Source organism: Clytia hemisphaerica, unplaced genomic scaffold, assembly GCF_902728285.1.
Source record: "Clytia hemisphaerica strain Z4C2 unplaced genomic scaffold, Clytia hemisphaerica genome assembly, whole genome shotgun sequence".
In the NCBI taxonomy this organism is placed as follows: Eukaryota; Metazoa; Cnidaria; class Hydrozoa; order Leptothecata; family Clytiidae; genus Clytia; species Clytia hemisphaerica.
The window spans coordinates 1,333,151-1,393,194 of record NW_027103262.1 but is presented as its reverse complement, the minus strand read 5'-3'; the positions used below and the strand labels follow the sequence as shown (position 1 = coordinate 1,393,194).

Here is a 60,044-nt window from a genome sequence, read left to right as displayed (position 1 = left end):
GATGTTTCACTGCAACCGCATGTTTTCAGTTTTTTTTTTCACGAGGAAGTGAATATTATAATAATAGCCCCTTTGGCTATTTACCCCCTAAATAACTTTTCATAAAATAGGCCCTTTGGTCCAAATTTTGAACAGTGATTCACTGCAAAGTTACTAATGTTACAATTGGATCATTGGTACCTAATTATTTTCAAAACTGTACGTTAAAATCAAAATACACCTTCAAACCTACACTATTACACCTTAAAACCTACAAACAAAGACCCCTCACAACATACTGAAACTGTGAAAATGCAATTCAGGTGCTGAACCGTGATTCAATAGATCAAATACTTGCTAGAAATCCATTCCCAAAACAATATTTGTATTTTTCAGGATTTCATTCCCATAATGTAATTGCGCCTGTTTTTTGTCAAAAAATGGCTTTGAAGGGTCAAAACTTTTATTGACATCATTTTTGACGTACGTTACTGATTTTTTGATTTTTTTCTAAATCTCCATCAAATTTGTGACATTTTGGCATGCAATATGACCATGTTTCGAGATGAGTCTAGGTTCAAAAACCTTGAATTTTGGGATTTTTGTTAAAAATTTGAATGAGTTCGAATTTTGCGACACTCCGCAATAATTGACATTCTCGAAGTTAGGTATTTTATGCAAGTACATTTATAAGAGGTCGTTAAAAAGTGAATTATACAATATTAAATTAAATTTGGTGACTATAAAAGAGCCCAAAGTGCATCTTTGTTGGTTTTAAGGGGCATCCAAAGGTATATCAGTTCTATGTTCAGCGGTCGTTATTTTTAGAATAACTAATCATTTTATTAAAGTGAAATTTGACCAACTTCAAAAGCTAAACTTTTGACCAACATCGACAAAGAAACAGAGTTTTTTTTAGTTTGTTCCTGATTAAACAATTTATAGGTTTAATAGTCTGTTCCTGATCTAAATTACTTCTTTGTTTAAAGTCCGTCTCAAAATAATTTGCAGCTGGAGAAAAAAATGGCTGTAACTTTTGATAGAATTCGAATCAAGTTGCGATTTTGTGCTCGTTAAAAAGATATTCGTGAGTGGAATATTATGAAGTAAAAAATTTGAGAAAAAAAAGGAAAATGATAATGAAAAATGAAGAAGAAAAAAATCAACTTCTTGTAGAAATGTGGTATAATTACCATTTTCACAGGAGTGACTCTTCAATCTTAGATCATCTTCGTGTGAAAAGATTTTTCAAAAATATTCATTCAATCAAAAGATATCAAACAAAGTTTATTGCTGGTTGATCGACAATAGGCTGTTTTTTTGTCGTTTTTTACTACTTTAAAGTGTTTATAGAGTCAACCAGCAATAAACTTTGTCTGATATCTTTTGATTGAATGAATATTTTTGAAAAGTTTTTTGACAGTGATTATGATCTAAGATTGAAGAATCATTCCTGTGAAAATGGTAATTACACCACATTTCTACAAGAAATTGATTTTTTTCTTCTTCATTTTTCATTTTCATTTTCCTTTTTTTTCTAAATTTTTTTACTTGATAATATTCCACTCACGAATATTTTTTTAACGAGCACAAAATCGCAACTTGATTCGAATTCTATCAAAAGTTACAGCCATTTTTTTCTCCAGCCGCAAATTATTTTGAGACAGACTTTAGTACAGACTAGGTTGACACATTCCAAAGATTAATATAACATTTCCTAGACACATCTGCTCTACTGGACAGTCTGTATAACGGAAATAAGGGTATGATTATATACCCGGACGTCGCATGTCTCCTTCTGATATGAGATGCTCAAAGATATTCATTTCCGTCATATGGGATAATATGGGAAATTGAGAATTATTTTCCATAGATTACATACTGCATTCATTGTCTTAATATGGCTTAACCCTATTCGGACTAGGGGGGGGGCTCTTTCTGTTCGGAGGTCAAACTATTGCTAATAGTTCCTGAAATAATAGAGCTTTTGCCGTGAAATGTTCTGTAAATTCCTAACTTTTATTTAGCTTCAAAAAAAAAAAAAAAATTGACACCTAAATATTTTCACACCTTGAGCATGATGACATTTCTGACAGTAAGGTGTCACAAAATTGACACTTTTCCAATACAAATTTATTTTCATTGTCAAATATATCGTTTAAACCGTAATTTATTGAATATTTAGGATAAAATAAGCATTTTAAACAAACTCAGGCAACTTTTTTCTAAAGCCTTTGTTAGAATACAATAGCTATTTATAAGAACAAAGGAAATCTTCGGTTTTTGCTCACTTTGGGCATGGTGAGTGACGTCATCAAAAAATTTTTTTGTCAAAAGTTACCTTACGTGACAAGGATCTTGTGTGCCAAATTTCACCCAAAAAGACCCACTAGATCAAAAGTTAAGGGGTGGTACAGGAAAAGCCCCCCCCCCCTAGTTCTGAACCGCCCCTAAAAGCCTAGGTTGAATAGGGTTGAAAATTATTTTTTCGTTTCTTCAGCACTTGTAAAACAATAGCACACAAAGAAACACTTTCTCATTTGTTCAAAGATGAGAATCAAATTTTGTCCCCTCCTTGAACTTTTTGCTGTAATTTTCTAAGTTCTCAAATAGCTTCAGGGAAGAAAATCAGAAGGCACTACTTTTATCGAAAATTGGAGAAATAATTTCGGTAATTTCTATTGTTAGACAGTTCAGGAAGTTTCTATTTAAAATTTTTCCAGACAATAGGGTCATTTATACGCGTAAAACAACTTGAATTGAACTCAAAATATGATTTCAGAAATTTATTAACTTGGGGCCGTCCGCATAGTACGTACGCACTAAAATGTCGAAAATCGAGTACCCCCTCTCCCCTGTACGCAAGCATACGCAAATGGCTATACTCCCTGGTAGGTACGTACTTTTTCATTCACCCCCCCCCCCTCGGTTGAAGAAAATTTCGAATTCAAATTGTTTGGTTCGGACCTTTATTTCATACATTCAATGTTTAATAGGAATTTTTTCTTTTCCTTGATGCGTATAAAGGACGGCCCTTTGTCAGAAAATATGCCATTGTTAAAAAAGACATGAAGTTAAAAAAATATAAAATTTGAAGAGGTCACAAGGAAGTTCAATATATTTACCTACTTAATTTATGTCAATTTTAATTAATAAAATATGGATTAAAATTCATTAAAAACTTCCTGCGTGCGTTTAATTGACTAATTAAATAAAAATCAAGATTCGATTACAGCATGGTTACTCAAAATATTGAAAAAATATGACTCACTTTTCTGTATGTTTGAGATGATCTGTCATAGGTGGAAGGTGGTTGGTTGCTACGATACGAATATCAATGGTTCGCCAGTGCTACACCAAAACTGAATAAACAATGTCAATCCACCTAAGGCGTAAGAGGAAGCAAATTATAATTTTATAGAATGAATACTTCAAAATATAAAGGGCGGAGGGTTCGAGACAAAAATACCATTAGATGTTAGAAATTTCGATCATTTCTCTCCTAAAAAGTATGCTTTACTTTCAGAATGTAGGTTAAAAAGAATTTCTAAATTTGTGTTTTGTCTAAATAAATATAGCTTACTCGCCATGCGAATATAACCAAAAGGTACTTCGATGTTAAAAAGAAATACCCTGAAATTTACGAAATTAAGCCCAACCAAATTTTACGTCTAACCTGATTAGTCAATAGATGTAGCATGAAAATCATTCAGCTATTATAATTGGAATCTTAGAAATGCAAAATGCTGCAAGGCTTAAATCTATATTTTTGTTAAACGAAAGAAAATGTATCCCAAAATTCGGTTTCTTGATTTTAACTTTGCACAAAGCGTACCGCGTAACAAATCACAAATCATGGCCAATCACTTTGGCTAGACGCTAGTAGATGTAGGAAATAAGTATACAATTTAAACCTAAACGGTTTAAAAATAAATACTTCCTTAGCAAATTTAATTTTTGCAGAATCAAATACCTTCAGGAACAATAACTTCCTTAATATATTTTCCCTCTCATTTTGATAATAAAATTCATTGATATTAATTGATACTAGAGTTTAAATTATTTTTCTGAACCTTCCCATTCTTACAAGAAGTTCAGAAAATTCACCCAATAAAAGTGTGAAAATCTCAGACCAGTCTGCAGCTTTTGAAAAAAGAAATTCAGAATTTTTCAAAGAGATGTCAAAGCCAGCCTATTTTCATAAGAGATTCATGTAACGAGAGCTCTTTGTTCCTGAGAAAACTGTCTAAAAAGTCAAGGCCTCTTTACTTCACAGGAAAAGGAAAACACACCGGGGGATACTACCCTTGCCAACCGACGGGGATGTGCCGGTGAGGATCGAAAAGTGGACCCTACGTGGGACTCGTTTTATTGAAAATTTTGCCAAAATGTGCGAAAAAGGTGACCCTAAATGGGACTGAAATTCCTAAATTCTCTCGAAATTTTCCTCTTTTTTCCTAATATTCCCCATAAAGGTACCCTACGAGGAACCGATTTTTCTATTTTGGTAATTTTGAAATCCTACCTGGGACTGATGAAAGTAAAGAATAATAATACCCTTAAATTGAAGACCCAATGGTGGCTGGAATAAAAATGGGTACTTATATATAGGTCAGGTTACCTAAACACAAATACACAAGACAGTCTCTAAAGGTATAAGGTTTTATCACATTAACAAGTAAAAACAATTCAAAACAGAGAAATTTTTGTGAAAAAAGTCTCTCCTGGGTCAGAGTTCGGAGAACCAGCACCCTCTAGTACAGCCATTGAGTTTAAAACCCGAAGGGCTAGAGTAGAATCTCTAACTTCTCTCAGGCAAAAAAAAGGTGAAGCCACTTATTTCCCATCCAGAACGCGCCTAGAACGCGTCGCAATCATGACAAAGGATTGTATCTAGTGGTTCTTTTGAGGACTGTATTTTTTGAAATCTAGCGATAGACTTCACTTTCAGTCCGGCATTTGTGTAAAAACCACGCGCAGGCGTTCCGGATGGGAAATTAAGCTTCATTTCCCATCCAGGAGTCTCGAGTCTAGCCCTTCGGGCTTGGAAGTCAATGAGAACAACCACCAAAATGACATCATTCGTACACAAATTTAGAGAGTGGCGCACCGATTAGCATAAATAACCACATTTATCAAAGTGAAGGGAATTATTATTTCTTCCGGTGTTGATTATATTTTAAGAGGGAGGGAGTTAATTTAGGAAATTTAAAATGTTTTTCGTTTCGTAACGGTTTCTATAGCATCCAGTAAATATAAGCGTGAATACACACTTAAAATTAAATTTATGACTTAGTCAATATTATAAAACGTTCGAGAATTCATCTACGTATATCGTTGCAGCCGGTATTATATCTAAACCCTATTGAAATATTTCATAAAATAACGACTTTTTGATTACCCGAACATATTCCTTTTTTTTAGTAAACGTTCCCTCGCTACCTCCCTTCCCCCCTCCTCTCTCCGTCCAATGTCCTATTTCTGCAAAACTATTGATTTGAAATGTGTTGATAGATAGATAGATAGATAGATAGATAGATAGATAGATAGATAGATAGATAGATAGATAGATAGATAGATAGATAGATAGATAGATCCAAAGCCACTATTATCAATATGTATGATATCTTATAATCGACACATTTTGGCCATTCTCATACGAGGCTTTCCTAAAGACATTCCTCTTCATTCCATCACGCAAATCTCTTTTCTCCACCACGCATCACGGTTATTTTCCCACAAAGGACACGATTATTGAACCATCTTTCCAAAGAAGAGGAAGAATAGCCAACGGAAATAAGTAGCTTAGTTTTCCCATTCATTCAAGAGTTTCATCTCTAGTTTCCATCTTTGGAGCTTAAACTCTACAAGCACAGCTCCACAAAACAACAATAAAAAGGGGGTGTGTTTGAACTTAGCTTTTTGAATATTTAAAACTTTGCTCAACTTATTTTTGCAGATGTATTGAGATAGCTGAGACCGTTTTCTCGAAATCCCTTCGAAATGCATTGTTATGATCTCTACTTAAAACCTTTTCAAAAACCTTTTAATAGTTTGTTTACGTCCCGTTATCATAAAAGTTAATATGCTTCCATTTTTAACATAAAGAGTTGCACCGAATTAAATGCGCTTCAAATAGGATCAACAATTATTTTAACACGGAAATAATAATCATGAACCGTAGCGTGGTAGGTCGACCAAAATTGGGGCAAAATTGGGAGGCAATTTTCGAAAATTGTGATTATGGCACCCCTATTAATAGTAAATGTAAAGTGTTTGTAAGAATTAGTCTAGCAAAGTCGAAAAATGCTATCTAAGATGTATAAAAGCAAATGGGCGCCCTCTAAAAAATTGGCCGTGACAGTTCCATATTTTCAGCAAAAGTTGCTGACATCCTTTTTTGTCACTGCATGGCACGCTTGACACCGAAATACCATAATTTTCTTTCTTCCAACACCGAAACAGCGACGGAAAATGGTTAATACTGTCACATATTCAAAACCGTACGCCACCTCTTAGTAGTGGCGATGGTGTGTTCATATATTTTTGGGTTGGATAGGAATCATACCCGGGGGGGGGGGGGTACTAGGTTTGGTGAATGAGGGGTATGTGCGGACGGGCCCTCCGAGAACCGACCCTTAGAGAGACTAAATTTTAGTGAAAAAGTGACCCTTAGAGAGACTTTTTCGAAAAAATTTCTCTGATTTTCAAAAATTTCCTACCCTTAGTGAGACTTTTTTGTAACTTTTTCTCTCAAAATCAAATTTTTTTTCTAAAAATCGTGATTTTTCCCACCCTTAGAGAGACTACTTTGAAATTTCCTGATTTTTGTAACCCTTAGAGAGACTTTGAAAGGTGAAAAACCCGACCCTTACCGTCCGCACATACCCAGCACCTATTTTTGCCTAAGTACCCCCCCCCCGGGGAATCATACAATAGTACCTTAAAAAGTTACATACTCTTTTCATTCTTTTGTCTGAGTTTATTTCTTTTTTTCCTTTTCTAGATACATCAAAGAAATCAAAGATTTATTATCCACTGGATAAACGACTCATAAAACGATGGAGAGCGATCATTGTATTTTCATTGTTTCAGAAAACAATTGATGCTCTAGCTTTGTCCGCAAAGGACAACTGTCATGGTGGCTCGAAGATGTCTGGTTTTTGAAAATGTTTATCAGTCTTATTTTTAAAAAGTTCTCTAGCTCTTTCTTTTTGTATATTTGCAGAAAAAAAAGTTTGAAAGTAAAGCCAGTTGGATTACCCTCTTGCATTGAAAAGCTTTTAACAATAAGCGACCACTTTAGATAAGATTTTTCCAATACCTCTTCCAAGTTTGTAAATTTGTGAAGAAAATTTTGAGGAAAATGATTTTTTGCTAACAAGCATATCGAGGATTTGACCTTTTTCGAGGGTTGCGTGCCCCCATGTAGAAAAAAAATAAAAAACGATAAAAATATAAATTTCGCGGATTGCAAAAAAATTTTTTCGCGGAAACTAATTTTCGCGGATGGGCCTTTTTCAAATTTCCAATGGGACTTATTTTCGCGGATGACACCTAAATCCGCGAAATCTGCGAAAATTAATTCCCGCGAAAATTTATCCCGTTAAAGTAGATGTCAAGCTTTTGCTGAAAAGTGTGCCGTGGTTAGGTAGGAAATCCTACCTAAGTCACGTGACATTACAATAGAATTTCAACGCTTGACCAATCAGAAGCTTCGCGGGTTTTCGAAAACAATAGCAACAATATTTTTTCTGATATTCAACTTTTTTTGCCTGCGATGGCTTAAAGCCCGACATCTAGCCCTTCAGGTTTATAAATCTATGAGCATGAAGCGTGAAACAGAAGACCATTGTTTTGATTAATTTATGTGGTTTTCAAGGGGTTTGACAGGTAAAACTATGAAATGCAATAAAGTTTTGAAGCCTTTTGGATGTTCTTAACCTTGGAGAGGGGGGTTCAGTTTAAAAACTAAAAATGTTGTTATAGTGTTCTAGTTTCAGCATTCTGTAAGTATTTTGCTTTAAGCTTCCTAAGAAAATTTTCTCTTTCCATTTATTTTCTTTAGTTTGAGCTTCTTTCTTTTTTTTTTTCCTTTTCTATAACTTTTTAGAAAATTTTGACTTAACTTTTTAGGCAAGTGACGAAGTTTTCCACCACGACATAGAGTTTACCTTATGAATTACTCGTTTCTTTTCCCTTTGTTTAAACTTCCTTTTCTTCTTCTTCCTTTTCGTTTTCCTAGGTAATTTTTTAGACATCTTTGAAGACTTTTAGTTAGATTTATGATCTGTGTCTTCACAAGTAAAAAGTATCAATAAAAATTAACATAAATCAAATGATATATTGAACCACAAATCGCATTGCAATTGTTACGTTAGCACATGAAGCGTGGAACAGAAGACGGTGTTGATAGTCCGTTTATATTTTTGTATTGGATAGGAAGCATAATAATAGTACCTTAAAAAGTTACATACTCTTTCCATTCATTTTCCCTGCGTTTGCATTTCATTTTCTTCTTCCTTTTTTTAGATATAGCTTTTAGAAATTTTTGACTTGACCTAAATGGTTAAGAAGCAGGTTAAAACTTTTTAGGCAAGTGACGAAGTTTTCCCTTTTAAGGTACCTTATAATAAAGTTATGCTCTTTCCTTTTCCCTTTGTTTAAATTTCCTTTTCCTAGGTAATTTTTCAGACATCTTTGAAGACCTTTAGTTAGATTTATGATCTGTGTCTTGACAAGTAAAAAGTACTAATGAAAATCAACATAAATCAAATTGACCCACAAATTGCATTGCAATTGTTACGTTAGCATGAAGCGTGGAACAGTAGACGGTGTTGATAGTCCGTTTATATTTTTGTATTGGATAGGAAGCATAATAATAGTACCTTAAAAAGTTACATACTCTTTCCATTCATTTTCCCTGCGTTTGCATTTCATTTTCTTCTTCCTTTTTTTAGATATAGCTTTTAGAAATTTTTGACTTGACTTAAATGGATAGGCAGCAAGTTAAAGTACCTTAGGAAAACAAGTGACGAAGTTTTCCCATACATAGAGCTTCCCCTTTAAGGTACCTTATAATGTTACTCTTTCCTTTTCCCTTTGTTTAAATTTCCTTATCTTCTTCTTCCTTTTCCTGGGTAATTTTTTAGACATATTTGAAGACTTTTAGTTAGATTTATGATCCGTGTCTTGACAAATATCTATCAAAAATAGTATCAATAAAAATTAACATAAATCAAATACTATATTGAACCACAAATTGCATTGCAATTGTTACGTTAGCATATGAAGCGTGAAACAGAAGACCATTGTCTATATTAATAACCGTAGTCAGTATGTCATTTTGTTTTTTTGTCTGTCTGTCCGTGTGTTACTTTCGTTTTCCCAATGTTTTTGTTGATAGAGCCTAAAGTTAGAAGAAACTACACTTGGACCATACTGGACCATAAAGGAGAGGATATACAAGAAGGCCAGAACCTTGAATTAATATTAGACACCAGAAGTAATTTATTAAACATCGGGATAGCCGAAAAGGTGTAAACATTCTAAAAATTCATATTTTAGAGTCTGCACAGCCTTTTTAAGATGTTCTTAAATGCTTTCCACGGAACCTTTGTTCTTATATAGTTTGTTTTTATAAATAAAAAACAGCAGCAGAAAGACCAATCTCTCTCTTAGGAACCCGATTTGAAAGCCTTCTCTAATGAAAAAGAAAAACTTGTAAAAAACACCACTCAGAAGTGATAATTAGAAGGAACTACACTTAATACAGGACCATACAGGAGAGGATATACAAGAACGCCAGAACCTTGACTTAATATTAGAAACCAGAAGTAATTTATTAAACATTGGGAAAGTCGAAAAGGTGTAAACGTTCTCTTATAAGAACGCCAATAAAGTTTTGTTGCTATACTGTTCGTATTTTCAGGATTCTGTAAGTATTTCGCTTTAGCTTCCTAAGAGAATGCATGTTATATAGTCTGCACAGGCTTTTTAGAATGCTCTTTAATTTATTCCATCTCGGTGCCTTATACACCTTTTCGACCGTAGCCACCGATTGCCACGCGGGCATTTTTTTGTCTGTTTTACCACCCTAAAACCGTCTCAGTCTTTATTTCGCGCATAAAGACAATAGAAAAAAGTGTAAAAAAAAAGGATTGGATCGAGTTTAGGATGGTAAATCAAATCATAAATTTTAAAGTGGCACACGCCTGACCGCGCGACTACGGTCGAAAAGGTCAATTGCTCTTAGATGAAAAAACGTGTAGTCTAAAAACGTGTAGAACGAGAATTTATGGAGGATACCTTTTTACACTGGACAGGAAAACAGATAGAGAAACAATGTAATAAAAGTAATTCTTTTTCATTTGAGATACCAGAAATCAATTACATAAGAAGTCATTATAGTGTTTAATACAAAAAACTGCAATCTGATTGGTTTATCAATATCAAGTCATTGTTTTTTGATCCAATCAGTATCGTTTGTACGTTTTATGGATGTTGGTGAGGGTAAGTGTATACAATTTTAATAAAATATTCAAATCGAAATATCAAATATTGTAGTTAGGCATTTTAAATAGATGACATTGTTGCAGTGTTCAAAAAATTGATAAATCTCTATAACAGTGTTCATCCAGCTTATAAAGTTGTGAAGCGTTTTGAAGAAGATTTTCGAATATTTTTGATTACTTTATTGTTTTGGATTGTGTTTTGTCTACAGACTACAAATATTGGACTTGATACTTCAGAGGTAATTAATATTTTTCTTCTTCTTTATTTTCCATACTTTCTTTCGTGGTTTAAATATATTACATAACAACCACATGGACCAAAGAAATAATTTGGTTCCAAACCACTAATTGGTCATCCATATGGTCTGTGGTTAAGAATTTAATTAGTTTGCTTGAAGACTCTCGATAAATTCAATAGAGTCTCTAGAACTCGATTTTCCATATCTCGAATAATTTCTTGATTCTTTTAGTCACATAAGAGAATTTTAGACTTTTTTGATTTACTGACCTTTTCAAAGGCCTTCAAACAGCATGAGTTACAGAGACTCAACAATTTTAAATTGATGTTTAAAACTTTCGTTATTGCAAAATTTCATCAAAATGTACGTTGACCTGGGAAAATTTAGTTTAAAGCTTGGTTCCGATATAAGAAACGAAGTGCCCTAAGAGGCTACAAGGATGCCTTTTTCATATTAGGTTGCTCAAACGAAACAAAATAAAACTCTGAGCTGTTCGCTTGTTTTTAACCTTTTATCAACTTATCTCTAACCTCTAATGCTAATGCTAACCTCTGGATTAATTTAATCGCCATATGTAAGTTGATTAAGCGAATTTATCGAGCTTTTTTTTAATATAATCGTTTCAAAATCAAGAATTTTAAACGCAGTCTTAATGTAAAATTGCTCAGCATCAGAGTCTTTTGTCAAATTTACCTAATTTGAAACAACAACAATCTCAAATCCTGGACTAAAGTGATTACTCGGTAGGGTTTGCACTTCTGAAAAACTAGTGAAGAAATGTACTATTCATGTGAACTATCAAATTAAATTATTATTGAAACATCGCAATTAGAAGTAAAAAGCCAGCAGTTACATTAATTTTGAAAAGAAAAAGTGAAATTAGTGGGGTTGTTTTGTTTACTGCATAATGATTGAAGCTGATCAGTTTTTTTAATTAAATCTTGATACAGTATGTTTTTATCAGTAGTTTTCAAATGAGGGCGAAACGGTGAGATAATTTCATCAAAATTGTTTAGTTTATGATGTGAATTTTGATATCCTCCCAGCGTCCAAGTAGGAGTGCTCTTGACATTTCACTATAGAGGACTTAGTAAACTTATTTGCACTCCTCCTTTGATATACATGTTTTTTCTTTTATAAGCGTAACGTTTATAAGCATATACAGGATCAGTTTTTGGTACCTAAACAATGATTCTATTGTTTGAGAACAATAGAATACTAAGCATAACACGAGCCTGAAAAAGGGGTAGACACCTGCGTACAAAAAAACATGTATTTATCTTAATTTTGCAGTGAATTGTGGCAATTTCAAGAATTATAAAAAAACCCATGTGTCAGTTCTTCCTCTTCATGTTGAAAAGATAATCTAAAAACTACAACCATTTTTATTTTAGGTAATTTTAGGTAATTATCTAAAGTGGAAAAATAGAAAAATAATTCGACAAATTTGATTATGTTATTTGAATGATTTGAGCAACATGATCTGAAATTTATACTATGTACCCCTAGAGAAACCTTTAAAAATTTTGAAGCTGAATTTTACCCAATTACACTTTTTTTATAAGAACAAACTATATAAGAGCATAAGGCTTCGATGGCCAAAATACTAAGAACCAGTTAAGAACATTTTAAGGCTATGCTGACTCTAGTCTTCCGGTCTAACTCTAGTCTAAATCACCGAATTTCTTAGGAATATGTACAAAAATACTCAAAAAATGGGGAAAATAAGAATAAGTTAAGAACATTTTCAGGCTTAGATCTCAAAAAGTTAAGAACATCCCAAGACTTCAAAATTTTGGATGTTCTTATAATAGAAAACGTATAGCAAATTTTGGTTTCGCTATGAAAAAATAGTGGTCAGGCTGAGGCACGGTTACGGCGGCAGAGACCGTTTTTACGACTAAAGAAGAAAAAAAACAACATATTTCACAATCAATACACACGTATTTTTCATAAAACAGGATGTCTAAACGTTCATATCAAAAATCATTTCTTTTTAATGGGCAACTTAATTTGCTTATTAAGCACTTTGTAATCAAGAACGTCTATAATTTGAAACCCGTCACTTGAATGAAATTATTTTGGCATTTTAGCCAATTTTTAGATGACATTTTAATGGGTACAGAAAGCGCACCTATTGTGCCACCTTTGCGTATTTCCTGCGTGCAAAACCACAATTTTTTAAATATAGAATTCAGGATCAATACTTTCCAGACATATTCCATCATGTCGTCTACTGTCTGAAGGAGCGATGTAAATCTATGGCCACATACAGGGGCATTCAGAAATATTGTGTTATCCACCTTATACGCCCCCCCCCAGCGGTTTGCGTGAATGCGTGGATGCACGAATGGGCATTTTTGGTTGCACGAATGGGCATTTTTGGTTGCGTGAATGCGTGAAAATTGAAAAAAAATGCGTGAAAAAACTTGTGTGAACATGAAAATCCATTTTTTGATTGCGTGAATGCGTTAATCTGGGCTATTTTGTGCGTGAATACGTGAATTTTCCCTTTTTTTCACTGATTGTCACCGAATTTCCAATGTGTCCCCGATTTTTCCCGAAAATTTTTCCGATTTTCTGAAAAATTGGGTTGTTGCGTGAAACTCGAGGAAAATTTGCTTGAATGAGTGAATTTCGAAAAACATTGCGTGATCGCGTGAATTGAGGGTCCGCTGGGGGGGGGGGACTTTTATACTGAGTGGGTATGACAAACAGAGGGACTATACTTTTAAAAGATTTGGTAGTCACTAGATTTTGAGGTTTGAAGTTTTTGAATTTTTTATGATAAGGTAAAATCTAAGGAGGGTTGTAAACCAGAAAGTTATGAGGGTTTGTTAAGAGAGTATAATCCACGACTGACATTAATACACAATTAGAACTCTAAGGACTTCGCTAAGGACCCCTCGATAAAGGGGTGATATAATCGCTAAAAAACGCATGACTTCAAACACGCTATTTCACAAGATTGGCTTCCTCGAGATTGTATATAAACAATTGTATAAAAAACTATTCGAATTTAGAAAATGAGATAAGAATCAGTCGCACATAGCAATCAGCAATCTGGCTCGTTAAAATTTCAAAATAGTTGTTTTATTGTTTCATTTTGTTGCTGTTCTTTAACAGTTGGCAAACAAAGTTTTTTAGAATGATTTAAAAACGTTTTCAGGCGGTCATAGATGAGAACAAAAAATTTAGCGTGATGACATGGCAAGGAGTGCTGCTGGGGGGGGGGAGGGCGTTGCTAGTATTGGTTCAATATCGAAAAATAACCCAATCACTTTTGCCCAGTTACGCACCACATTAAAAATAAGATTCGAGCAACTGGATGAGGCTATTCATATTCATGATATTCATGACGTAATGTTTCTACAGAAAGACCCCGGTTTTTGCCAGTAGTGGCAAATTCAAACTAGACAAAAGTTGTATGAAATTTGCAACTACTGGTAAAAACCGGGATCTTTCTGTAGAAAACATTACGTCATGAATATCATGAATTGTGTTACGGCTCTCGCAAAGCCATCTTGCATTCTATGACGAGGAAATTCTTGGATGATCGAATATTATCTCCTGACAGAACATAATTATGATGTAAACATTCAAAACTGTTTAGAAACTAAAACCTTCTTATGTTTCTTCAAAATCAAAACTTGTGGTAACAGATTAAGGTACTTGCAATAACATTTTCTAGAAAGCGGTTCCCCAGTATTAACTCTCAAAAAATGAAAAGGGATAAAAGTACTTTGCAGGGTTCCCAGCTTACACGCAACGTTGTTTCAACGTTTATCTAACGTTATATGAACGTTTTGAATATTAGAAAAACGTTGAAACGACGTTGCATGCCAGCTGGGTTAGTAAGTAAGTCTGCGACCACAGTCAACCTGAAGACTCCTCTTTCGATAGCTATATACCCGAAAGTAGGGAAGGGCACAGCTCTTTCTCCATCGATTGCTCCACTTACCCTTGATCATTTTCTTTAATTGCTGAGCATTAAAGAAGAGAGGCATCAAGTATAATTTTTGAGTCTTTGGTAATACCCAGACATAAAGATACTCAACTATTGCAAAACTTGAAAAAAACTTTTTACACCTCTATACAAGACTACCCATACTATACTATTATTGAAGATAATAGACGTTTAACTTGATTTTGGCGCCCGATTTTCTAGCGCTAAATGAATTCCCTCCCTCGCAAATCCCGCCGGAAAATGAAATTGCATAAACTGAGAGGGCATTATTTTACTTAAGCCGGAAAAAAGTACTTTAAAAATATTTCTTAAAATATTAAGGATTTTCTAGCGCTAAATAAATCCCCTCCCTCGCAAATCCCGCCGGAAAATTACATTGCATAAACTGAGAGGGTATTATTTTACTTGAGCCGGAAAACAGTACTTTAAAAAATATTTCTTAAAATATTAAGGATGTGAGATATTGGTGTGTTTACCAATTAAATTTAAATTCATCCAAATATAGTTTGCTCAATATATTCATGGAATTAACGAGTTTTAAAAATAAAGTGCCACAGAATACAAAGTATTCAAAACGAACAGAGTGGGTCCTTCCGTTGGACATCGCCGAAGCGTTTAATTGGAATCCCATTCTCAAGGTGTGCTAAGAGATCTAAAAACTTGCTTTCAAAGCTGGAAGAACCTCTTATTCTTGTTAAGACACCTCCCAAACCATTCCACTGAGGTTTCTTAGAGTTCTCCTCAAAATTCAGCATTAATTTCGCCTGGTATTTTCCTTTAAAAAATGCCACACCCTCTCAAGGATGTGCACTCTGCAAAATTATTTATTCCGATTAGCTTCATCCTGAAATTCATCACATCGATCCTGGAAAATAATCTTTAGGGATTATAGTTGCATTTTTACCAATGGCAACTCTAATCCTCAATTAAAGCAATTTTGTTGGAAATTTTAATCAAAAATATGCGTGAGATACCTCCCATAACTAAATATAGTTTCATTTTCCGACATTATAATTGGGGATTAAAATTTTGAAACTCTTGTTTACCCCGATGATAATTAACGTTGTTTCAACGTTCTTTTAACGTTCTGTTCGGTACATGGATGTTACATAGACATTATTTTACGTCACCGATACTGCTGAAGAAAATTCAATTTCGTGAAATTAATTTTTAGAGGAAATAATCTGGGAGAAGTTTAATTCTTTGAATTGATTATTCTTAAGTGATTTGGCTTATTTACTCCTGGTTACAAGAGGTGTATGATTCTTTTCCTGGTTATGAAAGACTGCAATTTATCCTATTTGTAAAAGGGCATTTCCCAGTGCAAAACCAAAAGAAACGCATTTGAGTGTTTCCAAAGGTTCCTGCGGAAAAGTCTTTCAATGGGAAATTTTAGCAAGCTTTCCAAAAAAGTGACTCTACTCTTACGAGTAACTAAAATTTAACTTACAGTTATTAACTAAAGTCTGTGTGAACGACGTCACCTAAAATCATTAGATAGTAAAAGTGGTTCAGCGGCAAACATCCTTCCCTAAGCCCCGACAAAAATAATTTGAGAAACTTAACATCGAAGTAAATAAATTTTAAGTATCCCTTTAACCATCACATAACACCGTAAGCTCAAGACAATTACTTTTTTAAAGTAAACTTTCAAGGTGTACAAGAAGCAGAGATAAACTATGTAATGTACTACCTATATCTATTTAAATCTAGGATAAAATTTACTGATAAACTTTACTAAATATAATTCTAATTCTTATTTTCTAAGGATCAACGTCTTGAGTAGCTTAGGAAAGCTTAGTTTTGAGAGGGTTATAGGACCGCATCCTCTGGATTATTACATTTTAATTGCTCATTGATACTTGATCACGAAACATTTTGAAAACAAGTCTAATTTAAAGGATTTACTTTGGTATTCGAGGGCGTTTTTTTTATTAGAACGTCTTAATTTAGGCTAGATGTTCTTATTTTTTGCCAATTTCGAACCTAAATGTTGCTAACTTTTTCTAATCTCTAATTTTCAGGCTGGCCATGTCTTTACGATATTCATGTTTTCCCCTAAGTTTTCTCCTAATGTTCTTATAAACTGGGTTCTAATATATAAAAAACGTGTATTCGAGGACGGAAAAGATTTTTGGAAAGGCTTGATCCATTTGTTAATAAAGTTATTTGCAATAAAATTCACCGATGCTAAAGGTGTTGACAAATAGTTATGTTGCTCGCGTTTTGACGTGGATCTATTCTACCCAAAAGTCAAAGAACTGAGAAATCGTCATAAATCTTGCATTTGGTATATACATTTTTTTATAAACAACCACAATTTTCGGCTCAGGGCTAGAGTTGTTAAACATTTTTAGTATTCTTCGCGCCAATTTTTTTAGAAATCGCACAAAAATACTCACTAAATGATGGAAGTAAGAACATTTTAAGCTGTTCTAAGAACATTTTTAAGTTTAGAACTGAAAAAGTTAAGAACATCTATGCTTCAAAAAATTTGGATGTTCTTATAAAAAAACGTGTACTTGTCAACAGGATAAGTGAAAAACGGAAAAGGATTCTTAGCAAAGGAATACCTTGTTCAAAAAAAATATTTAAAAATACATAAAGGAGAGGGAAAGAGAGATAGACCTTGCTGGTACACAACGTTGTTTCAACGTTCATTTAACGTTATATGGACGTTGTGAACATTAGATTAGCGTTGAAACAACGTTGCGTGTTAGCTAAGAGAAGAACGGAATCTTTGTAATATCCTCAATTTTAAGTATTGTTAGAGCTTCTTTGACAAGGTATGCCGCTTCTGGTCGTACAATAAGATGTCTTATTATTATAACAGAAGTATTAAGCTAAGTTGTTAGATAATTTGTTGATAGATTTAAAATCGGTTGTGACGAATAATAGTATAGCTTGCTTCTGGTTGTACAATAAGATGTCTTATTATTGTAACAGAAGTATTAGGTTAAATTGTTAGATTATCTATGTCTTTGTTAGTGGTTGATGTCTTGATTTTGTTGTTGGATTATCATATGTTTAGTTAGTTGGCTTTCGAGCTGTATCCGTCAACTAGTGGTGATTTGTTATAGGATTTTTCGACGAGGATTTTGTTGATTTTATATATTTTATACTTTGACGATGTCAACTTAAAGAGATCAACGCCAACAGATGCAAATTTGATAACTTTGAGTGATTATTAGTTATCTAGTTCTTCAAACGGTCTTTTTTCTTGACTTGTCTCGACTTTGTGGCAAAATTGTTCCGGCGTTTCTTGATAAAAGTAAAGTTTAGTGTGTGTTCTGGCAATCGAGACCCCCGGGTCGAGACCACATATGTCTAGACCTTGGAAGACCACGACCTATGTAGCTCCGTTTCTGAGATCTGTTTGAACAAAAACTAATCTCCAAAGTGTCAATAAACTTCCGTTTGTTATTTTGAAAATTTTGATGATGACATGATATCTTATTGGTAAAATATCTTTCAGATCTAAAATTATCTACTACATATATGCCAAAATTATGTAAATTTTATTGATGTCAAAAATGATGAATAATGACGTTTGAACGTATAAAGAAAAATGCCCCAACTTGTGTAACTTTAATTGAGGTTACATCTACCACCAAGTAATCATTTGAGACAACTGTGGGACAGCAAAATTGGCATCATAAATACCATAAACTTGTTTTGACGGAAATTGCATTCCACCAAAAAAATCGTAATTTTAAGTTAAAATTGAAAGAAAAAAAGTTGCAAAGAAATGTTTCACAAAAGGTTCATAATATAAAACATCATTGCAATGTCTTCTGGACATTACACCGGGGACGGGGTGGTGGGGGGCGTATGTGGGAGCCATAAAGGTCCCTTTTTCGCACTCACGAAAGTCCCTCGGAGAGGTAAAAAAACCATTAAAAAGAAATTGAGTCTCTGTAAGTGTTCCAAAATTACGAAAATCGGTCATAAATTCTTGAAATTTGGATTAAAATTTGAAAATTTTGGCTGAAATTTTTGGGGAATATTCTTTCTAAGGGTGGCAAAAATGTCAAAAAATGGACAAAATTTTCAAAATTTAGTCTCTTTAAAGGTCGATTTTCGATTTTGGCTCGGACATACCCGGGGATCCCAAATCTAGTACACCCCAAGGCATTACACCATTGACATTAGCTGATTGGTTATTAACTGATTTTCTGTCACAATTAGGAAATTTGACCAAGATTGCTAACCAATTTCCAGTCATAATAAGGGTGTAATTTGTCTGAAAAATCAGAAAGCAGGAAAATTGATTCCTGGTATATCAAATGAGACTTAATTGAAACAGGAAGAATCTGGAAAGGTTTTTATGAAAATAAAAAAACACCCATATATGCTATTTCCCGAAAATAAGGGTGTAATTTGTCTGAGAAATCAGAGGGGAAGAAAATTGATTTCTGGTATATCAAATGAGACTTAATTTGAAACAGGAAGAATCTGGAAAGGAAACCGATGAAATTAAAAAAACATCCATATATGCTATTTCCCGAAAATAAGGGTGTAATTTGTCTGAGAAATCAGAGGGGAAGAAAATTGATTTCTGGTATATCAAATGAGACTTAATTTGAAACAGGAAGAATCTGGAAAGGAAACCGATGAAATTAAAAAAACACCCATATATGCTATTTCCCGAAAATTGGAAAGGGAAGCCTTAAAGGAATCAACATTTTTCTGATTATTTCACCGTCTGATGGATACGATTTAACGTAATTTATTTGGGAAATCTTGTAAAGGAAATCTAACAAAAAAAATCATCAAAAACGAAATTAAATCAAAATTCATCATAGACGGAAGCAATTGTGGTTTGGACATTTGTAACGAGAAGTTGAATTAAAAAATTTGTAAAGACCAATTAAATCAGTAGGTAATATAAAGTTAATTATTTTTTGTTACGTACAGTATTATTTTTAAAATAGTTTAAAAATTTCAAGAAGTCCGGCCTGTACCATTGAGCCCTAAAGCTAATGTCCTAAAAATTCAGATGATTTTAAGTGCTTCATTGAGAGGTTTAAAGACAGGTTATGGTTGATGCAGTTCATCAATAATCTTCCAGTAATATATTTCAAAAGGAAGAGGGATTAATTAAACTCTAATTAAAGCTAATTTCCCTTTTGTACGGGTTGCCCTAGTGTTCAATATTAAGAGAAGAATTAAATATTAATCATAATTAAGTATTTAATAACATTTGACGAGTCAAAAGGATGCTTTTAATGGCCGTTAAGTATGAGTCAACGGTTATTTTAAGAAAACTCAAGAAATTAGCTAAATTCAGTGGCCATACGCTGGAGTCTCCATAACTCGAACACGCACTGGGAACACAAATTTGTTCGAGTTAAAGAAATTTCGAGTAATGGAGTTCAGAGGTTTATAAGTCACTGTTAACTGAAGGGGCCAGAAAACTTGATCGAGTTAAGGAGGTATTCGATTTATAGAGGTTCGAGATAAAGAGACTCCACTGTACTATTAACTTTGGTTTCGATTGATTACACTTGTCATAATGAGCCTACACGTTTTTTTATAAGAACATCCATCATTTTTGAAGCCCTCAAAATGCTCAAAACGTTCTTATTTTCACCATTTTGTGAATATTTTTGTCTATTTTTCAAGAAATTAGGTGTTTGATGGTCTGCAAAGTGCTAAAATGTTCTTAACTTGTTCTTAATATTTTGGCCACCGAAGCCTTATGTTCTTATATAGTTTGTTCCTACAAAAAAACGTGTCTTGAATTCACCTTTTTGTTTGGAACGTGTAATGAACAATTAAGTCGAGAATCTTATCAACTGGTCATAATTTAAGATGAGAATGAAGTTGCAATTTTAAAATCTAGCTGAGACTCTCATTCTCGAACAGACAAAGTTTTTAAATTACATAAAACTTAAAAAACCGAAAAAATCATTTTAAAGCGATTAATTATTAATCGGGTTTTAATTAAACTTGACGGGTTTTGGGTTACACAATCCCAATAAGCACTTTCAAATGAACCCAAATGGGCCATTCCATTTTATGACCATACAGGGGGTGGGCGCACATTTCCAGGGGGTCTAACTAAAGTGTTTTTTCATTTTTCCAGGGGGGAAAAAGTTATTCTTGAATTTCCAGGGGGTGAATAACTGATTTTAGTTCGTCTACCCTACCCTCGCTTCAAAACATGAAAAGAATTTTCCAGGGGTATCTACACTTTTCCAAGAAATTTATTTTCATTTGAAAAGGTTCGTCCAACCCCTGTATGGGATATTTTATGGAATAACCCAATGCGACACAACAATAGTCGTCACCATTAAAGTTGCATAATACACGTATAGCCATAATATCGCGCAAAATATTAAATTGTACATTAAGGGAAAGGGTAATTAAGTGTAATTTTTTACCAAATTAAATTTTTCAGTTGTAATTTTTATTGACGCATCAAACAATGGTAATGAGAAATCAATGCCTTTTTTTATTTCTCCATTGTTATCTCATTTAAGTGCGTGGGATAAGGATTGTACCCCCCCCCTCCCCACATTAAAAAGATAATCTTAGGTTAGAATAGTAGCAGTATTCTAGCATATGTTTTGAGTTTTTTCCAACGATTGATTTTTTAATTTTGATTTTGTTTTTTATTCAAAATCATGGCAAGTTTTAGAGTCTAGTTGATAAACTTTTTCTTCTAAAAGGATGGGTGTTGATATTCTTCGCTAAATCTGTATCGTTTTTTTTTATTGTATTATTTGCGAGTCAAAATCAGTAATCTTATAAAGATTATTCAAACGAAGCAAAGATTCAAGAAATTCTTGTTTATGAGTCCAAACTAATTATTAAACGGAGAGACATGCATTTTCAATGGGCTATTACCTTTCCGATATAGTGAGAGCCACTATGTTCTGAAAGCATCCTTCGTGTGCACAGAGTTGTTAAAAGCAAACTAAATTTTTTAAATGATCAATTAGGTCCATAAGATCACAAAAATGAGTGGTGAGAAAATTTTTGACCATTTTGCTGGTCCCCATGTGACGTCATCACTTTTGCTGGGGCTTGAAAATGAAAATGATAATTAGAAGCTCATATATGGCTCAAATGAAAGATATTCATTCAAGGATTCCAAAAAGTATCACAACATATAGCTGAAAATCAATATTTGAGAAGCTATAAAGGAAAATAGCTTATGGACCTAATTTATCATTTAAAAAAGTTAGTTTGCTTTTACAAAAATCAAAGAAATTTTAGTTTACTTGACCATCCCGGCTAAAAATCGATGGGGAATTTTATTCCTTTATATCGAAGAGGACGAAATTGTTTTTGTTTTTTAGACTACTTGGTTATAGTTCGGTGGTAGTCATACTCTCTATTCAAACTTACACCACATAAGCAAAAAAAGTATGGTATTTTTGACCCAGTTTGAATTTGTTTACATTTGGTTTGAATTTCGTGCCAAAAAAGCCGTTGTTAAGGTTAGCCAATCAGATTCGAGCACTTCCAATCCTGTTTCTATATTATTATTATTCGTTTTAACTAAATGTTATACTTCAAAACCACACGAACAGAGTAGACGGGTCTCCCAGCTAGATACGGTGGCGACATGGCCTTTTTTCCTTCAACCTTTACAAGTATATTTGGATTTTTACTTTATTTTCTCATTATATGGTCCCTTGAGACTTTTCTATGCATAGCATATGTTCAGCATTTTGGCCTAAAGACACTTGGAAATCAATTTTCGGAGTTCTTTATTGACAAAAACTGAAGCTGAAAGAGTAGATCTCCAAAATGGAATCATTTATCTCATTTGGTCGACTAAGTAAGACCTCCTCAGGTTCCAGTTGCCATCATAGGCCCCTCAAGAAGATCCAAGGGTTACAAATATAAATTAAAATTAAGTTCTCTTCTTGGGAGAATACGTAGAAAATGGTGTCTAAATTCTCTCTCTCTCTCTACTCTTCTTCTCCAGAGGAAAAATTTTTATTTAAAGGTTTTATTTTACATAAGCAAGCAAATATTTCATATCAGGGCAGTGTCTCCCTATGGTTATATTATGCTGATATAAGCAAAAAAATATTTTTCTTTTCCTCTTTCTGACCAATCTTGCTCCACAGCCTTGTCAATCCAATGTGAAAAAGCTTGTGAATTAAAATTGATGAGTAAGCAAACGATATTATTGTTATTTAAAAACAAAACCTTTAAGCAAACGTTTGAATTTGTAGAGGCGGCTGCGAACATTGCTTCCACAGGTGGCGGAAGTTACGTAACTTAGTCAACTTGAAAACCTTTTATAGGGGTGAAAGAAATTGATTCAAAAGCTTGCGTAGTTCATAGATTCCAGACAGGGCTCGAAATAACGGTCGGACATCGGACATTGTCCGACCCAAATAGCTTCATGTCCGACCCAAAAATCATAATTTTCAGGCTAAAGCAACCCTGATCGCACATTTTGTCCGACCCACTTGAAATCGTTATTTCGAGCCTTGCCAGATAGAAGCTACACGTTTTTTCTTTTTAAGAAACTAGTTTTCCCAAGCAGCCTCAATGTTTCTTAAGAAATCGGCCTTTTGAGCCTTAAATGTTTCTTACATGTTTCTAAACTTTGTCAAGCTTAAAGGACGCATGTCGATAATACAATAGTCTAATTGGCTAATCTACGGTACTTTCCTATCTTCTATATTGATTTTCTGACTTTCTCAAGTGTTTCTAACTGTTATGTATGTATATTTCTGGAACCTTGATTGGAATGTTCTTAAAAAAACGAATTAAAAAATGCTATTTTCTCATTCTCAGCCTCAGCATGTTTCTTAGATGTTTCTTAGTTTTTAGGCATTCTGAGCCTCATGTTTCTTAAAAGTGTGTTTCTTAAAAAAAAAAAAAAAAACGTGTATGTGTATTTCAATTAAACACTCTCGCTAGTGTAAATTTATTCCAAAGAGGGAAACAAAGCGAAGGGGATGAAAGGGGAAAGCAAAATAAACTCTTCATACCTTAAATGCATTGTTCCTATTATGTTTAAAAAACATGAATATTCATACTAAAGGAAATACATCCAACCAGATTGTTCATTCATAAGGTACACAAGAATTGTTCAAGAATATAGGAAGATGACTGTTACTATATTTGTTTTGGGTCACTTCACATTATCACTTATTGGAGGCACGACAAACTTCATGGCCATATATTGTTTGTACAAAGAAACTGCATCGTTTACAGACTTCGAGGCTGCTAATACTTTCATTCTATCCCTCACTATTTCTGACCTTCTTTTCAGTTTAATAGCTCAGCCTTTAGTAGGGATTATTTACGCATTAGGTCGACCGCACCACCTTTTACCTCTTATTCGATACATATACTGTCTCTTGTTCACGATGTCCTTAGTGAATCTCAATTTGCTTTCACTGGAACGCCTCATCAAGATTACTTCACCTCACAAACATGACCTTTGGATGGAGAACAAGAAAATTGTGAAAATAATTTTGATATGTTGGGTCGTCGAAGGAATCATCCTTTCAACTTCATTTTTTCTTCCTGTGCTTTTCGGTATGTTGAATATCTTACATGTCACGGGAACGCTTGTAGTCTTGATGGTATGTTATGCTATGATTTATCGTCAACAAAGGAGATCCACTAATCTAGTTGCCTCCTTTCGACTTGGGACAAACGCAACTGGAGAATCAACATCTAACGACCATGAACGAACCTCTGACATCACACAAAACAAGATTCGTGAACGAAGGTTAATCAAGAATGTATCCACCCTATTATCGATTCATTTTGTTTTCATAGTAATCACCATCAGCATTAATGTGATTGCCATAGCAACAATCGAACAACTTGATCAAAGGATGATGGCTTCATTAGCTTTATTAGCTTTAATATCAGGATTAAAACCAACATGTGCCAACCCAATCATTTACGTGTTACGGGTTGAGAAATTTAGAAAGAGATTTCTCAAGATGTGTTGTTGCCAGAACCAAAGAGAACAAGTTGAGCCAATGAGAGTTATAATTGTTACAAGGCGCTGTTCCTTCCAAAATGAACTTGAATTGACAAAGCGCTGCTCTTTCAAAAACGGCCATACAGCACCTGGGACAGTGACATGCAATGAACGGTCCGATGTTGGGTTATCCCGAGTCTTAACAAAACGGTGTGTTACCGTTTAGATGGTTGTAAATAGACCAATTTTAACGTCTCAAGCTTAAGCTAATAACAAAAACAAAACAAGAAACCGAAGCGGTATCAAGGCCCAATAAAATAGCGATCAATCATTGATTTCACGTTATGATTGTTACAAGAGGCTGTTCCTTCCAAAATGAACTTGAATTGACAAAGCGCTGCTCTTTCAAAAACGGCCATACAGCACCTGGGACAGTGACATGCAATGAACGGTCCGATGTTGGGCCGGAAAAAAGAAAGTCTTTATCTAGGTTATCCCGAGTCTTAACAAAACGGTGTGTTACCGTTTAGATGGTTGTAAATAGACCAATTTTTAACGTCCCAAGCTTAAGCTAATAACAAAAACAAAACAAGAAACCGAAGCGGTATCAAGGTCCAGTGAAATAGTAATTAATTCATTGATTTCCCAAAATGATTGTTACAAGTCTTGAAAGGATTGAAAAATTGTTTGAATTGATTGAAAAGGATTGAAACCTACGGAAGCCGAGAAGGGCCACACAAAATAAAGAATTCCAATACAAAATAAAGAATTCCAATACAAAATAAAAAATTCCAATACAAAATAAAAAATAAAAAATAAAAAATTCAAATACAAAATAAAAAAAGTTCAACACAAAATAAAAAAAAGTTCAATACAAAATAAAAAAAGTTCAATACAAAATAAAAAAAGTTCAATACAAAATAAAAAAAGTTCACGAACACAAAATAAAACAAGACGACTTAAAGTCGAAAATTTCGCCTAGAATTTAAAACATAGGAAAAACAAGAAGTAAGTTTTTAAGAATACAAGAATTTACAAAATTTAAATTTTAATGAACCTTGACTGAAAAAATAGAGTTTCAAACAACGAGTGAAAATGTTAAAAAAACAATTTAATAATAAACCTGTTGTTTATTTTTTTTAAAATTTTAAGAACTAAAAATGTCAATAGTCTAAAAAAAGTAATTATTACCTTTGTTTACTTTGTAAGATCCAATTACCGAAAGGTATATTACCGTCTATAAAGAATTATTGATTTGATTCTTATAAAGTAAATGCTTATAAGAAAAATAAATCAGCTCATATTGTGCGCCGTTTCTTGTTTACTTTGGAACAACTAATTACCGAAAGCTATATCACCGTCTATCAAGAGTTATTGATTTGATTCTTATAAAGTATATGGTTATAAGAAAAATAAGTAAGCTCATATTGTGCGCCATCTCTTGTTTACTTTGTAAGATCCAATTACCGAAAGGTATATCACCGTCTATCAAGAGTTATTGATTTGATTCTTATAAAGTATATGCTTATAAGAAAATAAAGAAAAATCAAAACTGTGGAGCTAAAGACACAAACATATATGACATCATCCAAAGAAAACCCGCGAAAATCGTCCGTGGTTATACGAGCGTGTAATTTGCAGAATTTGTAAATCAAATTTAGTGAGTTCGTCCACACCGTATCAAGCACTTTCGTTTTCTAATTTTTTTTCCGAGGACACCGCAGAAAGGCTATCGTAATACTTTCGCTAAGCGAAATTAAAAAGTCCAACACAAAATAAAAAAAGTTCATGAATACAAAATAAAAAACTCAATACATAAAAAAAGTGGGACTCAAAAATGGCCAAAGTCTTATGTTGTGAGCCTGGATACTTATCATTGACCGTGATGTTTAAGGTTTTAGTTAGTTAGGTTGATCTTTTTGGCTCCCATTACTTCAGGCTTCCCTGGAGTCCTCAATTGCAAGATTTTGGGTCCTACTTTAGCCTTTCAAGAATTTAGGGCCCCTGGTACCAATTTTTGAAATTTTTGAAAGTCCGGGTCCAAACCTTAGGGGGTTCCAATTTTTAAGATTTTGGGACCTTTTTTGGTGGTTCACCAGTCCCGGTATTCAAAAATGCCATTTTTCATTTTTTTTTTTTTTTTATTTCGTATCGGAAGTTTTTATTTTGTATTGAAATTTTTTTATTTTGTATCGGAATTTTTTATTTTGTATATATTGGGACTTTCTATTTTGTATTGGAATTTCTTATTTTGTTATGGGATTTTTTATTTTGTATTGGAATTTTTTATTTTGTATTGGGATTCTTTATTTTGTATTGGGATTCTTTATTTTGTATTGGGATTCTTTATTTTGTATTGGAATTGTTTATTATGTATTGAGGTTTTTTATTTTGTGTGGCCCTTCTCGGCCACCGTAGAAACCTCACGAAAGTTTCTGCTCTCTTAAAGTAAAATTGATGAGTAAGCAAACGATATCAGTTTTATTTAAAAACAAAGCCTTTAAACTAATTAAAGCGACATTAAAAAAGTAAAATGTAAACATTGCGCGAACCACGTGTCATTAAAGAGAACAATTAAAATCACGTGTCCAAAACAAACTTGTACCACAATTGAACAATCAAAATTAGCCATATTTGGTTTGATTTTTTATTTTGACATGTGACATTTGTTTTGATTTTGTATCCGCTGCATACAGTTTGTTTACAAATTTTGCAAGTACTGTTATGTCCCTTTAAACAAAGTAAGCATTAATTATTTAAAACATAACAAATAAAAATCGCGAAAGAGATACTAAACAGTTGAACTTTAAACAAAAGTTTACTCGTTCTAACAAAAAGAAAAGCGTGTGAAAAGGTGTCTGTTATACTACAGTTACAAATTTTATTATTCCAGAGTTCTAGTGGTCCTTTCGAAAGAGGAGAAGGAGAAAAGGTGTTGTTATGATTATTGAAACTAAAATTTGTTCGTGGTTAGAAGTTTTGCCTTGTTACCTTTTTGTTTATCTTTTTCAGGTACACGTTTTTTTTTTATAAGAACGTCAAAAATTTTCGAAGCCTTCGGATGTTCTTAGTTTTTTGGATTTGAAGCCTAAATATGTTCTCAAAATGTTCTTATTTTTAGCATTTTTTGAGCATTTTGACGTAATTTCTTAAGAAAATGCATGTTTTTAAGTCTCCAAAGCCTTAGAATGTTCTTAGAATGTTCTTAAATTTTGGGGCCTCGAAGCCTTATGTTCTTATATAGTTTGTTCTTATAAAAAAAACGTGTACTTAGTTTTAATGTTTTGCAGAAATTATGTGTTTTTGAGTTTTTCATGAAATAAGAGTTGTGTGGGTGGAAGAATACTTGAGGGAAGCTCTGTAAAAAGAGAAAAAATAATTTTCGTTATTTTCGTTCATGTTTACTACCCCGTAATTTGAACAAAGAAAAAAAGAAAAGTAACACTTTAAGTTTCATCAACAACACTCCGTTGAGCCTAGTAAGACATTTGTATGCAAGAAGACCTGATTACGGGAATTGCCGTACTACGATGTAAGTTTTACATGAGATGCGCTCTGCTACAGGGTAGTTAGATAGTGGCATATAGTCCCCCCTTTCCACTGGGGGGGAAAATGGAAATCCGGGGGGATTTCAAAAAGGTGCAACAAAATTTTTCTGGTGGGTGGGGGAGAACTATTCAACGTTTTGACAGAAAGTCTTCTGTCACCTTTTTAGTTTTTTTACATATGCATGTTTTTTCTTCCTCGAATCACGTGACAGATGTTCTCGTTCTTGCATAATTAGCAATTTACCTATTCTCACTTTTGGTCCCTTTTGATGTTTTTCATTTTGATAAAAGCTCCCACATAACATCTCACTGGAAAATTTCGTCACTAGTGGGTAAAATACTCTACAATTTCAGCCTCACTAGAAAATTGACTTTGAAAATGACCCATTTGAAATTCAAAGGAAACAAGTGATACTTTTATGGACCTACCTGGTTATGCATTTAACACATATATAATTGATATCTACGTGAGCGTGACCATTAAAAAATCATTCAAAACACAAATAGTGACGATCTATTAAAATTAGTTGTTTGTTTCTTATAAAAAAAACATTTAGAAACCAAAATTTCATGCTCTTGAAATATTTTTTTATATTCAAGACTTCGTGAGCAAAAAAAACATCTATCTCATCAAAAAATTCAGTAATTTGGCTAAGAACATTGATGTATGCTTATTGATAGTGATTCTTATAGATAAAGATGCGTTTTTTGAGCTGGAAAATTCTTTTTTTACAAAAATCAGCTTGAGCCATCTTTTATCTACTTTCATGCAAAAAATCAGAAAAAAGCAATGATCCAATAATTCACAAAGTCCAAAAAACCCTTTTTTCAGGCGTTTTTTTTAGCTGAAATTTACCGTAAAATTTTTTTCCCAAAAATCGAGCTCCGTCACATTCGAGGGTTTATAGTTATGCATCTTTGTGCAAAAAATCATAAAAAATAAAAGAGCAAATCTCGAGAAAAGCTAATACTTAATTAATTGATAATGTGCTTATAAAAAAATATCGAATTTGGCCAGTTTTTCTATAAAAACATGGCAAGCAACCAAAATTTCATGTCTAAACACATATATTCTTCAAAAGTAAGCCCTCATGAGCAAAAAAACATCTATTTCATAAAAACTATTGAGTAATTTGACTAAGAACATTGATGTATGCTTATTAATAGTGATTCTTATAGATAAACATGCGTTTTTTAAGCCAACAAATTTTTTTTGCAAAAATCTGCTTGAGTCATCTTTTACCTATGATGGTACCCTACTTTCATACAAAAAATCAGAAAAAATTAATGATTCAATTTTTCACAAAGTCCAAAAAAACCCGTTTTGGCCCAAAATTTTTTTTTTTTGAAAATCGGGCTCCGTCACATTTTGCCCACCACCATTTTGCACCTTTGTACCAAAAATCAAAGGATTCCTATGATTCAATCCTGAGAAAGGCTGGTAACAGACGAACGAACGAACGAACACAGGTTAATTTATAGGACCTCTACCCCACCGGGGTAGGTCCAAAAATCCAAGGAGGTTGGTCACCTTTTTTAAAAAAAGACCTCCTCAACATAGGGGGTACAAATTTTTTCTTGAATAGCCCAATGCATTGAAATCAAGTAAATTAGTTGTCAGAGATCTTTGAGCAAAAATACTTGTGAGAATTATTTAGAATTATGAAAACAGTGACAAGTTATATAAAAAACCGGTAATGTTTAAATCCTTAATACTTCCTAGTTCGGTCAAAAAGGAAGCTCATTAAATTTTCCTGTGATCTACGGAGAATAATGAAATAATTGAGAGACTGTTGGCAAATGTGACTGTTAATGGCAATTTAAATACAATATATCATAAAAATATCAACTTTAAAGTGATTTCATAATAGCATACCGTCGCGAATCTAAAAATAGACATTGATTTTTATGTTTGACTTAAATTCAATCCCATCACCCTTTGCGTTTATTATGCTTCCACGCAAATTACACTCAATTACAAAGAACAAGTAATAACTTTCACAACTTTTGAATTAAGACAAAAAGGATTTTGGGATTGAATTTCGGTCAAATAAGAGAAGTAATAATCATGACGTTTGCATGACGAAGCGCTATTGGATAACGAGTAAGGAGCTGGGCAGAGAATGGCGTATATGTGAAAGTGCTCTGACATGCCTTATAAAGAGGTACAGAAAAACTTTTATTTTAATTAGTGGGGTATATAATTGATGGGGTCTTGAACACCTGAAAATAAGCTAAACGATGAGAAAGAACTACTCTTAAAATTAATCTGAAAAAATAAAATTTAAAGAATCCTCAAAGAGTTTAAAGGAGGCCAGAGCTAGTTCTAGAGTCTAGAGCTTAAAAGCTTTCAAAAAAAAAATCTCGTTTTTAAAACCGTAACAATAGAACACTGGTTGGATTCAGATTTTTAATGAGTTAATGCCTTGTCCGAATATAGTCCTATCTGACAGCCCGGGAAATACTAAACACAGATCAACAGAATTCAATGGAAAATAATTATACTTTTTAACACTTCCTTACGATTCCTTTCTTCCGTTTATAACCAGCGAAGCGAATAATTACTCCCACCCACCACTTCCTACCGCGAGCAATTTTTTTTTAAATAAGGGTTTCTGGATATTTTTTGAGAATATCAGGTAAAAGGAAAGATGGCTAAGAAGGTTGTTTCAGCGTTCAAATTAGTTATCTAGATGGTTTTGAACATTAGATAGACATTACTTTTGATCAACGTCGTCCCCAGCGTGTTATCAGCTTTTTTGAAACGTCGATATTTTCTATGACGTATTATTTTGAGAAGTTCCCCTCTGAACTGAAAGGGAGAAATCGCATCAGCCAACACAAGGTTCATCTCTTGCGTTCATTAGTAACGTAAAAAGTTGATACACGGGGACAAGCTTGTGTTTTGTACCAGTTAAGGCGCGAAACTAAGAATGATGTATGAAACAGAAAGGAGAGTTTATCTTTAAAGTAGGGCATTATAAAAGTTGAAAGATTTACAACGTAAAAAATGCAAGTAAAGCCAGAAGTACAAATACACCTTTTTGACCGTAGCCACCAATAGCCACATGGACATCTTTTTGTCCGTTTTACCACCCTAAAACCCTCCCAGTCTTATTTTTGCACCTATTGACAATAGAAAAAAGTGTAAAAAAAGGATTGTGTCTCTAGTTTAGGGTGGAAAATTAAATAATAAAGTGGCACGTGACTGACCGCGCGACTACGGTCAAAAAGATGTATTAGAAAAGGTAGTTCACGTAGAAATTAGAAGGTTAAAGAAAGGTCGTTTCAATGTTAATGGAATACATTAGTGTTTTAAGTGGGATGAGATTATAAAGAGCAAAGAAAACTGTATTATTGACAAATTGGAATTGATTTAATGGATTCCTTAAATTTCCTCTAATTTCCACATACGAGGAAATTTCGAATAGGTTGTGATTAAAACATCAAAATTTGTATAAAAAGGATTTCCAAAGGGTTCCTCTAATTTCCACAAGGAAATTTTCAGTTTGTTCTTCTGGTAAACAAGAGAAATGAAGAAATAAGCATGAGTAAGCAGTGTTTTAATTTTTAAATTTCCTTAAAATTTCCACGAGGAAACTTTAGAATACATAACGCAAGCTGTTACAAGAAGACAAAATATATAATTAATCTCATAAAACATTCTTGATAAGCATCCATAACTCCATAAGGAAATTGAAAGATTTAGAGTCCTTCCTTGTGTATTTAGTATTTCGAAGTAAGGATTTGGCAATAATGACAAACAAAGATTTCAGCAGTCTAAGGTTATCTGACAGTGTTGGCAATTGGTTGTTATAAAGTTGTTTTAAACCAAAACGAAGGCGTTTCCAAACAATTATGATTAGGCTCAGTTCTTATGAAATCAAATATCGAGCGATAGGACCAACATAACATAATATAGGTGGTAAAGCTTAATATTACAATAAAAGTCCCAGTTATATGCAGTTGACAATAATGTGAGCGAGTTCTGTATTGCTGTACTTCATTTAGTTCAGAATCAGTTGAGGAAAAATTGACTTTTATTTGTGCATCAGTCACGAATATTGTTTGAAAGGTATCAAGCTGCAAAACCTAGTTGAGGAACAGGTTAAATCTAGTTTTTAGAGGGCTAGATGTCGTGCTTTAAGCCATCGCAGGCAAAGAAAAGTGAATATCGGAAAAAACGTTGTTGCTATTCTTTTCGAAAAGCCGCGAAGCTTCTAATTGGTCAAGCGCTGAAATTCTATTGTAATGCCACGTGACCTAGGTAGGATTTCCTACCTAACCACGTTACACTTTTTAGCAAAAGTACGCCATCTAGTCTTTCGGGATTTATAAATCTATGGTTAGAACCAGTGAACCAGTGACGTGACATCATTGACGTCGTTGCATTCTAAATCTATAATACCATGATTGACGTTCTCGGTGCTTTATGGAGATCATGATCATGCAGCCAGGGAAATACGCAAACAAACTCTTTCACAAAATCTAAATGAGATTTAGACAGAGATCATCCTGATCAATCTATTGTGGCGTAATTGACATCTTCTTGGATTTTCCGGTCAAACTAATTGAAGAAAAGACAGTATGTAGGAGAGTGTTAGAAACCTATATAAGCGTAGAGAAGATGACTGAAAGATGAGCTCCTCCTTGGCGAGTGTTTTAGATTTCTCAAGATGTTGCTAAAAAATGATAGTAAACACAATATTGAAATGAGATCATTTTTCCTATGGATTAATTAGAAATTTCATAAGAAAGCTTTCCTAGCGTCAATTCTGCATTGCAAGATTTTCATTAAATAGGTGTGTCTTTTTTTAATGCGTCAACGGTATTTGATCATGTGCAAGAGGGAGCTAACGTTGAAAGATTTTGAAAAAGAAGAACAAAGTTTAATTGACGATATGACTTTTATTGACTGTATAATGAAAGAGTTAATTTAAAAGTTTGTGCAAGATCCTCTGACGTGTGCATAAGAGAAAAAGTGTTTACATTGATCATCTGGTGGATCATCTGTTAGGATCAGTATAATTAAGTCGGTTTAAGCATTGTAGAGTACAGAAGATTCCTAGCGGTGATGACACACAACGTTGTTTCAACGTTCATCTAACGTTATATGGACGTTGTGAATATTAGAAAAACGTTGAAACAACGTTGTGTGCCTGCTGGGTAGCAGCGATGACTACCATATGAAGGAATAAAGTTGTTAATTGAGTTGCTCTTCATCTGAGTGCTTCGTTGCAAGAAGAAAGTGTACAATACATTTAGCAACAGAGTTTAGTATGCAAAAAAAAACAGCGAAAATCCTGAAGGATGATCTTCAATTTACGATCCTAGCTTGAAACAAAATTTATTAAAAATTTGGAACAAGTAATTAGTGTAAATGAATGAGCTGTTGTAAGAGGAGCTCTCCAGGCGTGGCAAATTTTGTAAATTTAAGTAACCAGTGCGTGTTTTATTGTAGATGTTGCTGAGTTTACTTGTTCGTAAAATTCTATAGGAGATTTTATTAAATTGATTTTTGTTTAGTTAACTTTTACAATTCTTTGTATTTGTGTGCTGTCTGTTATTTTGACCAACGATGAAACTGAAACCTCATGCAAGGCCATACCGATGGTGCTTTTTTGTTCTTGTTTTTGTTGTTTTCCCATTTTTAACAAAAACAAAAAACAATAAGAAAACGTGATTTTAATGTGAAATATAATAGTGTTACTGATTGCCAACAAGTTGCATTAGGTTTTCAAATTAGATCGAGGTTGAATTATTTAAAAAATGATAGGTTGATTTTGGAAGTTGACATTCTCCATATGCTTATCAATGTGGAGTTCATCAAATGGACCTATGAATTGCTGAGAAAAGATTGTTTTGATGTTGATAACGTTATGCAATGGATGCTATTTGGATCTTAGTTTGACGCTGTTTTTTTGAATTGCTGGCAAAAAATAGTCCAAAGTTGATAACGTTATGCAATGGATGCTATTTGGATCTTAGTTTGACGCTGTTTTTTTGAATTGCTGGCAAAAAATAGTCCAAACTTGATAACGTTATGCAATGTATACTACTGTATTTAGACCATAGTTTGACGATGTTTTGACACGTTTTTAGTTATCTGGGAAAGCTTTAGTTTTTTCTTATTAACGAGCCAAGCTTTGTCGTCTAGTCTTATTAATTGAATATCCAAAGTCAGGTTTAATAAGGTTTGAAGAAAACAATCAATTTGAGGTAGAGGTTTTCAATTATAGTTATTGCAATGTGGCGATTGATTGATTGGTAATTGGACATTTTTAGGGAGAAATAAAAAATGGGTTTGATAAGAGGTTTCAGTAACGGTATTTGTAAGAATTAAGTTTACCATACACCTTTTCGACCGTAGCCGCCAATTGCCGCGCAGGCCTAAAACCGTCCCAGACTTTTTTTGTTGTTGTCTGCTATTAGTGCGATAAAAAACTGGTACGGTTTTAGAATGGTAAAAAATGCCAGCGTGTAAGTAAGTCGTGCATGGTTTTTATTATATCAAATAAGTGACTTGACTTTATAGCTAATTCAAGCGAAGGTAACCATACCAAGCTTAAAAATATTCTCTTGTGATATAGAAAGGAGGCGCGGCTCTATGCTGACAAAGCAGAATCAACAGTAGCGCTTAAAACTCAAAAAAATGTGCTCATGTGGGGCCATAAGAGGGGAAGTTGTTGTTCTTTTCTTTCGTAAAAATATAGACTGGAGCCGTTTATAATGTGTGTAATACAGTGGTATAAGCGTTATATGATAATACGATTATTGTTACGGGATTTAGTTTGTATAATCTAAAATTTGTTCCCTCCATTATTTTTTGCTTTATTTCTACTATGTCTAAATTAGTCGTCTAGCTTGCTAGACTAGTAAAAATGTTGCGTAAGTAAATGGTAGTAGATACGTTAAATGATAAATTTTGCCTACATACAAAACAGGAAAGTCATATGTGCTCAAATGTAACTTTCGGCCAATAATCCCTGCCCTTAACTGACGGAAATTTATAGGCGACAAATTTTAAATCCTTTTTAATTTGGAAGTCTGATAAATCCTAATCAGAAAACAATTTTCTCTATAGTTTCGAATCAACAAAGTTTTATCTTAATGTATTGTAAAACTTTTTCACCAACTGGCGGAAATTTATGACCGACAAAATTTTTAAATCTCGGTTTAATTGGTCAGTCTGACTTGATTAATCGGAAAATAGGCATTTACGACGTCTATATATGACGTCACCATCGAAAGACCAGATCTTATTGGTCAAGATCATGCGTTAGACATTAAAAATATTACTGGTTTTCAATCAGTCCCAACTAAATTGAAGAAGGACGGAAATGACGCGAATAAAAATATGATAATTCAGCATTATTTGTCATCATAACCACACCACAAGGAAACAAATCTTAATCGCATTGACAAATCTATTAATTTTCATTAATTTTAATATTATTCTTCCGATTCTACCTACGCCTATAATGCAATATTTTTTAATGAAGGCAATATCAAAATCGACAATCCGTAATATCAATAAATTAATATGTATACCTCACATTAAAACCAAATAATTAGTCTATTAGACGTGGTGTCGCCTCATAATCTGAAATCGAAATTGGCTCCTTTGAGGGGAAGTTGTTATGTAAAATCAACTGATGAGGTGTTAAGGGTGTTTAATGGAGATTTTAGAGGTCAGATTTTCGAGTATTTCCGGGCAGTCTCTTAGATTATCGATTAGGAGGGGATTTTAAAATTAATGAGCTCAATGTCTCCATGCATGGTTTTGAATATTAATTCATTTCGGAAATTTTATTCAGCTGGTAGGATGTTAATGTTGCCGTGGGTTTATTTTTTCATTTATATCTACTTTATAATAGGAGGATTGAAAAATGGCTGAAAAGCCTTTTGTGTATCATTGCTGTGTAAATGTCATACTTAGGATAAGAATGGGGGCATTCGCAATTCAATATAATAACATTTTCATGGTCAACCTTACGAGATTTTTAAACAGTTTTTCGAGCTGTTTATCTTCGTCAGGTCCTGGAGGTTGTGTATTATTTTATTGACAGTCAATCTTCAAAATGAAATGCTATTTTAAAAATTATTTAGTATAACTCCCTTTCTGTGATAAATGATAATCTGAAAAGTAAACATAATATTGGGAATGAAAAGTAAACTTTTTGTTTTTATAGACGAATATACAAGAAACAGTGAAATCGTGAAAAGGCAATACTTCAAACAATTATTACCTGACATTGGCAAGAACAGTTAACTGCAAGAAAAAGGTAGGTGGCAATTTGAAATAATTTGTTTGTCAGTTGTTTTCAAGTCTTCTCTTTCTTAACTTATCAAAAGACATTAAGTACCTGGTCTTACATAACAAAACAACAAACAGATTTTTAAAAGTCGTTAAAATTGCACATAGAAACTAAAAGATCAGGACAAACCACAAAGAAAAATGATACAAATGGAGCAATTGGCTAAAAAACTTCCTTAGGGATATACAATGATAATTTATAGAAAATCTTGGAATAAATACATTAATTTCATTGGTGTGATGATTGCAATATAATTGTGCTCACTAGGGGTCTCCAAGGGTGGTAGTTTCCTACTGCTGTCATTCGTCATAATTTTTAACCAAATTAGTTTACAAATTAATTAATTAAACTCGTCGTCGTTGTTGAGCTGTACAATAATTTTTATGATACACGCACTTTTCTAATTAGAAGATCCACAATTTGAAAGCCTTCTTATTTTTTATAGTTTTAAGCTTGAAAATGGTCTTAACATGTTCTTATTCATTTTGTGAGTATTTTTGTGAGATTTCATGAGAAATTGGGTGTTTTAGAGTCTACGAAGCCTTAAAATGTTCTTAATTTGCTCTTATATTTTGGCCATTGAAACCTTTATAGTTTGTTCTTATAATAAAAAAACGTGTATTCTTTTACAATCGTCAATCAAACCTAATGATGATGGGATTTAAGAACAGAAACAAAAAATTAACCATACTTTTTTGTCGATACAATTATAAGAATTGACATACATTTTATAAGAACAATTACTTACTGAAGTTCGATTTTACTTTAACAGAAAAAAATATTACCCCATTAAAAGACATATTTTAGTATAATAAATCTTCAAATATTCCCTAGAACGCTGTTATCAAAAACTCAAGACTCTTTGAAAAGAATAATATAAGAACATAAAGAATCTCTGGGAAATTATTCTAATAAAAAAAACGCAAAATAATTACATGGTATTAAAAACTGTTTCTATTGTTTTCAAAAAAACAACAAAAAAAAAACCATAAGATAATGATTCCTTATATAATTTGTCGAAAAGAAATTGTATTAAGAGAAAGTGGTGTTGATATAGGATATATACTTGAACCAAGCGTCGCATCTCGAAAAGAAGAGTAATTAAGTAGAGAGGAAAAAGACAAAAGGATGGAAAAGCTATTAAGGAAAAGAAATTGATCCTTTAGTATCATTAAGAGAAAAAGAGACGTTTTGTATTTTTTTCGATGACAATAGTTTTCATTTGTGATCGCTGATTGATTCAAAAAAATAATTTTTTTTTTATTTTGCTTGACGTCGTCGAAGTTTGTGTGGCTAAAAGTGCACTTCGTATTAAAAATATTCAAAACAAAATTTTGATTTTGAAAGACATGAGGAATTTATCCGAATGGGATTAACTACCAAAATTGAGCATCACAGACTGTTATTGGTCAATAATCACATAAAAACCATTATCACAAAATTATGGCATTACCTAAAACATTGAAATATTTTATTGTGTTATTTACCCTTTATTTTGGTTGGTACTGGACTAGTAGTTGTGTTTTCCAAGAAGACAGTGCTCGTATAGCATCATTAATAGTAGGTGTCGTTGTTCTTTTCAGTGGTTTATTTGCCTGGTGTACAGATACAGACGTTGGTTGCTTTGTTGTATGCAGTTGTTGGTCCAACAAAGATCGTAAATTGAAAATCAAGAAGAATTCAAAATCAACTGGAGCAGGTATTGAACTTCAGAACGATATTTTTACAATACATACCAATAAAGGAGCAACTTCTCCTCCAACGACAAACGCATCTAAGAAAACGAAAACTGTCGTTAATAATAACGACGATCAAACGACAACAACAGGCGGCGTCGGTGGAAAAGACGAACATTACAGAGATAATAAAATGATTCAACGCGACCGACATAATAATTACGGACAATATTCTTTATACCAACAAAAAGATGAAGAAGGATATGGAAACGGTACGATAGACCGTAGTGCCCGAAAGCCGAGATTCCCAACCCGTGCGCCGAGTCTTGATAATTACTTAAACGGTTACAAGCCGAACGGAATACACGGTCGAAATGAAATGCGTCTTACAGTACGAAACTTACAAAAACTTGATAAAATCAGACAACACCATCAAAGTGTTGATTCTGAACCACAGATGTATAACCCACCACCAAATCCAGCAATGAACAATGAAGCTTTTGAAATAGAATTCTCTCTAAGTATACAAAAACGTGAATCCATTAAAAATTGGATCACAGACGTACATCATAGTCGAGAGAACGTCAATATGAATCCAGAGCATGAACAAAAACAGCAACAACAAGGTCCTCAAACATGGATCCCCCACCAGAAAGGCTACGATTCAAATAAAATCCAACGGAAACCTTTACCAAGAGAACCGGCAAATGATAGATATTCAAGTACAGCCTCAGGTAGTGCTATAGACATTGAAGTACATTCATTACCAAGGTCTTTCGGCAGTGATGGAAATAAGAGTCCAACTGGTACACTAGATCGTATTGATTCACCTGATCAAAGTTCAAACCAACCACAATTTGAGATCAGTGGTTATATAGGTAAGGATGTTATCTTTTTCCTAAAGTTTAATCATTAAAGAATTTCTAATAAAGGTTTATTAGCTAAACAAAAGGGTTTTAAGAGGAAAATTCTCCCAAAAATGGAACTCCTAAAAAACACATTCAAAAACTGTGACTAGAATCTGAATGAATTGACCCAACCCAAAATTTCGGTCACACCCTAAAAGATCATATTCTACCCACACAAAACTTGATCGAAAGAATTATCATGTTTCTTTAAAACAGTGCCAAAACTTATTGTCTATCTCTAAGGAAAATGACAATATGCAGTAGAGATATTAATCTGTTTGGTCAATATATTTTTAAGAAAACAAGTTGTTAAGTACCAGATGATTGACTATCATCGATAATCTATTTTCTGCAACAATGTTGAATATTGGTTATATAAGATTCAGTGGAAGTATCAATTAAAGAAATTTACTTCAAAAAAAGATGAGCTTTCGATACAAATGCTAGTACTAGGAAGTGTTCTATAGAAAATGGTTTATATAACTAAAAATAACACTTTTTGAAGTTTATCGATACATTGTCATGGTTTAGGTCGGGACAATCATCATTTTTATTTCTAGTAAATTTGATAAAAAGCACCTTCTATATAATTCTAGATAAGGAGGGAGTATTATAACATTAGTTAAAAAACGCTGAAAAAACCTTGTCGAGATTAGGATCTGAAACGTCCAAAGATTTGAACCAGCAGCCTTTAAAACCCTACTGATAAATAATTTATATTATGAAAATTGGACTACTAATTTATGGGTTTTAAAAGAGATTTTAGGTTTTCAAACCGTCTGAAATAAGGCCTAGTAAATTACTTTCATTAGATTTAACAGATTAGAAAAAACTTCTGAAACAGTGAACAGTACATTTTACTAGGAAATTTTATAGGAAACTCGCTTTAAAAAATGACATAGTCAGGTGCTGTCTATCTAAAGCATGCCTTAATAAAACGATAATTAAAATCAAATTAGTTTCATAATTTCCGGTTTTCATTAAAGATGAAAAACATCCCAAAGAAAATTTTAAATTATAATTATTTTTACTTAATCCTTCATTATTCATCTAAATGATACATCATTTAAATTTCATTGCATAAAATCTGATTTTGATCACTGGTCGTTAACTAAAAGATAATTCTGGAACATTGACAAATAAGGAGCGATGAAATACTGTTTCTTGCATGTTCCGTTCAGTTCATAGGTAGCCAAGCCGGCTTCCTTCGGGCCCCGTAAAAACAATCGAGAGACTGTCTAAAAGTCCTAGATTACTGTGCTCTCCACGTAAAATATCGAGTCTATCAAACTTGAGCAAACCAATCTAAAACTCCAACGGTTTTCTTTTCCATTGTCTCAAAGCCAGCCTTAAAATATTTTCACTGGTTAAGAAAATTCTTGTAAATGAGCTAGTTGTTTTAAGTTTGAGACTCTCTCCCAAAAAATTATTAATAGCTTCTCCTGGAAGCTGGGGTTGAAAATTTAAATATTTTTGGCTTTTGAAAATTAAAGTGAATTTTGACTTTAAAAGCTCATAAGCAGAGAACAAGTTGGTCAAATTTAAAAAGTGATAGCTCAAAAGCTAGGATATCTACTTTCTAAATATCAAAACTCCAAGCACTTTGGGACATTTGTTCGGCCTCAAGACGTCGGGAAACGTCTGAACTTTTTAGTGGGTCACCCGGAACTTATTTTCACAATCAGCATAGTGACAATACCAGGCAATTATACTAACAAATAAGTTTCACTTTTCAATTTCCTGATATCTTAGAGACACTCAATTTTAAAGCGTCTCCTAGTGCATCCTCTTTGAGATGACAGTCAATGATATCATTCAAATTGAGTACATTATAAATAAAAATGACATAACATGACAAAACATATTTGAAGATAATAAATGGAGGTTACGAGGGAAGTTTTGAAAAAACTTTCTTTCCTTTCAGATATAATAAGGAAGTCAGTCATCAAAGTCAATGCCTTAATTCAGGACAAATTTTTCGGCTCCTTTTTTAACATTCCTTGCTGATAGTCTTGAACAGACACCTGGCCTCGCAATTAATCCATTTTAAGAATATTAAAATAACAATGCAACAAACATTGGAAACCCAAGCTGGTTAAGAGCAACACAATATCGGCGTCAGCCATTTCCTCTAATCAAAACAACACATCTACAGTAGAGTATCTTTAAAATCAAACCTCTACAACTTGAATGTCTCCAAGCTTTCTAGTCCCGTCAGTATAAAAATGCCTCATGAAGCTTTACTCCAGTAACTCAAAATTTCCTTAACTCGAACAAATGTGTGTTCCCCGAGCAGGTTCGAGTTATGGAGACTCGACTTTAGCTACAATAGCGAGTTTATGTATTTGCACTTTTGAGGACGGTAAAGTGACTGAAGCGATCTGGAAAATCCCGCAGATTTGATCCGCAAAATCGAGGACGGTAAAAGTGCTGATTTACCGCCGTCCTCAGTTAGTCAGGATCTAGTCGAATTAGAACCTTACCGTCTCCGTTGCAGAAAAACACACATACATAAACTCGGTAATGCGCGTATAGTTGTGAGATTCTTACTCTCGGGTACCTAATAGCCGGGGGAGTTGGAATAAGCGGGGGGGAAGGGTTGGAAAAAATCTCAGAACTTAATAAGCGGGGGGGGTTGGAATAAAAATGTCCTGGGTGGAAAATTTTTGAAAAGGAGGCTAATACAGCAGAATTAGGACAAAAGAGGGAACTTTCAAAAACATTTTCCCAAAAATTAATAAGCGGGGGGGGGGTTGGAATAAGAATGTCCTGGGTGGAAAATTTTCGAAAAATTAATTAGCGGGGGGGACGGCTATTAGGTACCCGGGAGTAATCTAATTTATGTCTATTTTGTTTACTTTTTAGTATCCGAAGATAACCAAGAACGACCACGACAACCAGCCACCATATTGGAAGCTGTCATCAATGATCAATACGTATAATGATTGGTTTAAAACGTCTCTTGGTGAACCAATCAGAGATTCTGTATGGCCATATGACCAATTGCGTTCTATGTCAGCGATTACGAAGAGTTGTATTTCTCGGTACATTGATTGATAGAAATGGTTGGTTTTAAGTCCATACTTAGATTGATAGGACATTTACATTTAAAACACTTTTTGGGTTGAAAACAGACACTGGATTGTTACAAATGAGATAATATCGTTCAAAACGAATAATTATTATGAACTCTAATATAAGAAAACTCTGTGTACATGTTACTCCATGGACAAAGGATTCAGAATCGATATCGAACTGATAAAGTAAAATTGTTGAAATTACTCAAGAAAATATTGTCACTTTTTTAAAAAACGAAATTATAAATACCGGTTTGTGAAATTATGATGAAATTTTTGACATATATTTTATATCTCTACCTATACACTATTCACAATACATACCCGATTGGACCCGCCTTACAGGCGGAAATTTGTCGGTAAAAAGGGACGAAAAAATCGCTTGGTGACGAAATTTTTACCGACAAATTGCTTTTATAGTATTTCTCTTCCAAATTTCACTCACTCGTTTATTACAACCCTCAGTGTTGACGACAAAGGAAAAAAATATTTTTTTAAATACAGAACAATCTAATAATAATGTTTTTTAAGGAATTTTTTTAATAATTATTGATTACAGTTTTTGTTCTTAGAAAGTTGTAAATAGGTCACTTTTTAAAAAAGAATCACACACACATTATTCATACTGAAGGCAACTGCATCAAAGAACTCATGTGTCCCCATTGGGGAAATTGCTCAAAAATCCACTAATTCAACTTCCCCATGAGACAAAAACACTTTCTTTTTTTTCAATCTGCGAAGGAAATTTCCATTTGAAAAATGCAGAAGAACCAACATTGCAAGTAAGGAAAACGATCAAATTTTGGCATCGTCACTGCTATAGCTTCTAAGTCATTTCATTTGTATTTTCTTAGTTCATTAAAACACCCCTGTCTCACAGTCCCGGTGAAACTTTTCCCCACAGCAGGGATAAAAATTCCTATTCTAATCTCAATGGGGATAAAAATTCGATTTTTCCAAGATTAAAAAATCCAGTGGAGATGGTTTTGGAGTGCAATTTCTAAACATCGAATTTCGAATGGGGGTGAAATCAAAGTCAATTTCCCAAAGGGGTCGAAATTCTAGGGTATTTTCCCCACCGGGGACGAACTTTTTTGCCAAATTTTCCAGTGGGGCTTGGGTCCCAGCGGGTCTGTGACACAGGGGTGTATTAAGAGTAAGGGTTATCCATCCTAATACACCAATAATCCCTTAAAAAGCGTAAGGGTTAGAGTTTACCAGTTACGATTGACGTCAAATGTCTAAAGTCGTTACATTTAAAAGGGAAAATCAGATGGCCTGCTGAAACCTTCTACGGTCCTGAGTAAAACCTCCAAGTATTTTGGTCTAATTATTTTCCAAAATCAAGATATCATAATTTCAAAATACTGAAAATGGGTTCTTACACTGTTCTTTCGTTGCAATTCTTACTGAAAGTAAAAAAACTTGTAACTAATATATGTAGACTTAGGAAGAAAGTTAGGCAAAAATATTTTGAGGTTTTGCTCTTAGAAATAGAAGGAACCCACATGCCAAATATCTCAAACCATCTGATTAACCCTTTAAAAAATAATTTCAGTTTAAATAAATAAGAACTGCATTTTGTGATGAAACAGGAAGTTTACCCTAACCCCTCCATCACGGAAATTGCCCCCCCCCCCTAACTTATTCCACGAAAAAGTCACGAGCAAATAAAAGCAAATTAAAGTTTTTATATAATATTTCTATAATATAACTAAGAATCGTATAATCAAGAGATTTAATCTACAAAATCTGATTCTACCATACCATAAAAGCAAATATTATCGATGAGAATAATATGATACTTGACTAGCCAAAACTTAAATTCTCATCCCTTAAGACAATTAAAGAAGTATAAAAGAATACAACGCAGCAACTAAGTTGATGTGAAGATTTTTCAAAATTCAATATGGTACTTGGACCATGTTCGCAAAGTAACGGTTTCATTTCACTCCGAAAAGAAGTGAAGCCATTCTATTGGTAAGAAGTGACGTAAAAATCGAATTTAGCCAATAGAATGAGACTCGATTCAAAGATTTTTAAGATTCATTATAAGAGTCACTGAAAATCAACAATTTCCAGCGCAGCATGGTTGGCCACGAAATGGCTGTAAAGTTGGATAGCCACATCTGCAACACCAATATTGAGGACCGTTTGCTTTGATAGGTTTTGGTAAACAACAACCATGGTTTTCCTTCTGCAATTCAATCCAATCTTCCTCTGGCGTGCAGCCGCCACATTTAAAGCCGACGGGTCCACAGCAACCACCGTATTCGACTATTCTTTGTGAAATATGTTTTGGTGGTGTGATACTTAAGGCTTTGGTTTGACCAACAAGCATGAAGAGAACAAAGATAATTTGAGCTTTTTCAAACACCAACATCTTGAGTTTTCTGCTTCGGTTTTTGTGAGTCTGAAAAGAGGTAGAAATATCAGAAATTAATGGTCTAACGATCCTTGAAACTGTACAAATGTCAAAATCACTGTTACTTATATTTCAAAGGTTACTACATCGTTCATAAGAGGTTAAATTGTAATTGCTTAATCATACTGAAACGTAGGTAAATTAAGTATATTCATCAGGTAGCTGTCGGCAGAGCTGGGAGTCTACCCCATTTTCTATAAATAGAGAGAGCGCCACAACTACTCTCAACTCACAGTAACGTACCGTACCGTACAGTACCTAGACCAGATCTAAGTTCTTTCTGCGCTGAGTTGGCAGTGACCGGGAATCGAAGCCACAACCCTTAGATCGCAAGGCAAAAACTTTACCGGCTGATCGGGTACATACTGACAAACATTTATAAATTGTTACCTTTAAAGTCAGTATAAAGTTCCTTTTCCTTGAAACACTCTTTCCGATGGTGACAAGCAAAATGCAACTGGGTAGTCCGGATCGGTAACCTTTATTTATATCCAAAATTACGAACAGAGTTGGAAAATGAGTGGAAACAACATGAATAATTCTTGTCCAGAATAATGCTGAGAAAACCCATTGTTGAGAGTTGTCATCTGACTTAAGTGCCATTTAATCATTTAAGTTTGAAGAATGAGTAGATTATTTCTTGCCCAGAACGATGCTGAGAAAACCCATTTTTAAGAGTTGTCATCTGACTAAAGTGCCATATTAGTCTTGTGCTTCTCATCAATATCATCTTTTAATTCAGTGAAGTACCCACAAAATGGCGATAGGCTAGTCACCCCGCTCGTCTGGCTTACTCTCCGTTTTTATAAGATGCAGTAAAATTTCAAAATCCTCAATTTGTTCTTATCATGTTTTTATTTTCAGGGTAAAATTGCTTATACCCAATTTTGACTCTTAGTAACTTAAATTCACCAATTCCAGGTTTAGCATTGCTCTTAAATTGTTCTGATTTAGCCGTTTTGAGCCTCATTGCTCTAACAAAATTGTTCTTATAAAAAGGGTGTATTTATTTATAAAGAAACCAACAAAAACGTCCTTACCGGTTGCTAACCAGTCAACTATTGTGACAAAACAAAAAATTCATTTACACGCATCTCACAAGATTTCATGACGTAAGCAACTTAGACATGAAAACAAAATATGCCTAGCGTATGATCTCGTTTCGTGGAAATCAACAAGAGGTTCAAAAATGTACCTTTCTCCAGTAATGAAGTAAACAAAACGGAAAGTCTGCCACCAGAAAGCCCTTGTGCAGAGTTCAGACAGGATTTGACAAATTATTTTCCCTGAAAATAGATGTTTTATTGTTTCAGATCAAGGTTCGTGTTTACTACTCGTTTAATCCACAGTGTACATTAACTGTTTGGCCGGTAGTTCGATAGAGTCAATATTTTACGGAGATAGCCTTTTAATCTAGGACTTTTAAGCGGTCTTTCAATATTTTTTAACGGAGTCTACGGCAAGCTATCTATGAACTGAATATTGGAAAGAAAGGCGATTCGAATCACAAACTCCTGGTTTGAGACGCAGACGCCTTTGACCACTTGGCCATCGCTCCTTTCTAAATGAAGGAATTACTTTGCGAAAAGCGGGGTTGGCGTTCACAGAGATTGGATGTAATATCCTCCACACTTTGTTCAAAAATTTAAAAACAAAAAACGTTGGGTTTGATATTGGAATTGCTAATCTAGCATTCTAGACGACTAATTCAGACATAGATGAAAATAAGCAAAATATAATGGAAGGGACAAACTGATGTTATCCAGTACAACAATTATCATATTATAATTCGCCCCCCCCCCCCCCCCATTTCTTAAGGGGGGTGACACCGTTCCGAAAAAAATGAATAAGGGGGATCAGAAATTTTCATGAAAAAGGGGGGGGTAGCAAGGAAGGGGGGATAGTTTAAGAAGGAGGGGCTTACATATATATATCGTAGAATATTTTCAAGCACTGTTATGAAATTTGGTCTTTATGAAAGAAAGTTTTCTGTTAGAGTAGTCTGAGTTAAAAAGAAGAAAGAACTTTATTATTTCGCTTTCTCTCTCTAATGATATTTCACATTATATTTGTTAGCAATTTTTGTCCAAAATCCTTGGACACTGCACTGTGCATATTATCAAATAACACTCAAGTTACTATAATACAAGAACTCAACAACTACAGTCTAAGCAATTGCTAAAAATTGTTGATCTTAGTTTTAAACATCATAAACAAACTGAAGCAGACTGAAGCTCGCGGAAGGAAAATAGTCTTACACTGAAATGGGATTTTAATTAACGTCCTGAGTTCTTTTAATTTGGAGCTACAGCTTGGCAGTTATTTTGAAGTATGCTTCCCGATGTTCCAAACTTAATGGCGTCCATTAGGACATTTTATTAGGTTTTATTAGTACGAGCTATTTAGCAATAAAATACAAACAAGGAAGAAGATATTTGAAATAACATTCGTAAGCATTTTGAAACATAAGAATTCGCGAACTACAGTAGGATAAAATGCAAAATTGAAAATGAGGCAAAATATTCCAAAGTCTGTTCCAATTGGCGATCAGTCGTTGATTAGCGTGACATTTTTAATGGTTCTTTTATAATTTAAAATCGGATTAATTTTCGCTTGATTTAATTTTGCGCTTTCGCGAATTTTTCCCTTTTTTCAGGATTCGATAACAAAATTCGCGAAATCGCGTCAGATTGATGACTCGCGAAAATAAATCCCTGCAAATATTCTAAGACCGGATTTTCGGCTAAAAATACCCCGTAAATTTGCTACTTGTGAAAACTTGCATGTCTGATTCGCGAAAATAAATCCAGAAAATTAAAATCTCGCTAAAAATTATGTGATTAAACTAAAAGAAGAAGATATGGTGAAACTTTAACTCCCATAATTAATGAACAAAGAAGTAGGCCCAAAAAATAACATACCATACAGAGATGCTTCTTGAAGTCCACATCAGTCAAGAGTGTTAACTACCAGAAAGAAAAGAACCAATGCAATAACCAATCAGACCCAGGCCATTATTGATTCCAACATTCTGTGACCAGCATTCAATCCGATTTTTTTTCATTTCATTAGTAATTTCTTTATTTCTATTGTTTGTTTCTAAAAAAATATACATAATTTAAAGTAGAATTCTTATTGAAACTAATTATGGTTTTAAGCTCTTAGAAAACTAGGAAGGCTGTGAAAGGGAATTAAAGCCATTGAGTTTAAAGTCCGAAGGGCTAGAGAGGAATCTTCAACCTTCCTCAAGCAAGAAAAGAAAAAGCCTTACAATTTTGACCCTTTTGTAATGGCATTTAACATTTTCACCTGGCATATTTTTCAAAATCTGCCGAATGGATTCTAATTTCAATCTTGCATTTGTGTGAACACTACCCAGGTCACGCGGTTCAATTCCAATCCAAGAGTTTCAACTCTAGGGGAGCCCCTTCGAGACTTTAAACCCAATGGTTACTGTGTTGAACGGTGACAAGGAGCGGCTATTTTTATTTGATTTGCGCAGTTCTCGGTATTTATTTTTTCTCGGTCTCGAGAAAAGTTGATCCTTCTAGAGACGTGGGTATAAAAATCTACTCTGGGTGGCCATTCTTGAAGAGGTAATAATATAGTGAACGGTGAAAAAGAATGCGGCTATAATTATTTGATAGGTCAATGGTTACTTAGATATAGGATATACTTGAGCTAACAATCGTATAAACAATATTGTATTTTGATCATATTAAAAATTTATCTCTTATAATACAAATGCAACTTGAAATTCTTATAAACACAAAAAAAAATTCAAAAAAATTCAAATTCTTAAAATTTCATATTAAATTAGGCGAGACAAATTACTACGGGCAGATCCTTAGCAAAATATGAGTCGGTCGGTCGGTTAAATAAAAATAAGATTTTCATTAATCAAGGAAGACTTTAAGTACTATTTTCAAATAATCTTGATCGAAAATTCATCATTCATCTTTGATGGAGTTTGTAATAAAATCTTTCGTGCATAGATTTCATGATTCTAGATTATTTTTCAACTTTTTTTAGTGTAAATTTTTTCAATGACTACTTATTACTGGAAATTTGTGGCACAAGAAATTCAATATTATCATTTTTTCGTTTGCAGCAAATACTGGGTCGGTCGCGCCCGTAGAACAACAAATTAAATTGGTCTCGCCTTATACAAAATATTTTTCATATAACTACAAATTCTTTCTGGGTAAGCATTCAAAATTCAAGACACGCCCAAACAGCCTAAAAGCCACACTCTTATTGTAAAACATGAAATGATAAAACCCTCGTTACACTTCTCAATTTGTCTTCCTTCACACAGGAAAAGCTTAATTTTACAAATTTTACCCTCTAGAATTACAGCAAACCAAAGGTTCCAACATATACCACAATACCACTATAGGAATTTCAACTTCCAATAATCCTGTCCTACCCCTCCACTTCCCAAAAAATAAATACACACGTTTCTAGCTCACACATCCTTTTGCAAGGTGCCTTTTCTTCTCGGTTTCAATTGCAATCACACCTTGGCAACATTCATAAAGTTAGATGGAATTTGAGCACTATTTGCATCTTAAGAGCATAACTTATTCTGTTTGTGAGTGAGATAATTAGCTTTATAGCTTAATAGGTTTTGATTGATCCATTGGATTTTCTCCTTTGAAAAACTTTGGATAGTTGTTTTAAATCTTCATCACCTAAAAAAATAAAGAATTATAAAAAGAAGATGAAATTCGAAGGAAAAGTCAAATTTATCCAGAAGTAGAGTTATTTTCTCGAAACCTTCAAATGAAGATATCACCAGTGTATTCAAAACTCATTTCTTGAGATCCAGTAAAATTTGGAGCATCCCAGTATATTATCTTAAATTGCAGCTACAAGAATACTTATACTGTGGTCTTGGATAGAAAGTATATCCATCGCATCAGATACCACCTAAAAAGTTAAGCTGTGATGAACAATGTACCTTCAAAACTGTCGAAGTTGAAAACATTTTCCAATTTACGTTTCTTGGCAAGACATCCTCTATTCGTTCTGATATTTGAACTTGGTGGTGCAGTCTAAACAACAAAACTCATTGTTAAAATTTCAACTGTGATGTTAAACCGAAAGTTATATTTGAAATGAGGCGAATGGGACTGCGGAAAATTAAATCATACATGGGAGTGCAATAATACGTTAGCTTTTCTCTTTCCTTAATCAAGGAACTCAAGCTGGAATGCTACGTGTTATCAGTTTTAACATAAAAACACATCGAAATAGAAGGCTGGTAATGTCTATATTTCAAAAAAAAAACTACTTTTTAAAGTAAAAAACCCATTGTTTAATAACATATTAGCGAGTTTATGTGACGGTGGAGTGATTTAGAATAACCCACATTTTTGGCCCACCAAATCGAGGACGGTAAAAGTGCTTGTTTACCATTGTCCTTATTCATTCAAAATTTAGTCAAATCTCCATGACAGAAAAACACATAACATAAACTGTTATTTACCTGATTTGCGAGGAAACTTTCATCAGCGACATCATAATTCAACTGTCTTCTCTTTCCTTGGACTGATGTGCTTAACTACAGAAGAATCGAAAAAAATTTTTTAAATAAGCTCAAGCCATTATTCCATTCCAAATATAATTGCAGTATTGGATTTTTGAGACAGAAGCTTGAAACCAAATGAATACGATATCTTTAGGGACAGTTTGGACTGAGAAGAATGTTTGGAAACTTGTTGTAGAAATTGCATCGACGTTGTCTGACTGTTCTAGACCTTTTTGTAAAAACTTGAATGACGAATTTATATTCAATAAAATACATATCTGCACGCTAGACAATTAGATTTAAGTAAAGTAATGCTTGGTAGAAGAAATACAAAATAATCACACACAGTATTGCATTAACACATAACACCTATATTACTGTATACACGTTTTTTATAAGAACATCCAAAATCTTTGGGTTATGTGCCTAAAAATGTTCTTAAAATGTTCTTATTTTTTCCACTTTGTGACCATTTTCAGCCTAAGATTCCTAAAAAATCGGGTGTTTTCGAGTCTGTAAAGCCTTAAAACGTTCTTAACTTGTTCTTAACATTTTGACCATCAAAGCCTTATGTTCCTATATAGTTTATTCTTACAAAAAATGTGCAACACATATTATAAACGTCTCCAGTCTATACTGACCTGTTTGTGTACAGGAGAGAACGGGTTGACACTTTTCTTGATTTTACCATATCTTCTGATTGATCTTTGAACTGGTGTTGATGCTTTCTCTGGTTGTTTTTTGATGGTTGATTTATTGTTGTTGATTGGGGTTGATGTCTTTATTGACGAGGAATATGTGAGATCGACCTTGTTATTAGTGTTTGTGTGTGGTTGAATCTTTATTTTGCATGCAGGTTGTTGAAGCTGTTGTGATCTGTTATTGAGCTGTTTGGTCTGATTGTTTTGGACGTTTCTTTGTTGAAGTTTATTATTGTTAGAAGTATGTTGGTGATTGATGTTGCTTTGCGTTAGCGGTCTTTGAGATTGTGGCTGGCTGCATATTTTAGGTTTTTGGGTCTTAGGTTGTTTCGGTTGTTGCGGTTGCTGGTAAGTCTGTTTTTGTTGTGTAGAAATACAAGGAACAAGTTGTTCATTCTCGTTTGAAGTGTTAGAAGAGATGAGGAAATTGTTGACAATGTTGCCCATGTCTTCACCTTCAGAATCACTACTGATGTCAAACATGTCTGTTGTTCGATCTACAAAGAGAGAAAAATCAGAAAGATTAAAATAAAAGTCTTTAAAAGTCCATTCGCTTGTTAAGATTACACTGATATGACTTTACAAGCGACTGCGATGCAACTGACACTGTTGCAAGCGCCTGAGAAATTTTCTGCAATCACTCTCCAATGCAATAAAAATATTTCAAAACAGATTGCAAGTGCCTACAACACGATCAGTTCAAACTGAAAAGCTTGCAATTTTGTTGCAAACACTTGCAATTTTTTCTTTCCAATGATGTTCTTCATCGGGCGTTTTTTTTTTGTTTGTGTAGTTGCTTATTATTTTAAAATATCAAAACTGCAATAAATATCAAATTTCTATATTTCTAATCGAAACCGCCTAAAAAACTAATCAGTGTAGCCTTATTATAAGAGTGAAAACCTTTTTTGCTACAGAACGAGCCTTGTTTGCGAGGTGAAGAGGTCTCCATTTTAACATCGATTTCATTGGTTAATGATATGTCAAGTGGTACACATTGCTCTCTTCTGATTGGTGCAACCACAGCAGTTGGCGAGGGACGTATTTGAGCAGTGAAACGTGGTTGGAGAATACGTGGTGATTTGAAAGAGTGGTCTGCACCTAGAATTGAAAAATAAGAAAAAGAAATTCCATTTGAATTGTATTATGTAATTTTCATAATATGTGTAATTCAAATATTCTCATTGTCAAACTTTATGAAAAAAGACAATGGGACAACACAAGACGCTAAAACCAACGGGGCAGATAGGCTTAAACAATATAACCAGAGGAATGTAAAGAGATGGAAAAACAGCTTCTTGAAAACAATGGAAAAACGGCTCGTCATATACCAGGTATTTTGCCCTTAACCCTTTAAGACTTTGCTTAAGGGAGTTTATGTCGAGTAAATAGGTTTCTTTTGTTGTCGCTATAAAAAATCTGCATAATTAGCGTGTTGTGACAAAATTCTTTTGTTTCAAGCCTGATTTTCGCAAACTTTTAGGGCTTATATTTTGGGTACAGCTCTCCTATACGAAAATGTACCTAAATCTTGCTCAGAATTTCCTAGCGATTCTACTGATATAACCGCATCATAACCGCACCATAATATGGAAAGCTAGAGCTCGAGAAAATTATAACTTCATCTTGATTTTACTCGACTTCTGACAGTTTTACAAGAACCAATTTAATATCATTGCGTTAAGAATTTCTTTTGCTATACATTGGTAAAAATCAAATCATGTAGAAACCGTCCGATTTGTATGACGAGCCGTCTTTTCTGGACTTTCATTTAATGACCAAATCAACGTTTTTACAATAGAATTTTCAATAGAAGTGATCGTTGAACTTTGAGTAATCAGAAAAGCTGTTTTTCCATCTCTTTACATTCCTCTGGTATAACTCTGCAAGAAAAACGTATAATTCTAATATCTAGAAATAATGCCCCCCCCATAAAGCAGTTTACGTGAAAATGCAATATTTGCGTGAATCCACGCTATTTTTTGTATGAATACGTTTTTCCACCGATTATGTGCAAATTTTCCTATGTTTATACGTTTACTCGATTCTTCCTGATTTTCTGAAAAATCATGTTTGCGTTAAACTTGAGAAAGATTTGTGAGAATACTTGCATGAATGCGTTAAATTTGGGTCCGTTGGGGAGAGCTCAATAATGTAAAAGTACAACTCAAAACAAAAACAAAAGTATGAAAAGCCTTAGATGCTAAGTCATTTTAAAATAATAGATCAAATAGACAAGACTGAGTTACATGATTCCAGGGGATAAAATTTTATTTGATTTACATTTTAGCCATTGGATTTCAAAAATGCCCAATTTTTAATAAAGTTTTACTTTAGGCGTACAAACTTTCGCAAGCAGAAACTTTCCCGATTTTTGCGAATTTTGGCCTTTTTCACGAAAATAAATGCCTTTGAAAATTCTTAACTGGGCAATTCGCAAAAGTTTATACTCGCGAAAAAGTCTCAAAAATTGGAAATCTACAAAACCTCGAAATCGTAATAAATATCAAATTTTCAGCATATTATCATCCTTTAATGCCTTTCTTTAGCCGGTTTTGAGGCAATTTTTATTCGAAAATTATCATTTTTATCCAACGATTCGCGAAAGTTGAGAAAGATGCTCGCGTAAAACATTTTTTCCTCAAATAAGCAAAAGTAAATGTCGCAAATTTCGCGATTTATCGGCCTCGCGAAAGTTTGTACGACTAAAGTAGTTTACCTGGATATAAATTTCTATGTCTATCAGGGAATACATTTGGTTTTCGAACAGTATCCAAAATCATGTTTTCTTTTTCCAACAGTAAATTGTTCTGATCTGTTAAATGCTTTGTATTTTGAATCAGTATCTGAGTTTGTTTTTGATTTTCATTGCCAGCTTGAAGTGATTTCTCTAGTTTAGAAGCCAACGTGGTGTTACTTTGGAGGATTTTTTCAAGAAGTTGAGACGAAGTTTGTGTAGAATTCCTTTCTCGTTCGCCGAGGGATTTTATTGTAGATCTTAGTTCGTCTATTGTTCCTTGTAGGCCGTTGATAGTTTCGCTTTTCACTTGAAGCTCGGTATCTTTCTACAGATTAAGAAAAGGGATTTGATGATTTTAAGTGACTTTTATGTAGAAACCATGTCGGCGTATGAGTAACTTCCGCATGGTTGAAGAAAAGGAAAAAATAGTCAAGAAATTCCCTTATTTATTTCTACATACAGATGAAATATTTTTCCGTCATCAGATTCTATCAACGAGGACAAGCATTCTGTCGATAATAATTGACGAGCAACTTTTGTATGCCCTATAATGCTATAAATATCTGCTGGATAAACACAAATTAAAACTACCGCAATTAAAGGAGTTCCCTGACTGTTAAATTTGACAAAACAAATTGGTATAGATTCTTAGCTGATACTGCAATCTACCGGAGACTGAAGAAAATGGATTTAGTACGACAATCAAATGAGTCATGTTCAAATAGGTCAGACAGTGACGACATTTAGCTTCTTAGACGGCTGAACTTGGAGGTGTAAAATAATACAATCAATTAAAAAAAATAAGATGTGTGAATAAAATGTTAAACCTTGGCGATTGATGATTTCAAAGTTTCAATGTTTTGAAGATCATCCTTGATTTGATTCACTGATGTCAAAATGCTTTCCAAAGCTAAAAAACAGGAGAAAAGTAATACTGTAACGTCTACATTAAAAAACATTTGCTTCAATAATGATTGGAGTAATATTACTTACCTTATTGGAACTAATTTTCGCGGGTTTGAATTTTAGTGTTTTTCGCGGTTTTTCGTGAAAATCGCAAAAATTTGATCCCGCGAAAAATTTTGAGAGTCGAAAACCGCGAAAATTAATTCCCGCGAAATACAATTTTTTCCAACTTTATCGAAAAATTTGAAAAATCCTTAGGAAAATAAAAGAAATTTGTCCAAAAAAAGGCAAAACCTTGAAAATTAAAACCTGCGAAAATTCCAGAATGGAAAAAATTAGTTCCCGCGAAAATTAGTTCCAATAAGGGTAGTCACAACTGGGAAACTCTACAGTCAATTTCTCTGATTCAAACCTCTATAATCCAAATCTTTCTGTTATAAGGAATAAAGCATTGTTCCCCTCAGCTTGAAAGTAGTGTAAAATTATCTCTTTAATTCGAATATTTCTCTAATTCGAAAAAAGTCTTAATCCCGTGAGAATCGAATTAGAGAGAAGCAACTGTATACTAAATAACAACTGACCTTATATACTACATATCAATTAACTACGATATTCATGTACTGAGCTATGTTATGAGAGGTCAAAGCAAAGTTTTTCCTCTGAGATAAAAAATGGATTTTGCTCAGGAAATTAGCACATATTCTCGAATTTTGGTGAATTTTGGTGAATTATTATCCAGAATTTTGAGACAAATATACTTTATATACTTTGCTGAGACGGGAATACGTCTGAGACGGAAAAACTTTTAGCACTGATTTATAAGTAAAAGATTAAGCTTTTATAACTTATCATCATCATTAATTACCTTTTTCTTTGTTCTCGCTGTTCATATTGCTGAATGAACTTTCTAAATTACTCTTCAATTCTGCTATAACATCTGTCTTCACCAAGCCTAATGTTTCCTTCATCTATCAAGAAATACCAGTAAATGAAAAGTCATTGAATTAACAAAAACAAATGCTTTTAAAGAGGCTGGGTGAATTTCATTCCAAAATTAAAATCTTTCATTGAAAGCTTGTCTTGTCGTCAATTTTTTGAAGCTTCAGGTCTTATCCTTTTATTTTGATCAAAATGATCAAAATGCCTGACAGAGAAAGTTCAATAAATTATAGTGAAGTCATTATTGCAATTTAGCGATCATAAAATGACCCAGCTAAAATACTGTTGGATGTGGTTTAGTCAAAAGACCTAAAATTATTTGTGTTATGTAAAGAAATAAGCGTTGACCATGAAAATATTAAATGATGGACCAACCTGAACAGATTGTTGATACAAACACTTTTCAACACCATCTATAAAGCACCTGTATGTGTAGAAGTGAAGAAAAATTCTCAGGATGGTCAATAGAAAATATAGATAAATTAAATTAAAGGAACTAATTTTGGTGAGTACTAAAGTTGATGAGCAGCAAAAATATTAAAAATTTAATTGTGGCGAACTAAAATTCGCCAAAATAAGTTCCTTTAACTAACGTAGATACTATAAAGTATAAAATGTGAACATGCCAGATTTCATGCATATGTATCTTTAAAAAAACTAACGTTTGCCAAAACCTTTTGTGGACCAATATCATTAAATCCTAATAGATGTTTTATTGAAAAGAAGAAGGACTTTTGACATGAAATCAAATTTTCAACCTTTGATTATACTCAGCATTCTTCTTTTGCATAATATCTTGGAAATAACTAGATTGATAGTTCATGGATGATTTTTGGTGCTGTTGATGATGAAATTTCATTTGTTTTTGCTGTTGTTCTCTTGATTGAAAAAGCAGCGGTTTGGATGAATATGTTGAAGACCTCCAGCTGTCTTGGTGATCCTGAAATGATAAAAAATGATAAAAAAAAGATAAAAATGATAAAAATTTTAATCTTAAGTTTGAAAATGCTATTGAACGTAGCAAAGTGATATTATAATGAAGGTAGACACAAACCTTGACTTTATCGACTGATAAAAGTTGTTGGTTGTCTAAGAAAAGCAGTTGGTTGTCAATAAAATACATTGTTTGTGTCCAAAATCTAGATTTTTTGACTTAATATTGAGTGATATTCATATTGGAAGTTTATCATGGCTTGGATTGCAAGATTTACATTTTGTCAAAAACGCAGTAATTCTCTTTAAAATGCAATGAAAGAGCATTAAATTTCAAATATTAGGCTGCCATACAGGCTGTATTCTGTCAATGTCAAAAATATGAGGTTCATCCTTAAAAATCAATATTTTACCTGTGGAGAGCTAGTATCAGACCAGCCATCATTGGCAAATGAGCCAGAAGAAGGATGGGGTGGAACATCTCTTGAGCTGTTCAACTTCATGTGGGATTGAGAATAAAATTCTTGAGAGCTTTGTGAATCAAACATAGATGGCATCATCATATTATGCTGTTGACTATTGTCATTTCTATTGAAAAAAAATTTGATTGAGGTTTAAAACATGTAAAAGTATACCTTCAATTGGCGACCTGTATTGTTTTCAATGAGAGAAATGTATACAATCAATAAAACACAAAAGGGCCAGACCCAAATTCAATGAAACATTACCATACACATAATACAGAATTTATTCAACTCTCAAATGCAATTTTTGTTTAAAATAATTAATGATGGATGTAATTCATTTGATGTAAAACTTTACATCTAACATCACTTTTTCATTCTCTTTGGTTTTGGATACAATACATTTGTGCACAAATTGGATGGAAATTATTTCAGTATTGGCACATATAACTTGCCATGCAATGTTTAGTTCAACTTTTTATTTCAATGATTATAAATGTTTGCCCAGAGGAGACTGAATGAATCCATATGGGAATTTTCTTTTAGTCATTGAATTTTTGGGATCTAACATTATCTCAAACAAGCAATGCCAAAACAATAATTCCCGAGTATCTGTGGTGGAATAAAGACTTTTCTTAAAATAACAAAAAATTTGAACAAAATTTACAAGACACCACAAAATAAATATTAAAAGCCTGTTTTGAAAAATCATCACTATGTGAAAAGTTTGGTATAATGGGCTATTCCACCAAATTAAACAGCGGTTTGGACGAACTTTTTTCGCTTACCCTCTGGAAATTTCAATAAACCAGCTGCGCTGGAAGCTCCGGCTTAAGAGATTAAAAGATGTGAAAGATGAGCTTGTTGAGTTAGTTGTGTTAGAACGTTGCCCACAAACTGCTAATCAGAACAGATCAGAAAGCAAAGTAATAATTCTATTGCAGAGCGAGTATGAGAAATAATCTTAACGAATAAATAAACCAGCTGGAAGTTTAGCTCTTCTAAGTGATTACATATGCACTTTCTTGCCTAAAGAACCAACCCCACCCCCCGCCCACTCAACCTCGACTAAAAAGTTCAAAATTGGAGCTAAAGGAGATAAACATTTAGAAGTCAATATTTCCAAGTTCTTGATTTGATTGTCCAGATAAAATTTCGGGGAGAAAAATAGCCTAAATTAGAGGCCACGGGCTTTTAGCTAAGCATTATTTTTTCTGTTGGGATAATACTTGGGGGAGAGTAGGATAAACCAATTAAAATGGTACAATAGTGTGTATGTAATAAATAGTGGTATATTTGGAAAAAAACCTGTTTTGGGTTTGAAAAATCTTCAAAAGGAACGGTCGCCCCAGCCAATGAAATTACGACAAAGTCCAAAAAATATCATTTCCGGTTATAACACTGTGAAAATCAAATTTTACACAGGAATTGTGTTTTAGTATCCTTTACTGAATTCCCATAGTGATATGTTTGTAAAAAATCTGTGTCGGGTTTGAAAAATCAAAGGAACAGTCGCCAGCCGCGATGAAATTACAGGAATTGTGTTTTAGTATCCTTTATTGAATTCTCATAGTGATATGTTTGGAAAATATCTGTGTCGGGTTTGAAAAATCAAAAGGAACGGTCGCCAGCCGCGATGAAATTACCGTCAACTGTTCCAACTTGGGACTATCTTACGCAACATGGGACGGCCATTCCACCAGCATTTCACCGAACCTCAAAAATCATTAGATTTGAGTTTAATGAACCGCGTATTAAAAAATACACGATTTCTCTTTCGATTTTACAGTAAGTGAAAATATAGACCAGATATCAACAAGTTCCATGTTGCGTACACTCATCCCAAGTTGGAGCAGTTGACGGTATGATACAGAGTTCAAAAACGATCATTTTCAGCCATAATACTGTGAAAATTTCTCCGATCTTGTTCAAACTTACACAGGATTTGTGTTTTAGTATCCTTTACTGAATTCTCATAGTGATATGTTTGTAAAAAATCTTTGTCGGGTTTGAAAAATCAAAAGGAACGGTCGCCAGCCGCAATGAAATTACGACAGAGTCCAAAAACGATCATTTTCAACCATAATACTTTGAAAATTTCTCCAATCTTGTTCAAACTTACACAGGAATTGTGTTTTAGTATCCTTTACTGAATTCTCATAGTGATATGTTTGTAAAATATCTGTGTCGGGTTTGAAAAATCAAAAGGAACGGTCGCCCAGTCAAAAAATGATGAATACAAAACAGGATCATTTTCAGCCATACACATAACACCACAAAAACTGCTCAGATCGTTTTCAAATTTGCACAGTAATGTTGTAATTTTAGTATTCTCTTTCGAATTCCAATGGATGTGTGTTTGAAAGTTTCATTCCATTGTCAAGTTACAGAGTTCTATGGTTTTGTGCGTCCATGTGCGTTCATGGCCAAAATTTCTCCAAAGTCTTTCCACATTGTTAGACCAGTATGCATCAAACTTCTCATAAATCGTGTCCAAAACATCATGAATAATGATAATAATGATGAAAATTATCACTATCTTTCACTGAGATTTGCAGCTAAGCCCATTTTCGGCAGCCATCTTTTTCTAAATACTTTCGCAATATTATCGAAATCCAGATAATCCGTTTTTATTAAATCGGAATAGATCATCGGATTAGATAAACAAAAAAAAATGTCTTGACCTTGAACGTCGTTGTCGGAAGAGAGAATTAAAGGCTCCTAGGCCGGAGCAAAAAGCAAATTTTCCCCTGAAAATCTGAGGTGTAGCACCCCCTGGAAATTGAAATTTTGTGATGTCAACTTAAGAGGAAATAACGCTCTGGAAAACCTTCAATGACTCCCTTTAAATATTTGATCAATGAACTTGATCAATGTAGGTTCCTATAGGTTCCTAATTCCCTATCACACAGTCTATGGCAAGCCAAGCTTAAGTTGATTCTTCTTTGAATATTGATGGCAAATACCCCTCACTTAACTAATAATTGGCTTGTGTAGCTTAACTTGAAAAGTCTCTTGTGTAGGGTTAAAATAAAGAATTATCCAGTCTTCATTGTCAGTTCTATTTGAAACAATAAATATTAATTGTATTTGATCACTGACCTTTATACTCTGGATCAAGTTTCTCAATCCCAAATTTTAAATTATCTGCCATTAAGACCTCCTTGAAGCCTTTTCGAAATTAACCAATCCGGTTATGCATCAAAATTGCTATGGGAATTCTTTTCAGAGATTTATGTAAAATAGCTAGGTCGGCAAAAGAAC

At 33.5% G+C, this 60,044-nt stretch overlaps 2 protein-coding genes and 2 long non-coding RNA genes across 4 annotated transcripts; 1 reads left to right on the top strand and 3 right to left on the bottom strand.

Annotated features, from left to right (window-relative positions):
• Window positions 1–37,540: 37,540 nt before the first annotated feature.
• Window positions 37,541–42,754, top strand: LOC136800357 (uncharacterized). The gene is made up of 2 exons (XM_067056994.1): window positions 37,541–39,032; window positions 41,928–42,754. Exons 1-2 carry the CDS (start codon window positions 37,922–37,924, stop codon window positions 42,002–42,004), a joined length of 1,188 nt encoding a protein of 395 aa, XP_066913095.1. The 5' UTR covers window positions 37,541–37,921; the 3' UTR covers window positions 42,005–42,754.
• A 1,066-nt stretch (window positions 42,755–43,820) lies between these two features.
• On the bottom strand, window positions 43,821–45,845 carry LOC136799290 (uncharacterized). Its single transcript, XR_010845504.1, has 3 exons — window positions 45,760–45,845; window positions 44,955–45,043; window positions 43,821–44,552 (listed from the first exon to the last, which is right to left on the bottom strand). It is a non-coding gene; the product is annotated as an uncharacterized lncRNA (long non-coding RNA).
• Window positions 45,846–48,957: 3,112 nt separating this feature from the next.
• LOC136800350 (uncharacterized) lies at window positions 48,958–50,907 on the bottom strand. Its single transcript, XR_010845696.1, has 4 exons — window positions 50,739–50,907; window positions 50,056–50,130; window positions 49,528–49,621; window positions 48,958–49,258 (listed from the first exon to the last, which is right to left on the bottom strand). It is a non-coding gene; the product is annotated as an uncharacterized lncRNA (long non-coding RNA).
• A 31-nt stretch (window positions 50,908–50,938) lies between these two features.
• On the bottom strand, window positions 50,939–56,903 carry LOC136799385 (myb-like protein P). The gene is made up of 9 exons (XM_067056099.1): window positions 56,730–56,903; window positions 56,142–56,323; window positions 55,759–55,807; window positions 55,310–55,412; window positions 54,366–54,448; window positions 53,518–53,863; window positions 51,702–51,899; window positions 51,095–51,295; window positions 50,939–51,012 (listed from the first exon to the last, which is right to left on the bottom strand). Exons 1-9 carry the CDS (start codon window positions 56,877–56,879, stop codon window positions 50,939–50,941), a joined length of 1,386 nt encoding a protein of 461 aa, XP_066912200.1. The 5' UTR covers window positions 56,880–56,903.
• Between the last annotated feature and the right edge of the window lie 3,141 nt (window positions 56,904–60,044).

Coding starts and splice junctions, on each gene's coding strand:
- LOC136800357 (XM_067056994.1), top strand. CDS start 37,922: ATGGCATTACCTAAAACATTGAAATATTTTATTGTGTTATTTACCCTT. Junction 39,033..41,927: donor TGAGATCAGTGGTTATATAG/GTAAGGATGTTA, acceptor TTTACTTTTTAG/TATCCGAAGATAACCAAGAA.
- LOC136799385 (XM_067056099.1), bottom strand. CDS start 56,879: ATGATGATGCCATCTATGTTTGATTCACAAAGCTCTCAAGAATTTTAT. Junction 56,324..56,729: donor CTGATACTAGCTCTCCACAG/GTAAAATATTGA, acceptor TTATCATTTCAG/GATCACCAAGACAGCTGGAG. Junction 51,900..53,517: donor ACATAGAAATTTATATCCAG/GTAAACTACTTT, acceptor TTTCAATTCTAG/GTGCAGACCACTCTTTCAAA.